General features: G+C 39.2%; 1 protein-coding gene and 1 long non-coding RNA gene across 5 annotated transcripts; one reads left to right on the top strand and one right to left on the bottom strand.

The window, feature by feature from the left end:
• Positions 1 to 15,767: 15,767 nt before the first annotated feature.
• Positions 15,768 to 67,797, bottom strand: DNAJC15 (DnaJ heat shock protein family (Hsp40) member C15). 4 transcript variants are annotated; one of them, XM_072617154.1, is made up of 6 exons: positions 67,566 to 67,797; positions 48,391 to 48,442; positions 43,186 to 43,259; positions 33,667 to 33,743; positions 28,400 to 28,470; positions 15,768 to 16,017 (listed from the first exon to the last, which is right to left on the bottom strand). In XM_072617154.1, exons 1-6 carry the CDS (start codon positions 67,665 to 67,667, stop codon positions 15,947 to 15,949), a joined length of 447 nt encoding a protein of 148 aa, XP_072473255.1. In that variant the 5' UTR covers positions 67,668 to 67,797; the 3' UTR covers positions 15,768 to 15,946. The 4 variants fall into 4 exon arrangements, with proteins under 4 accessions (XP_072473255.1, XP_072473256.1, XP_072473253.1 ...); XM_072617155.1 differs by having other exon boundaries at positions 67,144 to 67,618; XM_072617152.1 differs by lacking the exons at positions 15,768 to 16,017; positions 28,400 to 28,470; positions 33,667 to 33,743; ... (1 more) ...; positions 48,391 to 48,442; positions 67,566 to 67,797 and adding exons at positions 48,449 to 51,484; positions 65,941 to 66,023; positions 67,144 to 67,559.
• LOC140509549 (uncharacterized) lies at positions 67,121 to 68,164 on the top strand. Its single transcript, XR_011968812.1, has 2 exons — positions 67,121 to 67,207; positions 67,775 to 68,164. It is a non-coding gene; the product is annotated as an uncharacterized lncRNA (long non-coding RNA).
• The last annotated feature ends 3,925 nt before the right edge of the window (positions 68,165 to 72,089 follow it).

Below are 72,089 nucleotides of genomic sequence, written 5' to 3'. Positions count from 1 at the left end.
TTTTCCCTGTGAAATAGTCAGATGTGAACATTTTGTTCAAATGGGTCATGAAGGCGGTGGAAGGAAGTGATGCGAAAAGCTTAGATCAGACATTGAAGACGCCAAGGTCATCCACTGCATCCTGGGCCATCGCCAGTAGTCTTGACTTTTGTCTTGCCACTGGACTTCAATGACTCTGGAAGAGAAAGGAAGGCGAGCTACTTTGTGTAAATGTGCCTCACTTAAATCCAGTTCAAGAGCATGTCAAGACATCACCCCATTATGTCATTAGTGCTCTTTGAAAAGGAATAATGAACAATATTCTCTGTTTACATTTACATGAAAAAATCTGAACCACCAAAGGCAAGACCAGTAACTATAACCTGACCCCTACCTTGTGCAGTGATCCTGGTAGATTCAAGGCAATGATGTACTTGAATCTTTACTCTTGGTTGGGGGGTAGGAGGGAAGGGCAGTGCTGCTGCATGGATCCAGTTATCCCGTTTAGCTTTAGCACTCCCTCACCATCACTGGTGCCTCAACTCAGCCAGTAGATGTCTGCACCAAAGAGGTGCCTGCCTCCACATTGTTTTCCAGCAGGAGAGTCATCTAAATTTAGGCAAACTTTAGAGGTTGAGCACCTATGTTCATTGCCTTTCCAGGGGGTATTTTTTCCCTCCAGGACAAGGGACTAATTTAAAGCTTCTGGCTCAAATCCAATTTGAGTCATTATGTTCTGCCTCCTGAGCTCCTCCTGAAGCGGATCTGCATTTTCTCCCATTCAGTCCTAAAATGTTGTCCAATGCTCCTAGGCACTGTCTAATAGTTCAGAGAGCAAGAGGATGGATGAACAGTATTTAATGAACTTGCATTGCAATGGAGTGGGATTTTTAATAAAAAAGTGAGCTTTTTATAAATTCTTTTGCTCAGCAACAATAAAAAAGGAAGATCACTCAGCTGGGAACAATAGCCGCTCAGCTCATAAAAGTCATTAGAGAGAACATTTCTGCTGCCTGCCATGCAGGGCAATGTGCTGGTGGGCGGCCATCCAGATCACTTACATTCTGCCCATAAAAACTGGAATCCAGAAGAACTTCACCACTTTGTCAAGAAACATGCTATACCTGTGAAGTCCAACTGTAACATTTCCCAATCTGTATCACTCCAGCCCAAAGCAGACTTTGGTTCACGGTGTTGGGGTTGTCTTTGTGAGCACAAAAATGATGCCCTTTCTACAGCCTCTTGCAAGGGGTAGGCTGGCCACGGGAGCCTGTACGCACGTACGCACACTCACACTCACACATGCACACACACACACACAGACACACGCACACAGACACACAGACACAGATACACACATACACAAATACACACACACACACACATCCTGAGATTGGTAGTTCTTACTACTCTTGGATGAGGAGAAACTAACAAGAGATCAGGCCTAGGATAGGAGAATAGAGGTTTTCACATCAAAGTTACAGAAGTGGAGTTTGGGGATTCTAGAAGAGAAAAAGGAGAGAAGAAGGGGCAATCTTCCTGTGGCAGAATCACATGCCTGCCATATCTACACTTTCTTCTTCAAGATCATGAGAAATGGCTTTAAACTTGAGAGGGGAAGAGGAGAATGGGGAAGGGAGTGAGGAGAGGACAGGGGAGAGGAGAGGGGAGGCAAGGGAAGGGGTATGAGAGAGGGGAGAGGAAAGAGAGGAGGGGGGACAGGACATAGGAATGATTTGCAGATCAGAAATTTGCCTGGAGGAGAAGCTTAGAAACTTTTGAAAGACTGGATAATTTAAAATTACTTAGAATTTAATTTGAGATAAGGTTATATCTTATCTTATACCCCAGAAAGTCATAGGACACAAGAAAATGAAACTGTTAGAAAGACCACTAGGATTGAATTGAAAACTCATCTAGTTTCCTCATTCAGCTCCCAGAATTCAAGTTCTCATGGTGTCCTGAGAATATATAGATGAACATCATTTCTTAGATAAAATCAAGTCAATATCTCCTTGCTCTGTATGTAAGTCTGTGTGTCCCTTTGTCTCTCTGTGGGATATTTATTTGCATATATCTCATCTAGGCCAAGGAAAGGGTTGGTGTTGGTGTTGGTGGTGGTGGTGGTGGTGGGGTGTGTGTGTGTGTGTGTGTGTGTGTGTGTGTGTGTGTGTGTGTGTGTGTGTGTGTGTGTGTGTGCTTTTAAAGGTTTTTGCCTTCTACTTTTGTGCTGCAGGATTTATTCTGGAAGCAAAGATAAATGTAGATGGATATTTGCATTTAAGTAGAGTAGATAATGGCAACAAGAACTTGAAAGTAAGATTTGCTGTTAGAGTAAGATCCATTTGTATAAAATACCTATGCATAAATACCCAAGAGCTGATACTAATTAGCTATCTACAATCCAAGTCTCAGGTGTATCACAATTTGTAGACTGGCTACCGATCAGCTTCTATCTAAAAAGCTCATTGAGAAATCTTAAACCACTGGGTGTAGACGCCTGATAACTTTGCTTCAGTTCTACGCTTTCAAGCATAATCCTTACATGACTGGTCTATTCAGAATAAAAAATTTCAAGACATTCTAATGGCCAGCTCAAAGTCTGCGGGAAGTAGCTAGGGAATAAGAGGTAAGAATAGGTGCATAACATAATGGGAAGTGGCTCTTAAAAATGCAAGGCTGTTCAGATTGCTGGACAGGAAACTAAAATGCAAACACTCCCTGATTACAATAGTCTGTCGCTAAGAGGGTAATTATTAGAATCAAACAAATCCTGGGAAGATGAAGTAACTACAAATCCTACAAAAAATTACCAGGGGATTTTGACGTATTCCTAACAACACATGTGAAACTAGAAAAGTTATCAATTGAGATATGATCACAAGATGAAGAGTCCACATGTCTGCAAAAGCAACTTGCTGCTCTGTCTAGATGATGACATGAGATATAGGATAGAATGGATCTAATGAGGGCTAGGAAAACTACATTTTCCCATAGATTGCCAAAACCACTTATGAGGACTTTAAACTGAAAATATGGGAGATGGGATGGGGGAGATTGTGAGAAATGAGGAGAAAAAAAGGAGAAAGTGAAGAGACATACCTGTGTCAGATCAGACACTGGTTTATCACAGTTTCAAGTCACCCTTCCTTCCTGGTTGTATGCCTTTGGACATATTACAGCTTGTCTGTCTTCTGAATAGATGGTAGTCAGGACTAAACAATAACCTGACCAAGACAGAATACAGTGGAATTATCACATCCCTTGATCTGGAAGTTATTATATAAATACAGCCAAAGTTGACATTAATTCCTTTGCTGTCATATCACACTATGAGTTGTTTTATAGTGAGCTTGCAGTACCCTGAAACCCCTAGGTCTTTTTCATACAAATTGTTGCTCAGACATGACTTTCTCATTTTACATTTGTGAAATTGATTTTTTTAAATGAAGGTGTAGGATTCAATATTTTTTCGATTAAATTTCAACTTAGTAGATTTAGCCCATCATTGTAGTGGCTGAGATACTTTTGGATGTAGCTTTTGTCATCCCGCTTGTTAGCTACCTCTCCCAACTTCATGTTATATTCAAATATCATATACATGTCATCAGTGCATAATTCCAAATCATTGGAACCAAAAAGGTGAAATCAAAAAGGACCAAGGACAAATCCTTGGGACATTCATTCCACTAGAGGTCATGAATTCATGATCTTCTCTTTTATCATGATCCAGTCATTTCAATTCAATGATCCCTTTTGAATTTTGTGACATTTGTGCAAATGATGGGTTCTTCCAAAAGAATCAAGTTCTTGGAAATCGGGGCTGTTTAGTTTTTATTTTTGTCTCCACATGACCTGGCACATTCCCTTTCACATAATAATCACTTAATAAATGTTTATTGAATTGGGTATAACTACATTGTCCTTTTAATTTATTCTGTCCCTTAGGAATGAGATAAATCTTTTATTGCTACATTCAAATCATGAATTGCATTTTCACAAATTTCATTCATACCATGAAGTAGATCTAACTAGACAGAAAGTGTCAGGATAGCATTATACATAAAAAAGACATTAACCTATGAGAAAATTCCTAAACCTGTTGGGAAAATTATGATAGAAACCATATGAGTAAGAATTAAAGTAGGGAGAAACAGGCAATATCATGATAGAAGTATATTCAAAAGACCACCGCGCTAGCAAGAGGATATACAAAACAGATTCCTGAGGTAGGTTACAAATAAGGATGTAATTGTAAGGTGGGATTTCATATATTTGGACAGGTTTCTCATTCTCTCTTTGTCTCTCTCTGTCTCTGCATCTCTCTGTCTCTCTGTCTCTGCCTCTCTATCTCTCAATAGCAAAATAGTTGATAAGTTTGATTTGGTTGATTAAAGAAGCAAAAAGGAAGACTACTATGGACATAATTCTGACCAAGAGAGAGAGAATACTTGGTGAAGTGGAAACAATAAGCACCATGGTAGGTAGAGACAATGCCATAACCTAAGACAAAAAATAGAATCTCTTGGCCTGAGACTCTAAGAGGGAACATTATTGAAATGTGAGGGGCTCCTGAAAAAGGACTCATTATTTTCACAAAAACTACTGGGAAAACTGGAAAGTCATCTGGAAGAAATTAGGTTTAGACCAATACTTCATTCCATATGCCAGCATAAGTTGCAGATGGATACATGACTTAAAAATAAGGGAGCCAGAAGAAGAAGAGGAAGAAGAGAGAGAGGGAGAAGAGGAAGGAGGAGGAGGAGAAAGAGGAGAGGGAGAAAAAGAATGAGAAGAAGAAGGAGGAGGAAAAGAGAAATTAGGGGAAGAATTCATGACCAAAGAGATGATTACAGTGTATCCACATGGAGGGATCCAACAGTCAGTTGCTGATACGGAACTGGAGTTCAAGAAAACTTTATAACATTTGGCAATGTATGCCCTGGTAGATATATATATTGGGAGCATATGACCTATTAAGCCAGCTGGAAATGTTCAAACCTATCTTTCTCTTTTGAAGTTTTTTCTGTCCATTGACCATGCAGATAAAAATTTCACCTGTGTCCCTAAGGGCTTTAGTTTCTCGTGTAGGACTTCATGATTCCTAGCAACACATTCTAGGTTTCTTCTAGCTGTATAACTTATCTCTACATGAATCACCCAGACTGTGTAGTGGTCTTCATGTTGGACAAGTCTCCAGGGACTCTATGTTGTGTTTCATACACATTCCCTAGTAGAAAAATCGTATTTTTCTATTCCTATGTTGGTTCTTGAGGTCCCTTGATAAGGAGTCACCACCAATGACAATTCTCTCTCTCTTACCATTATTGGACAGCTCTCCCGATGGTACCTGGAGATTCATTTCATCATTCATTAGAGCATAAGATGCTGTGTCCAAAGGCAATCCAGATCCCACTGCTATGAGAAGAACTTTCTACCTGCTCAACAGGCCAAAGTGTTCAGACTTCCCTTCCTTTCTACGTTCCACTCTTCCACCATCCTTCTTCCTGACACAGGCTGGGATTATGGGCTCTAGAGATGTTTTCTTGTTTTTTCCTTAAAGCTCTTCTTTTATTCTATTAAGGGAGACTTCATTCTCTACATTAACCTAGAATAGCTAATTAATATGTATTAGGTGCTGACTATTTTCCAGACACTGGAAAGACACAAAGAAAGGCAAAGGACAGTCCCTGCTCTCAGGGAGCTTACAATCTAAGGGGGGAGAAAGTATGCAAACAAACTTTACAAACAATCTCTTTACTGGATAAAATGGAAATAATCAACAGAGAAAAGATACTAGAATTAAGGGGAATTAGGAAAGGTTTCCTTTCTTTCCAAGGGAGGGATTTTAGCCAGGATTTGAAGGAAGCCAAGAGGCAGAGATGAGAAGGGAGGCATGGGAAGCAGTCAGCAAAAATACCTGGATTAGGGAGAAAGAGTTTCTGGCATCAGAAACAAGGAGGACAGTGTCACTTCTGTACCTTTAACTTTTGCCACCAGGTTAGAGAATAACTTGCACTTTTGACATATGTGGTTTTTCAGTTGGCAATGACATCCTTAGCTTGCCTTGTGACAAAATCGCCAGTTTTTTATTGCAAGTCTTGTGATTCTTATAGCTAACTCTCTGGGCTGACTATGAGTTTGCTTCATTGAGGATTCAGTGGTTGGGGTCTCCTGGGAGAGGCTTATTTCTTTAGGACTGACTTCCTCCCTTTTCTTGGGATATGAAAAATCTATCTTGCTTAGCTGTCTTTGACTGACAATGTGTACTTTCCTAAGGAGCCCAAAGGAAAGAAAATACAAAGCTATTCTGGGCTGTCTACTGCATGAGGTTCTCAAGCAGGTATTCATTTCAAGGTACTGTCTAGCTAATTGCCTATCTCATTTCTCCTCTTGCTGAAGCTTAGATGCCTCTTAATGCTCCCCTTCCCACTCCTTCTGTGAAAATGGTGATCCACAGGAGGTGGTATAAAGAATAAACATAATTTGCAAAATGTTAGACTTCCAAAAATGTTTAGATAAACCCATGGATAGTAGATATGTAACTGGCTATCGTGAGAAGTTAGTGAACTCTTGTTTGTTGTTCAGTTATTTTTTAGTCATGTCCAACTCTTTGTGACTCCATTTAGGGTTTTCTTGGCAAAGATGCTAGAGTGGTTTGCCACTTCCTTCTCCAGCTCATTGTATAGATGAGGAAACTAAGGCAAACAGGATTAAATGACTTGCCCAAAGTCACACATCTAGCAAGTGTCTAATGTCAGCTTTGAACTCAGGAAGATCAGTCCTCTTGATTCCAAGTCCACCACTCCATTCACTGTGCTACCTGGCTGCCTCTCTAGTTTCCCGAATGAAAACCACATATTCTTTAGTGCCTTGTCAGAAACACAGTGCTGGAATGATTTGATCCTACGTGGCCCGGTTTGGAATTCCTTATATTCTGTTGTTTATTTAAGCAAAGTTGAGTACTCATGAAAAATTTCATATGTGCTTTGATAGAGATTTTCCATATGATTTTAAGTAAGTCATTTGGTCTCTTTGTACAGGGGCTGATTTATTGTTTTTGTTGATTTTTGTCTAGACTTTAAAAAGTGGTAGAGAAAATATTCATAATTCATAATGCAAATTACAGCTATCCCTTCCACACTGCAGTGGTTAGGGGCATGGTATTCCTATGATCTGGAAAATTTGTGTAAAATTTTTTGGCCTTACTTTTGTACCAGAGAAGAAATCTTAATTAACACAATATTAAAAGATAAAATATTCTGATGTTATACAATACTGTACATACATTTTATGCATTTCTGAGTTTCCAAACTTTTTCTGTGTCATCTATTGGCCTTCAGGTGTCATCAACAATAGGTTCTGCAAAACTCCCCCCAAATTCCCATTTAATTTCTTATGCCAATCAGTGATATATCAAAACTATGTTTGGGAAAGTTGCAAGGTAGAAAGCATAACTGTAATCTGGAAAATCGTTCTTGAATACATTAATTTTTTGAGAACTTATTATTAGAATATACAACTATAGTTTAGAATGTAAATGGTATGAATTTACCTATAAAATGAAAACTGATAGCAGATTAAAAATATGAATTCAACAATATGTTGCTTTTAGGAAATATCATAAATATGACAGATATACACAAGCAAAATAAATGTTGGGAGCAGAATTTATCATGTAAGAAATCAGGGATAGTAATTATGATCTCAGTCAAAGTTAAAGCTAAAATCAAATTTAATCAAAAGAGAAAAATAGGGAAACTATACTGTGTGTCAGTCATATTAATTGATAGTTTTAGACCATATGATATGAGGATTATCACAATTTCCTAGAAAAATTTAACTGAGACGATACACTTGCCATGATAAAAAAGACTAAAAAAACTCATAAACTACCTCAATCAGCAAACAATCATCTTTCCAAAGAGAGTTAATGCTCATTTTTGCAAAATATTATGGAGGAGCATGATAGGAGACAATGAGCCCTGTGCCTTACAAAATAGTGAATAGCACTTGACAAGGCTGACCCTGAGAGGAGTCGAGTATGAGATACAATTAAGCCAATTATCCTCAAAGCATTTGGAAATGGGAGGATAATGGACACAAAGTGCAATAAAGAGATCTGCATTTTTATAGTAATCCTATTCTTATCAGCAATGTTAGAGGAGCTATCACATTTGACCTCAGGACCATCAGAATTTTGGGATATGATAGAATGTTCCAAAGAGCAGCAACTGCTGCTACCCAAATGTATGCAGGGGAAATCCATGCTGAAAATGACACAATTTTAAAAATACTCAGATTAGAATCTCAAGATATTAAATATTCAAAATTAACCCATCAGTGAATCAATCAGCAAGCATTTCTTAGTAAACTACTTTGTGCAAGACACATCACTGAGGACTCAAATATGAAATTGTACCTTCCTTCAAGGAGTTAACACCCTTCTCACTTCTGCCCTATAGACTCCCTCTCTTGCTTCAAGATACCACCCAAGCACCATCTTCTATATGAAGCATTTCCCGATCACCGTAATGCTAATGCCTTTCCTCTGAAATTACCTTCTATTTAACTAAATATGTATTTATTCTCTTTATTTTTTTCTGTATATACATATACCTCAATACCTCTCTCTACACATGGACATGGGTACACACACACACTTCGTGTCTAAATTTCCACCTTTTAAAGGAAGCCTTTCCCAACTCCTCTTGATTTTAGTGCTTTTCCTCTTTAATTATTGCCTATTTTTCCTGTTTATCAAAGAAGGTGCTGTGCTCTGTAAGTGAAGAAGAATTGTAGTAGCTCAAAGGAAACATGAGATAATCGAATTTAGAGACATCTTCACTCCCAATTTTCATGCGGACTGTTTGTGTCTGACCTGTGGTAGAGCATCCCAAGCTCTATCAGCCATAGTCAAACACAATGTACCTTGACTCCAATAGGGTAATGTCATTTGGGTCGTCTTCAGGAAGGAAGGACAATAATCGCAGTGTTTATCATGTTTTGTCTATATTTGTTCGCATGTTGTCTCCCCTATTGTATTGTAAACTCCTTGAGGGACTGTCTTTTGCCTCTTTTTGTATCTCTAGAGCCTAGCCCAGTGTCTGGCACATAGTAGACCCATAAGAAATTCCTTATGAATGCTTGGTTCTGTAGGGCTCCTCAGAGAAGCCCACATTGCTAATCAAAGGTAATTTGGGGGAGAGGCTGGCACTGGCGAGAGGTAAGGGACAATAGATGGTGCTTGAGTTAAGCTTTGAAAGTAATCAGTTCTAAAAGACAGAGGCGAAAAGTGCATTCCAGGCATGGGGACAGCCTGGGCAAACATATAAGAGATAGAATGAGTAGCAGTAAGAAAACCTGTTTGGCTGGACTGAAGCGTATGTGAAGCAGGGGAATGTATAAAAAGGCTGGAAGAGTAGGTTGAGGCAGGTCATGAAGGATTTTAAGTTCCACATGGAGGAGTTTCTCTTTGATGCTAGTACCTAGAGGGGTTATAAAATACCTTCTAGAGCTATTAAGGAACTACTGGATTTTATGGAGCAGGAGAATATTATTGTCAGACCTGTGATTTAGGAAAATCACTTTGGCACCTCCATGGAGTTTAGATGGGAGAGGGTAGAGATCTAAACCTTGGCAGTCATTTAGGAGGATATTTCAATAGTCTAGGCGAGATATAATAAGGGTCTGAACTGGAGTGGTATTTGTGCAAATAGAGAAGGCAATAAACCTGAGACAGGCTATGGAGGTAGAAATGATAAAGCAACTTTTTGGATATGTAGGATGAGAGAGGGAGAGTAAAGAGTTGAGAATGACTCCATGATTATGGACGAGTTACTAGGAGGAAAGTGGTATCCTTGACAGAAACTAGGAACTTTTATACAAGAAGTGTGGGATTAGGGAAAAAGATGAAGTTGTATTTTGATATGCTGAGTTTGAGACTTCCTAAGGGGCAGCCAGGCCTGGAGTCAGGAAAATTCATCTTCCTGAGTTCAATTCTAGTCTCAGACACCTCCAAGCTGTGTGACCCTGGGTAGGTCACTTCACCCTATTTTCCTCAGTTTCCTCATCTGTAAAATGAGCTGGAGAAGGAAATGGCAAACCATTCCAGTATCTTTGCCAAGAAAACCCCAAATGGGGTGACAAAGAGTCAGTCACAACTGAAACAACCAAATGATAATAAAAGGAAATCCAGTTGGAAATGTATAATAGGCAGTGAGTGATGCCAAAAGAATGGAAAAGATTATATTTAGTTCCCGCCTCCCTCTCTTCCCCCCCTCCTTTGCCCCCCAAGACATTAGTATTCTGGCCCATGTGTATTCATTCTCAGTTCTATAAAATTTTTATAACAATAGTCTATTCAGTCACCAAGGGTATCTTCAGTAAAAATATTAGAAAGAAATAGGCATCCTCTGACAAGACAATTTTCTACAGCAGATCAGACTCAGAGGTGTTGAGAGTAGAAGATCCTGCTGTATTTACTGTTTTTCTGATTTACAAAATATATGCCTATATTAAATGTACATACAGATACACATATGTACATACATACAAACATACATATGTACACATACACATACATGATTTCTTAGAACAAAATATTGCCTGGAAGGCTTACCCAGGTGAGGTTTTATTTTCTCACATATTTGTTAAAACTATAAGAGACTATGACAGCTATGTCTATGAAAAACTTTATTCAGCAATCTGCTAAGAATGGATTGACAAGTAGAGGTGACACACAGAAGCAGAAATATTTAAGATGCTTGCCAGTGTCATGCACTATGTCTTATTCCTAAATAACAAGGAGGCTCTAGTTGAAATCAGAGGCAGCTAGGTGGCATAGGAGAGAGGAAGACCTGAGTTCAAATCCAGCATCAGACATTTAGTAGCTGTGTGAGCCTGGGCAAGGCACTTAACCTCTGTTTGTCTGTTTTCTTAACTCTAAAATGGGCATTGTAACACCTGTCTCCCACGGTTGTGGTGAATGAAATATTTGCAAAGTGCTTAAAATAATGTCTGGCACATAGTAGGCACTTAATAGTGCCTGGCACATAGTAGCCTTGTTCCTTTACCCTTCCCTATCTTCCCCCGTAGAAAGTCCAAACAAAAAAGTGTTCTCTATTAATGGCAAGGTTCTTCAAATGTTCTTATTTACAGATGGCATTGTACTAACTACACTGAGCCCCCAGAATACAGCAAACTGCCTCAGGGAAAGCCTGAGCCATGTAGAAGGTATTGGTCTATCCAGGGGAGGCTATGTGATGGAATGGACAGAATACTGGGTTTGAAATCAGAGGGGCCTGGGTTTGAATTCTGGCATCGCAACTCACTACCTTTGGGGACCACGGACAAATCACTTTACTTCACGAAAAAATGAGGGAGTAGGATTAGATGTTTTGTTTTGTTTTTTAAGGACTCTTCTATTTCTAAATCCATATTTCCATACTGGTATTTTGTATTTGTTTTAATGGATGAAAAAGTGCATCCTTCCTACAGAATTATACAGACCATCTGTCAAATTAGTTCATTAATGTGTTTGGTGGTGCAGTGCAATTGGAGTAAGGAAGATAAGTTCAAAAACACTTACTAGCTGTGTAACCCTAGACAAGTCACATAATCCGCCTGCCTCAGTTTCCTCATCTGTAAATGGGAGTTGTAACAGCACCTAGTTCTCTAGTTTCACTTATTTTGGACTTCTTTGACTTCACCATGGTCCCCTCCCACCAGGTTCTCCCCCATCCCACTTTTCAGACTCTGATATGCAAATCTTGAGTCGATGTACTTGTTTTCCACATTCTGCCTCTTTAAAGGGGTGCAAAGAATGTGTAGTTCTTCCAAAAAAGGAGAAATGAGTTCCACTGTTGAGAGAAAGGAGGGAGGAGAAAGAATGGCTTGAGATGATGAGAGGTTTGGAAGAGTCGTGGTGTGGAGTGCAATGGAGAATTAATAAGAGAATAATAAAATGATTTCATATAGCAATGAGGCTGCAGTTGAAATTAGAAGAATTTGAAGTGTAGCCAGTTGGCTCAGTTGCATTGTTTGCTCTAATGGTGCTCAGCCACACACAAGAAGGAATGGAGAGGGTTGCTGATGGTGTTTGGCCAAGTATGAGTGGTGAGAGGATAGGAGGGCAAGAGATTTAATGGTGGAGGACAGTGTGAAGTTGGACTGGTGAGCTCTAGGGTCTAGATATCAAGAGGAGGAAAGGAAGTCAGAGCAGGGGTGATGGATGGACTGATGTAGCACGGAGAAATTGAGCAACAGGTTGCAGTGATGATAAAGAAAATAGGACCACAATAGCAAAGGGTCTTAGAGGCCATCTAGATTAACCCTCTCTTTTTATAGATGAAGAAATTGAGAATTAAGAGGTCGACTTGCCCAAGGTCATACAGGTATTAAATGGTAGAGCTGGGCGTGGAGCACAGGTCTTTGGATTAAAAATATCCAGGACTTTCCACTGTACCACCCACCAGACATATGTAGTGGAGAAGGGGGCCAAAAGACCAGAGGAGGAAGTTACCCTAAAACAGTTTGTAGATAACTGTGGGCAAAGTATAGTTTTCACAATTCCCAATGAAGCTGCTTTGTCCTTCCTTTTCTCCTCCCAAATTCTGCCACCCCCCAAAAGTTTAATATTAGTCACTGGAAAAATGGAAAGATCTAAGTTGTGGTCAGAGAGGAATTTCAGAGTTCCAGGTCAAGGAGGCTAAAAAATTCTGGGTGATGGTGAAATCAAGGTAACCACTGTATGTGGCTAAGATGGATTTAAGGTGTTGATCATGAGTGCTAAGGAGGTTAGCGAATAGGGAGACAGGTATTTTAGGGAATATCAGCACTTATACTGACGTTCCCAAGAGCAAAGACGGCTTAGGGTGGAGAGGTAGACTGTGGACCAGGTAGGAGGCTAAACTCTGTAAGAAAAGAGAGAATAGTGGGGAAGTTATATGGGGATGAACAGTAAAGGAGAGATAGATGAATGTTGGCAGTAAAAAGCAACGCATGTAATTCAGAGTACGGACAGTCAAAAGTGCCTGACTACTGGCTTCCCTGGCTTCAAGATCCAACTAAAGTCTCATCCTTCCACAGGAAGCTTTTACCAACCCCTCTTAATTCCAGTGCCTTCTCTCTCTTAATGATTTCCTATTTATCCCATACATAGCATGTTTGTATATATGTCTGCTTGCATCTCCTCCCATATTAGATTTAGAGTTGCTAAGGGTAGGGGCTGTCTTTGGCCTCTTTTTGCATCCCCAGTGCTTAGCACAGTGTCTGGCACATAGTGGGTGGCTGAACTTCAATTTCATCTCAGACTCTTACTACCTTCATGACCCTGGGAAAGTCGTGTCTCAGTTTCTTAATTTGTAAATCAAGGGGAGGTGGATTTGAAAGTCTCTAAGATCCCTTGCAACTCTAAATCTGTGACCCTATGATATAGCTTACTCCTCCTCCTGAACAAGTGTGTTCGAGGACAATAAAGAAGGTGCACCCACTGACCACAGATGGTGTCTCTTGAAAATGCCAGGTTCCCATGGGTGCAGGAAGATGAAAGGAACTTGAGAGGAAGCAGTCTAAAATAAAAACTTGATAACAATCCAACAGAGTTACAAAGGGCACCATGGAAGGCACAGGCTAAGAATGCTGGAGGAATAAGGCTGATTAGGATGACAAAGTGGTAGCAATGGAAAGGAGTATTCATATAGGTAGCCTGTGACATCTAATCTCAGAGATTTGGAGAAGGGAGCCCATCACATGTAGGATGGCTGATTTTTTTTCACCTTCTCCACAAATCAGTGGCAATACTAACCCAATGCCCCAACTTGGTGGTAAAAGTTAGACAGGTGATATTTTCTCAACTTCCCTTGTGGCAGAAGTTGGGTACCAGTGGTTAGAAGCCTGATGTCTAGTGTCTTAATGGTAATGCAGGACTTAGATTGCTGACTTCCTCACCCTTCCCAGGAAGCAACTAAAGGTTGGCCCAAGCTCCGGCTGGATGGTAATAGAGGGCTGAGGTGATGGCTGGATTTCCTCACCCTTTCTATTGGTATTTGATTTCTTCCTGCTACATTAGTCCATCACCCCTGCTCTGACTTCCTTTTCTTCCTCTTGATATCTAGACCCTGGAGCTCACCATACCATAGGAATGGAACCAAGTGCTAGATGGGTATATGTTTGATGGTTTTAAAGAACTAAACATTGCTTTCCTATTTGTTTCTATGTTCATGAATAAATGGATGAAAAAGCATTTGTTATTATATGTCTAGCACAGTGTTAAGTGTAGGGTATAGAAATCAAAAGAGGATAGTTGCTGTTCTCAAGGAGCTCACATTGTAACTGGGAAAACAACACAGAGTAGATCAGCTGAGGGACAGAGGGTAAGGCCAAGGAATCCTTAGGGTACACTGAAGGAGTGGTTGCCCCGCCATGTGGAGAGGCTTAAGTGGAAAGGTCCACCACCACTGGGGAGGGGGTAAATAAGCCACAGGGTTGGAATAGGGCAGGTATTGTGGATTCCCTTCAGTGAGTGGAGATGGGGGTCAGTGATCAGTCGGAGGTAAAAAGTGAGGGGGCATTGGCAGAAAAACTCAAGAGTGGGTTCTGGGTGGCCTGGTTTGGAAGATGGTAACCCCACTTATCTACCTCTATCTGGGATGCTCCAAGTTCCCTGAATGGGCTCTTTTAAGACAGTAATACCTATAAAGACTCCAAACCATAACATCCCACCTCCTCTTCTTTCAATGTGAAAATCCTACCCATTCTCTAAAGTCCGATTCAAATGTCATCTTCATGAAAGCTTTCCCTGATCCCTCCAATATCTGATGACCTTTCCTCACTCAGACCTCTAATACACCTATGCATTACTCTGGATTGTGTTTTTTGTGTTATGTATCCCTATTATAATGCCAGGAAGGGAGCACAATAAGCTCACTGATCAGAGGAACTGTGGCCCATGTTGTTGTTGTTTTCAGTCGTATTCCACTCTTCATGACCTCATTTGGGGTTTTCTTGGCAAAGATACTGGAGCATTTTGCCATTTCCTTCTCTAGCTCATTTTACATTTAACTGAGGCAAATGGGTTAAGTCACTTGCCTAGGGTCACACAGTTAGTAAGTGTCTGAGGCCAGAGTTGAATTCATGAAGATGAGTCTTCCTGACTCCAGGCCCAGCAGCCTGTCCACTGCGCCATTTTGCTGTCCTATGGCCCATGTAAACTCTGTAACTCCCCCAGTGCTGAAGTACAGTGCTGGACATACAATTATGGAAAACTGCATTGAACTGAATTCCATCAGGTTCCAGACTAAGCTCCAGACTGGCAAGATGGCTTGGTCAACTGTGCTGTTCCCATGGAATGAACTACTCTCATCCCATATCACTATTGTGCCTAACTGATAGTGGCAGTCTTCCTTTTGTAGAACATAACATAGGTGCTGCAATAAAAATAAGAATTTAATAAGTGCATGAGAATTATAAATTGCTATGAGGAAAAAATGGAAAAAACACTTCCAGCCCTGGAGTGGGGGACAAAGGGGAAGAAGAAAACCAAATGCTTTTTAGTATAATCAACTCTGCCTACACACCCCATGAAATCCATATAAATTAAGTACATACAAGATCTGACTATTGCATAATGCAAAACTTCCATAGGGCAAATGATAATCAGTCTCATAACTTTGCTGCCATACAATTTATGTCAGAAACATCTAGGTGTCACTGTACACATGTGGGGGGACAATGAAAGAAATATCATGGCTATTTATTTCAAGGTGATTTTAAAAAACTGAAAGTTATTAAAAACAAGTATATTCATATTTTATTTTCAAATAGATAAACAATAGAACAATTAGTCTGTTTTGTGGTCAAATAATATATATATGCATAAATTAGAAACTGAAGGTATAGCTTCATTTGGCAGAACTTTATTACATTTTTTCAAAGTTCCACTTCCTATTACAGTAGTCATTGAGCATCACTGCTTGGTGCTGGATTCTAGCAAGTCTTTTGCTTCATTTATTTTGGTTGCTAAATAAGGAGATCCACCTGAGAGGACAAAGAAAAACAAATGAATTAAAATATATTTCATTATGACAGATTTTTTTAAAGACCCAAATTTAGAAAAACACTCCTAATTAAAATTCCCTCATATTTTCTTATGCATTCATCCTCTGACAAATTATTTCACAAGCTGACTAAATATCAAAACAGCATAAATTAAACTTTTATAGTAAAGCACCACTGACATTCAACAATCAAAGACTTAGCCACTGTGAAAAAAACCCACTAAAAAAAAGTTGTAATCTGGAATAATTTGAAAAACACACATAGATTTCACCAGGCAGACATTTATGAGAGCCTTTAAAAAATTCATGAGGACAGCTCGTCTTTCTCAACTAATTTTTAAAGAGCAGAATAACTATATAAGACTAAGAGTTATTCCCCAATGGTTAAGGGATCAAAGATTATAAATAAATAGTTTGCAAAAGAATTGCACACCACTGGATAAACAACCAAATGAAAGAGTGCTCAGGCAAAGAAAATATGTCTGAAGTTCTACCTCACACCCAGCAAACCGAGAAAGACAGGAAAAGATGCTAATAGTCATTGTTGGAACAACTTCTAGGAGACAGGTACACTAATACACCATTGGTGGACCTGTGCATTGGTCCAGTCACTAGGAAAGAGATCTGGGATTATGCTTTTAAAAGTGACTAAAATGTCTATACCCTTTTCCTACAGACAGCATGGTTAGCCATGTACTTACTCCAAGCAGGGAAAAAGGAGACAAAGAAGAGTCTCATAGGAGCACATTTTGTGAGATTAAAAAAACTGGAAACAAATTAGGTAACTGTGGATTGGCTAAACAAATTCTGGCACATAAATGCAGTAGAACGGTACTGTAATACTGCTGATGGAAATGTGAATTGATCTAGCCATTTTGGAAAGCAATTTGGAACTATGCCCCAAAAGTCACTAAACCGTACACAGTTGCTAACCCAGGGATACCCCTAATAGGCCCATACCCCAAAGATCTCAAAAAAAGAAAAGAACCCATATGCACAAAAGTATTTATAGCAGTTCCTTTTGGATTAGCAAAGAACTAGAAACTGAAGAAGTAACCACCAACGGGGGAACAGTTGAACAAATTAGGGTATCTTAATGATAGCTAAGAGTCACAGTGGATGACAGCACCTGGGACTTGGGGTCAGGAAGACTTGAGTTCAAATCTTACCTGAGACACTTACTAGAGATGTGACCCTATTTGTGGCTCAGTTTCCTCATTTGTAAAATTGAGACAACAAGAGAATCTGCCACACAGCCGTGAGGATCAAATGAGTTTTCAAAGGAAAGGGTTTTGCAAACCTTAAAGCAGTATATAAACGCTAGCCACGAGGGTGATGCTAAATGGAATGGAATCCTACTATGCCATGCAAATGATTAAACACAGTTTCAATGAAACCAAACTGTAGGAACTTGGGCAGAATTAAGGGAGCAAAATAAGGGGAACAATTTATATAATAACAATACCGCAAAAACAACTTTGAGAGCCTCAAGAACTCTGATCAACACAATGACAAGCCGTTAATTTGGAGGATGAATGATAAAGTATACTAACCACCTCCTGACAGAGGGGCGATGAACTCAGGTACGGAGGGAGAAATAATCTTTTGGATGTGCCCAATGTGTGGACTTGTTTTGCTTGACTATGAATATTTGCTATCAGCGTTTTCTTTTTCTTTTCTTTTTCAGTGGTGAGAGGTAGGGGCAGGAGGGATAGAAAATCAATTTCTATTCGTTAAAAAAAAAAACCAACCTAATTTAAAAAAGAACATTACTGTGCCATAACAAGCAATGAATATGAAGAACTCAGAGAAACATATGAAGCCTTTTATAAACGGATGCAGAGTGTAGTACACTGAGGAAAACAATAATTACTCCAAGAATGTAAATGAAAAGGACAATAAAACGAAACTGAACAATTACAGACAGAGTTCAGCCTGGGAGAAGAGCGGAGAAAATCCACCTCCCTTCTTTCACTTCAGAGGTAGGGAACTATGGTTAAGAAATCGTGCATATTTTGTCAAACTCAATTGGCTGGTTTTGCTGACCTGCTTTTATTTTCTTTCTTGTTCAATCTTTGTTACAAGACATGGCTTGCTGGGTGGGGATATTTGAAAATAACAAAAGACATTAATAATAAAAACATTTTTAAAAGAAAAAAACAAGATATCCATTTGTTCAGGAAGATGTCTATCTGGCTGACAAGAGGACACCAACATATGATCTTTCAAGGTCTTTTCATACCTTATGACACTTATGAAAACTGTAGCCATTCCCTTTAGGGAAACCACTAGAGAACAGTTGTGTCGTCCTTAGCTCCAAAAACACACTCCTAGGCTAAAGAAGTGTGTGCATTGCTGATGACAGTAATGAAAGCGTGCACACAAAGGCTCACTGTCCTACTGACGCTTGCAGACAGCTGCAGAATTCAGACCGAGGTCTGTGCCCTAAAATGAAATGAGGTCAGTCTTTCTTCAGTGTTCTTTTATACAATGATATCTCTCTTGAGCAATAATGAAACAAGGAAAAGAGAGGTGAACTTTTTGATGCAGAACTGTTATAAATGATAAACAGAGCCAACAAAAATAACCAGTCCCCAATGTCACACTAAAGCTCCTTAAAACATGGTACACGTTCTAACTTCAAATTGTGAACAGTCACTGCTTATTGCTCCACATTCATTTTTTCATTCCCTACCCCCTTCAGTGCTAACCACCTGCACACAGTCAGCAGCTCACCACACACTCAAATACACCTAAGTGTCATTTGTGAAAATATTTCTTTCTTCTTTCCTAATAGGAATACGTGCTCAGGATGACTCTTTCATAGACACTGATTCTTATGAATGGAAAATGAAGGAGACAGAAGGAAGAGAAAAATGACAGTTCTACAAGCTTGGGGTTCAGATGGGTGGAGAGGAAAATGTTAGAAGTAGTTTTATTTAGCCTTCTGCCCTTGAGGACTCCGCCAACATTTTCATATCAAGATCCGAATCACTGTAAACACTCATTACTGAATATATCATATAGTGTCAAACCATGTCCTTGAATACACAATGAGAGTTCCTAATAAAGTCAGCGAAAATCTTACAGATGCGATTGGGAACACAAACAAAGTGTACAGAAGGTTCTGGGGGGCAGGGGGAAGGAGACTTTGAATAGGAAATAATAATACTTTGCACTTAAGTAATTTAAAACCTTTATAGTGATGGGCCAGTGCCAAACATAACATGGGCATGTTATAAATAATACATGAGGTGAACTTTTAAAATATTCTATTAATTCATCCACACAAAATTCTGGATGGTTAAACGCAAGTTGAATATGTTCATTTATCTGATTGAAAAACTAAGGCACAGAGGGCCAGATCCCTTGCCAAATGTCAATGAGCTGATCTCCCACCAAGAAAATATTTCAATTCCATGCAATTCAATACAACAAACATTATTAATGTGCTTCCCAAGTTCGAGGCACTGTGCTAGGTGTCAGGGATTCCGAGCCAAATCAGTCAGTCCCTGCCTTTAGAGTTTTTACATTTGACTGAGAAAACATGAAGACAAACAGGTAAATACAAAATATAAAATTATTTCCAGGGTGCTAGCACTAATGAGGTGGGGGAAGTCAGGAGAGGCTTCCTAGAAGTGGTACTTGATTGAGCCTTGAAGGGAGGGAGGGAATTTCAAGAGAGAAGAGAGGGAAAAAAGAGAAGGAGAATATTCTCAGGCATGGGAGACAGTATGTGCAAAAGCACAGAGCGGGGACACTGAGGGCTATATATGGGGAATAAACAGCAAACAGGCCAGTTTTCCTGGAACATAAAGTATGGGAGAATAATGTAAAATCAGTCAAGAAAGATAGGTGTTAAATGCCTCTATCCTAGAAGCAACAGGGAACAAGATTCCTGAGCAAGGGAGCAAAATGGTCAGACCTAATTCTTTGGAATATCATTTTGGCAGCTGTGTGGAACAGGAATTGGAGAAGAGTGAAAATGGAAGCAGTGACACCGACTGCAGCAGTCCAAGCAAGAGATGAAATAGGGTGGCTGTGTGAATTAAAGGGGATAAGTGTAAATGATGCTGAATTTAAGATTGGTACATGAGGGACTGAGGGAATGAAGATACTCTAGTGATGACCAGAAAGATGGCAGGAGGTTGCATGGTGGCATGGAGAGGAGCCAGGTCTTGAGAGTCAGGAAGATTTGGATTCAAATTCCACCTTGGGAGTCATTAGCTGTGTGTCCCCTGGGGAAAAAAATCACATAACTTCTCCAGTTAGAGCTCAGTTTCCTCCTCTGTAAAATGAGTAAGTTGTACTGGATGATCTTTGAAGAACTTCCCAACTCTCCTTCCAGAATATAATGATGCCACTGGCAGAAAGAGCTAAGTACAGAGGAAAGTTAGAGGAGATTTAGGTGGAAAGATGAGATTTGTTTTGGACATACTGAGTGTAAGCCTCTGGAATATACACAAGGATCACTAAAAGGCAGCTGTTAACGGGGGCTGGATCTCTGGGGAGAGTTGTGCAGTTCTTGAGCTCTCTGGATAGAGAGAACAACTGAATTCATGGGGCTGACAATTCACTGAGATGATGAGGGTCCAGAACAGAGCTGTGGGGCACATCCACACACAAGGGATGAGGGACACAAGATCTTGCAGACAAGTAGAGAGGAAAGAGAAATGTCATCAAGTTCCAGGGAGGACAGAGAATCCAAGAGGAGGGAGTAGTCAACAATGTCAAATGCTACAGAGGTGGCCAGAAAGAAGGCTGAAAAAAGGTCCTGGTTTTAGGTTGGTATAACAGTTGGTGTCACTGAATGGCAGCTGACATCTGATTAACTGCAATGACTAATCTTGATCTGGGAAGACAGATGACCACATCTGTCTTTACTTCCCTCCTCCCCATAAAGAATTAAGAGCCAACAGATGCAGAAGGTTGCATGAGCTGTCAAACAGTCTCTCTCTTCTTTTCTCTCAACATTTTCCTTTATTAAAGGAAGGTTCAGGGATGTCTGGAGATGGGGATATTGGGAAATGACTGTAAGAAACAAATAGCATTAAGAAGACCTTTAAAAAATGATTATATCCTTGCTCCCAAGGGTAAGAAAATAAAGATAAGGCTAATCAAAGGCAAAGACAGGGACAGAATCTAAAAAAGTGCATTGAAAGAATAAGCATCTAACCCACAATCCACTGTGGGAGATGCCATAAAGAGATTGTGAGTACCTTTTGACTTAAACATAACAATATAAACATTCCCAGCATAATCAGTTTTAGATCAATACATCAGCAAATTATGAAAAACCATCTACATAGTAGCATATGCGACATACTGATGGATAAAGCAAAGTAGAAAAGACTATTAAAAATGTTTCTGGGTAGTTTTCCCTCTTGTATTCCTACTTTCTTGTATGTAGGGGTAGGTGGAGATGGGGACACAGCTTAGAAAATAGAGAAACAATTATATGCCAATAAATGTGACAATTTAAATGAAATGGATGAATATTTGCAAAAATATAAATTACCCAGATTAAAAGAAGAAATAAAATACTTAAATGGAATTCAAAACTTCAAATAAAATAAGAAGATAAGGAAAGAAAAGTGGAGCTAACAAAAGAGTTAGGAAGCAAGAGAAGTATAGGACAATTAGACTTAAAACACAGAAAAAAGGAGAAGACGAACAAAATGAACATCTTCTGGGGCTGTACACCTAAAGGGGTCGGGGAGGAGACTAAAGTTGTGAGATCAGGACTTCCCACCTCTCTGGTGATATCCTGGTGCTTCTTTCTCTCCTTCCCTCTCTCCCCTAAGAGACCTAGGAGGATGTGCTAGAATATTCTCTTAACCTGACAGGTAGATATTTCCAATCCATGAATAGAGGATTAACAGTCTTGTTCAAAGGGAATGGTTTTTATGTAGACTGTAAACTTAACTTCCACCCTCTATATTTAGGAGGCTTAAATTCTCTCCCCACTGCACTCTCTGTCTGCTGGATATTGCTACTTAATTGTACTGACAGCATCTCAAAATTCAACCTGTTTAAATCCATTACATTTTTCCCGAAGTCTTCTATATTTCTTTTCATAGGATTAGCATTCATTCTCCTTGTCCCCCAGGCTCTTCCCATTCCCTTGTCTTGGGTGTTCTTTGGATTCTCTCTCAAAGCTGTCTCTGTCGATTCCCACTGCCACTTTCTTAATAACAGAATTCAGACGCATGTGCTGTTTGCAAAGCACTTTCCTCACAGAACACTCTGTGGCATATATTGTAAGCGTGACCTCCAACTTACAGATCAGAAAAAGGAAGATCCAGACAAGGGTTCTTAAACTTTTTTGTGTTATGGACTCCTTTGGCAGGTGGTGAAAACGTCTCAGAATAATCTATTTAAAGGTATAAAATCAACTACAAAGGGAAATACAAGAAACCAATTATAAAGTTAACAGTTTACTCCTCCCACTACATACATCTGCTTCTGAGTACAGCTTTATTTCAAAAGTTTCCTACCTGGCTTTCCTGTCTCCAATCAACCTTTCTTCTCTCAATACTCACATCTGACTAACTTGACTAAAGAAATGTGCTTTCAATATGGCATTCCCAGGCCCCCAAACTTTCAATGGCTCCAAAGTCAAGTAGCAGGCTGGAAGACTGAGCAAACAATAAAAGAACTTGGATATAAAGGCCTCGATAAACCTAACCATAAAATTAATAAATTTTAACAATTAACAAAAGAACATAAAGAGAATTAATGGGAAAAAAATAAGAAAAGGAGCTTAGCAGTACCAGATCTCAGACTACACCAAAAGCTGTAATTATCAAAACATTTTGGTACTGGGGAAGAAACAGAAAGGCTGATCAGTGCAACAGATCAGATACACCACATACCAAACCGAACAAGCACAGCAGCCCAAGCAAGGTTTGATAAACCCCAAAGTACCAGTTGTTAGTGTAAGAACTCACTATTTGGCCAAAAGAACCCCAAACCCCCCAAAACTACTGGGAAACCTAAAAAGCAGTTTCCAGAATTAGGCACAGACCAATGTCCCATATCATACACCAAGACAGCACAAAATAGGTGTGTGCTTTAAACATAAACATGTTATATCACAAGCAGATCAGCGGTGTGTGGAAGACTCTATCTGTCAGATCTGCAGATATGGGAAAGTTCACTACCGAGCAAGATAAAGAGGGTCATAGGAGGTAAAACGGAGAATTCTGACTACATATTTTTTTAAACTCCCTAAGCAAAACCAATGCATCTAAAATTAGAAGAAAAGAAGGAAACTGAAAAAAAAAATCTTTGCATCAAGTTTCTCTGATAAACATCTCATTTCTAAAATATATATGGAACTGAATCAAATCTACAAGAAAGCTATTTCTCAATTGATAAAGGGTCCAATGATATGAAAAGGCAATTTTTAGCAGAGAAAATCAAAGCTATCAATAGCCATAAGAAAAAATGCTCTAAGTCACTAATAAATTAAGAAATGCTAACTAAAACAACTCTCAGGTACCATCGCATATCCATTAGAATGGGCTAAATTTTGTCTTTTTAAAAAGGAAAATGGCAAATTCTTGAAGAAATGTGGGAAAACTGATACACTGATGGACCATCAGTGGAGCCATGAATTAGTCCAAACATTCTGGAAAGCAATTTGGAACTACACCAAAAAAGCTATTAAATGGTCTATGTCTTATGACCCAGAAATACTGCTACTAGGTCTACACCCAAAAGAGATCACAGAAAGAGGAAAAGGATTCATATGTACAAAAATATTTGTAGCAGCTCTTTTTGTGGTATCAAAGAACTGGAACTTGAGAAGATGTCCATCAAATGAGTTGTGGTATATGAATGTGATGGAATACTATCATGCCAAAAGAAATGAGGAAGGGGATAGTTACAGGAAAACCTGGGAAGAGTATGTATGCTACAGAGTGAAGTGAGCAGGGCCAGAACACAGGTCTACACAGTAGGAGTAGTACTGGAAAGGTAACAACACAAGGACCCCCCACCATTCCAAAGGACTCATGATGAAACGTGCCATTCACCTCACTGATGGACTCAGTACAATCTGAAGATTTTTTTTTGGCAGGGAACATGGCTAATGCAGAAATTTAAAAGGTTTTTTCCTTGCTTTTTCAAGGAAAGCAAGGGAGAGAATTTGGAAATGAAAAAAAAAGGCTCAGTGCTTTAAAAAAACAAACAAAACCAACAATAAACAAAGTGTCATCCACAAACGGGTGCTTACTGTGCCCTGTTGCTAATTAATGGTGAGTTGCCACTCCATTGCCTCTTTCAATTTAATTTAATTCAATAAACATGTATTTTATCAAGTTGCCAAGCTTTCAATGAAGAAACACTTGTTTTTCCATAGAAGAAACCGGTGGGCATTAAGGGTGAAGATACTGACTTACAGTACCCTTATACCACCAACAAATTATAGGTAAAAGGCTTTCTCACTAATTAAATTTTGATGGAAAATGGCGGCATTCGGAGGTGCTAACCCGTGTGAGAAAGGGTAGTCGAGAGTTTTCAAATTAATGACACTTTCCAAATAACCAGAATTTATTGATCCCAAAGCACTCTTTCCTCTAGACAACACTTATAACTAAGGTTGCATCAATGAAAAGCATTTATGAAGCTACTACTGGGTGCTTCACTATGCTCAATTCCTGGAAAACAAATACGTAAGCAAAGACAGGCCCCGACTTTGGGAAACTGCACAACACCCACAGCAGCCCCAACGTTTCCCTCTGACGCAAAGGTACAGCTTTTAAATAACATTTTTCTAGTGACATATACTTATATGTTGCAGAACAAAACTGTCCTAAAGAATTAAGACTGCAAGACACCCAAACCCCAGTGGAGTGGCACGTGGTGGGCATGAGGAAGATCCAACGTGTTACTAACAAAGAACTTCCCATCTGACTTAAGGAGGGAGGCCAGTCATAGTGAAACGCAAAGCTAACCAATGGATGCTCCAGTGTTGTCTATACAGTAACAAAACAGGGTGCTGAGGGAAATGTTTGGGGAATCCTGACTGGGCTGCAGTCTGTGCTGAGGGAAGGACCATCCACACTGAAGTCATAGCTCTATCAGAGCTGAAGTTTTGATATGTTACCCCACGAATATGGAAGGGCAGATGCAAAATCTAATAAAAAAGTATGAGAAGTGTGACGATATGACAGAAAGAACACAGCACCTGGAAGTCAGGAGACCTTGGTTAGCATGAGCTTTGTCATATACTAGCTGTATGGCCTTCAACTTCCCAGGTCACAACTTCTTCCCATGTAAGAGAAGGGTAACAAGGCCAGGTGAAGTGTGCTGCCAGTGACTAATTCTGTGGTTCTATGATCCTCAAACCAAAAGAGAAGATAACATGGGGGCCTTGCCTTTCTATATGAGCTGATGTCTACAGGCCCAAATTACTTTCCAGTCTGCTACTTTAGAATCCATTTAGCCATTCAATCCTCAAGTCCATCTCTTGCCATCTTTTCCAGAAGATTAACATGAAAGATTTTATAAAATGCTTTGTTACAATCTAAGAAAATTGATAATGGAGTCCTCTGATCCAGCAGTTTAGTAAACTATCTAAAAAGGAAATCAGGTTGGTCTGTCTGGAATGACCTGTTTTCTGATGAAGTCAAGCTGGCTTTTGATGTTCAACACTTCTATTACTTCTTTTTGTCTGTGGTTATCAAACAACTTTAAAACCTACTTTTTGGCATTTCAATCTGTGAATCTAGGTCTCTCAACGTATACCCTATAAGCACATTCAATAGCATGGAATGGTGCTTTGTCAAGTTTAGCCTGTCATAAAAATTCAATTTTCCTTTCAGCATTTGACTTAAACACTTCCCTGGTATTAGGCCTCAAATATCAGTCATACAATACAGAAGAACAATTTGAGCTTGTCCTATTTACTTGTGCCAGGTACAGAAATGAGGTGGGCAAACTCAATATCTAGGCATCCTTAGTAGGCACCTGTCTTAGCCAAACTATAACTGTCACTTATGGGGCTCAGAAGTAACCATAAAAGTTACTGCACTAATCTTTTCTCACTTTTAGGCTCCTCTGCTACTTTTCCAAACCCACTTCCATTTCATGAGTGATCAAAAGGATAGACACATGGCAGAGATATCAGGCAGGTGATTACATGGCTTCTTGATGCAATATGGCCAACATCTAAAAACATTATACATGAATTTCAGAGTCAAGTTATAGGGTATGAATTTTTGTAACAATTTTTAACACTCTCTGTTTATCTGAACAAAGCAAGTACATCAAAGAATGGTAAAAGAAAAAACAAGAGTAATGAACTGCCAAGTGTGGCAGTGTACCACTATAATCCCTGTTCCTCTGAGGTCAAAGGAGTTCTGAGCTGTCATGGTATCCACACAGAGTCCAGCACCAGTCTAGGTTTTCCTCACTCCAAGGCCTGCTCTCAAACCACTATACCATGTTTGTTGCCTTCCAACATACTCCTATTTTTTTCTTAATACACATTTTTTATTAAAATTGGATGCCTTCCAAGATAATCAAGACTCAAGAGCTATCAAGTCTAAATTCTCGGCACCATTTAGCGTTTTATTTCCTTCCTTTCCTTAACCTGTAGTAGTTTTATTAAACGCACCTACAGATTCACTTTTTCTTATTTCCTCTGATTCTACTTTCCCATTAAATAAAAACCAAAGGTAATCTGGAATCAGAGGAACCAACATCAAAGCCTTGTTCTCTCACTACTTGCTGGGTAACCTGGGGCAGATTAACCTCTCTCAGATTCAGTTTCCTCATCGATCAAGTCAGGATATGATACTTGGCACAACCTACTTAAGAGAACTGTTGTGAGGTTCCAATGAAAACACATGTGCAAATGACTTATAAATGAAAAGTGACATAAGCATGAACTATCACTATTGCGAAATTTTAAAATGTAATTGGAATGAAAACTCAATCATTAGATAAGAGACATAGGTATAGTTCTTCACAAAATAAATAGAACAGTGCAAATCATTAAATAGTATAGTAAGATATAGTTAGTATACACATGGACTCTAAGTGGACCAATCCGTGAAAATTATTACTTTAACATAACACTCCATGTAGAAATATACTGCAACTTTAAAAAAAGAAAGAAAAAAATTAAGCCTTTATTTAAGAAGATTGGACTTAAGATATACTTTTTTTTCTCTTTGGGTATGAAAAAAAATTCTCTAAGTGCTGTATTTAAAAACTGTGCTTCCTTACCAATGGGCACAATCCACAACCTGTCCATCACATGGAGAGCCCGACTGCCTGAACTCCTGACCCCTATTACAAATCATTCAGTGAGGGTGCACCTATTTGACCTGGAAATGGTAGTTTTCTGGAGATGGGAGACTTAATGGAAGTACCTATATAAAGTTCTTTCAGAATAAGATACTGTGAAATACTGAATGAGAATTAAGACCGTAGTGCAGAAATTTCAGAGACTGACAGAGCTAGCTGAAAACATTAAAACAATTTTTTTTCCAAAATTTAAAATTTTATTATCCATATTAAAAAACAAGTATACAAAACCGATGGGATGGTGTTTGGAAAAAATTATTTTCATAGAAAATAATTAAGAAAGTAAAAAGGATGAAGAAAGAATATCTTATTTTGGTGAGAGTAGAGATTGGAGGAAACTCACGTTTTCCACCTACCCCATAAGAAAACAAAAATCTGTCAATAACGATTTAAAAAACCCAACTCTCCTCCCCCTCCCCCTTTGACTTCTGAAATATAGGGCAACTCTTTACCATCTGTTATTTTAAAGCAGAAACAGTAACGAACATATGGGCTTTTTCTCTCAACCAGCTGTAGTGTAGTTAAAGTTATAATAATAGCTTTTCTGTAAGATAAATTTACATTAAAACCTGGCCAGTTAAAAACGAATGGCTCAGCTTCAAAGTCTTACAGAATAGAATTAAGAAATTCAGAATAATCTATGATATATTACACTCCATGACTTAGAACAGATCCCTCAGAAACTCATCATGGTGTTCAGATCAGTTCATACAATCAAATAGTCTATAATTCACGCTTTCTCTTCCTCATCCAAAGTGCCAGAAGCTCTCAACAGGTTCAGGTTCTTATATATAAAAAATCAGTAACTAGATCCTCCAAAGCAGATAACATAAATCTACCATTTCTGTGGGTCACCAGACTCTAATATAGTCTTATTTATTTATGACAGAAATCATAATATATGTGGAGCATAAACTGCCTTCTTAACTGTATATCATTTAGTGAATTTTACAGGAAGTTATTCACAATGAACTTAAATGAACTGAAGGGAGTTCTTAGCATATTCTGATCTGTATGATATTGAAAATAGAAATTCCATGTACCTTTATCTGGGTGATTCAAAATCATGATTCTCCTGTGAGCTGTTCTAATCTTGGCCTTGCCAGCAGATGGGCTGTAAAAATAAATTAAAGCGCTTACAATAAATATTGTCAAATGCAGATTGTAAATTAACAGCTTATACAGGTTTTGGAAAATTAAAAACCAGTGAGAATTTCACCATCTTGTGGACAAACATGAAATTACAGTTTTTCACTTCAACTATCAGAATAAATCTTTGACCCAGTTTCCCTGCACTTTTATTCTGTCCTCAAGAAGCTTTTACAAAATAGATATTCAGGGTATAGGAGTCACAGTACTGAGCATTTGCTAATAGTGAACTAGTCCTCTTATTATAAACCAAATCATCTTTCCTCAGAGGATTCTCAGTGACATTTATGAGAAATGCTATTAGAATGCGATGGCTGTTTGTCTTTACATTCTAGGAGAAATATAAGCAAGACTTAAAAATCATCAGGAAAACTGCACTTCCCTGGCATCCTGGGAAACAAAGTGCTCCACATGGTTGCTACGTGAAGTCTATCTCCAAGTGCCAAAAACGTTCTGGATGGTCTTGTTAACATGTCTTCCCTACTTCCCTGCCTTCCTAAGTGGAACAGACTACACTTGACTTATGCTTTTCTTAATGACTCAAAGCATTCACTAAGAACATCAGTCATTACAATCTCAGAATCTACTTGTACCCTCATGGATTATGGAGGTCAATCTGCTCACTCGTACCCACACCAAATGACCCTAGATTGCTTCCTGAGTCTTGTCCTCACTATTCACAGGTCTGTGGTCCACTCCGTGCTCCTGGCTGTCTCGTTTGCTGCTATCAATGTACCTCTCTATTTTGCTACATCTAATCTACCATGGGCTGGAAAACCAGATAGTCAAGCTTTTTAGAACTGTGTTTAAAGTAAGAATAAACGGTTTTAAATGGGGCCTGATCTTTTTTGAGTAAAAATACACAAACTAATTATAAAGATTTTTAAAAATATATTTTGGCTATTTAAAGGGCTTTAAAAATTAATTTCCTCTGGTTAGCCACTATGTGCCAAGATGTGTCGAGATATCACAATAATGGAACTCCAGGCAAGTGAAGTGTTACTAAATTAGAAACTTAAACTGTTTTCTAGGGCAAGGATGAGGAACCTGAGGCCTTGAGGCCACATGTGGCCTTAAATCCTAGCCCTGTGTCTTACCTGTGTTACCCTGGGCAAAGACACAACCTCTTCTCTAAAATGTTAATAACGATATGTGAACTCATTCAGGGTTCTTATGATAGTCAAAAGAAATAATCTATGTAAATTGCTTTGAAAAATATATAATGATGTTATATCAATTAAAACAATTATTAAGGATCTAGGCTCAAGGGTTTTGTTGGAAATGCCAATTGAATTTTGTTTTTTCTCAATTATGTGTAAAAAAATTAACATTCATTTTTTAAAATTTTGAGTTCCAGATTCTCTCCTTTCCCCACCTTGAGAAAGCTAGCAATTTTATATAAATTATACATGTGTTCATGCAAGATATTACCATTTTAGCCATGCTGTAAAACACGGACCAAAAAGCAAAGCAAAACAAGAAAAATTAACAATGTTAAAAAAAGCATGTTTTGATCTGTATTCAGATTCTTATCAGTTCTTTCTCTAGAAGTGGACTGTTTTGGATCATTGTCTTGCCAAGAACATCTAAGTCAATCAAAGTTGATCACTGTATAGTGTTGCTGTTATTTTGTACAATGTTCTCCTGGTTCTGCTCAATTCACTTGCCATAAGTTCATGTAAGTCTTCCCAGGTTTTCCTGAAAGTGTCCTGCTTGTCATTTCTTATAGCACAATAGTATTCCATCATAATCACATACCACAATTTTATTAGTCATTCCCCAATGAATGGGCATCCCCTCAATTTCCAATTTTTTGCCAACACAAAAAGAGCTGCTATAAATATTTTTGTACAAATATATCCTTTTTCCTTTTCTTTAATCTCTTCAGGATACAGACCTAGTAGTGGTACTGCTGAATTAAAGGGTATGTACAATTTTATAGCCCTTTGGGAACAGTTCCAAATGACTCCAGAATGACTGGATCAGTTCACAACTCCACCACCAGGAGCACATTTCTTTCAACTAACATATATCTATCAAGGCTAAAAACAACATATTTTAAAAGTGCCGAAGTTGAGAGCAAGGTCATTTGAAGTCAGAGGACCTGGGTTTGACTGCTGGCTATGACACTTGCTAAACTGGGCCTTTTCTCCCTCCTTTGTACTATGATGACCTGAGATTCTTTCCACCTCTAGATCCATGTTCCTATGACCCTTCCAGCTCTAATCCCACAATTCTATGAAATTCAGAAGGAATGCTATGTCCTAGTCCTGGCTCTGATACTTCCTACATGATGTTCAATCAGTTAATAGATATTTATGAAGCACATACTATGAGCCACATACTATGCTAAGCACTTTGCTAAGTGCTGGAGTACACACAGAAAATGAGGCAGTCCTTATTTTGAAGGAACTCATACTCAAATTGGGGCACACAAGATATTATAAACCAATCAATAAACATTTATTAAGCATGCATTATATGCCAGGCATTGTGCAAAACTGATACAAAAAGAGGCAAAAGACAGTCCCTGCCATCAAGGAACTCACAATCTAATGTGGAGACAACATGCAAACAAACATACACAAAGCCAGCTCTATACAAGATAAATGAGAAATGATTAACAGAGCAGAAACATGAGAACTGAGAGGTTGGGACAGGCTTTCTGGAAAAGATGGGATTTTAGTTGAGACTTAAAGGAAGTCAAAAAAGTCAGGAAGTGGCGATGAATTGGGAGAGCATTCAGGTACAGAGAACGGCTAGAGAAAATGCCTCAAGTCAAGAAATGGAATGTCTTTTTCATGAAACAATCAGAAGGCCAGTGTACTTCAAGTAACATTGGTGGGGGGGTGGGGAAGGAGACTGGAAAGTTAGGAGGAGGCTAGGTTATAAAAGGCTTTGAAAATCAGAGGATTCTGTATTTGACCCTGGAGGTGACAGGGAATCACTGGAGTTGAGTAGAGAGGTGGCCTGACTGGACCCTGCATTTTAGGAAAATGATTTAAGTTGCTGAATGGAGGATAGGTTGGAATGGGGAGACTTGAGGAGGACAGATACACCATTAGGTTATTACAACAGTCCAGGTGTGAGGAGATAAGAGTGCACCAGAATGGTAGCAATGTCAGTCAGAGGAGAGAAGAGGGCATATTCAAGAGATGTGAAATCAACAGGCCTTGGCAACAACTTGGATATGGGGGTTAAGAGATAGTAAGGAGTCCAAGTTGACTTCTAGCTTATGAGTCTGAGAGACTGGAAGGATGCTGTAATAGCAAAGGTGAGGGTGTGGGGAGGGTTTGGGGGTAAGATAATGAGTTCAGGTTTGGATATACTGCGTTTAGGATGTCCACTGGACATCCAATTTGAGATGTCTGAAAGGCAGTTGGAGGTCAGCAGAGAGATTCAAGCAGAATGGGGAGATGTGACAACGCCAGCATAGAGATGGTAATTAAATCCACGGGGAGATCACCAAGGGAAGTAACAAGGGGGAGAAGAGAAGGGGGCCCAGGATACAACCCTGAGGGACATGGATGGGTGGTGGGCATGATTTGGATGAAAATGCAGCAAAGGAGACCAAGAAGGTAAGAGGACCAGGAGGGAGTGGTGTCCCAAAAGCCTGGAGGGAAGAAAGTGCCAAGGAAAGGATGGTCAACAGTGTGAAGAATTACAAAGAGGTCAGGCAGAACGAGAACCGAGAGAAGGTCATCGGACTGTTGTGCTTAAGCCCTGCCCCTCCATAAAAGTCACACTGCTACAGGAAAGGATGTCTAAGGCACAGGTCAAATTTACTTTGGCAAAAAACCCTAAAAAGTAGGAGCTAGATGAAAATTTTACTTTCAAGAGAAAACAGAAGAAAGGAAAAGAGAAAAGAGGAGAGTAAGGAGAAAGAATGATACCAAAAGAATGACACAAAAAGCAACCACCAACCGACAAAAACAAAACAACAAAAAATAGAACAAAGAATAACAATATTAACAAAGAATAACAATAGAACAAGATATACAAAAAGCCTTGCAAGCACAGATTATTATCAGATGGATAATATACAGGGTTTTTTTTTTTTCTAGAACAGCAGTCCTTAGCCTGGATCCATTAAATTGTTTTCAAAATATTTTGTTATATATTTTGACATAATTGTTTTCCTTGGTCATTCTATCTATGTGTTTTATCTTATGCATTTAAGAACATGATTCTGAAAAGAAGTGCACAGGCTTCACCAAAGTGCCAAAGGGATCCTTGACACAGAAAGGTTAAAGAACCCCTGGCCTAGAGAGAGCAAACAGTCAAGGCAGTTAAGGGATATGTTAAGAAGAACAGGACTTAATCCTGGAGAAAGCACAAGTCTAGGTAAAACTTTAACTCCAAAGATAACCAGGGACAACTTTTATTTTAAGACTTCATAAAGTTGTCAAAATTATCCACGGAACCCCTTTTTAAAAAACCACACCAAGTCTGTGAGCTCCCACTGCTGCCATCAGCAGCCTCATAACCAGGGGCCCTCACTGACTCTTTGTTCCTGTGGATTGGCCCTGGCCTCCCATGAACACCTTTCTGGCTTTGGTAATAGATCTGCCTGCTTCCAGTCTCACTCCTCTCCAATCAGTTCTCAACAAAGCAGAAAAAATAATCTTTCCTAGGCCTACATGTGAATTGTGTCATTCTCCTGGTCAAAAGTACTCTCTCAGAATGTAAAATCACTATGGAATTCCTTGTTTTCTGTTCTTTATAAATAACAAATGAGAACTAAGATGAAAAAAATGCAATGAAAATATGCTAGACATTGAGAGGCTAGGAATCTTTTTAGCAACAGATTCCACAATGCAAATTGTGGTATATCATATCTCAGATGCTAATAGTGAACCCAGGAAGCATTCAAAGTACCACAGTAAGTGAAATTTCGCTTATTTCTGAAGGTTTATTATTTCAATAGCTGCAGATTTTTGTCATTAAGGCATGAAGTCAGATCTCACGATTGTTTATATTTCTGCTCTATGTAGATGCCTGGATTTGATATTTCAAAATATAAGCATTCAAAACATCTCCTTTCCCTCCAATTTTGAAATACAAGGATAAGTTTGTCTCATCCTTACATCTGGCATTTTCTCCTGTTTCAAAGAGCAAACTTGGTCACAGAAGAAAAATAATACTTATGCAACACACCTACCTTATGCCTAAAATAAGCCCAGCTTCTCGCCTACTCATTTTCTGCTCAAATCCTCCTTTATAGTAGGATGAAAAGCTCTGTACAGGAAAGAGAGAGCAGGAAATAATTAGCTCCATGCATGAGGTGGCATGACCTCAATCCCATCACATAGCTATAGGAGAAAGAATGCATTTTTCTAGAATTTAACTTCAGATTGTGAAACAGACATAAAATAATGCTCATTTTAAATCAACTGTGTCAAGGTGAAAACTAGCACTTAAAGGACCAGAATTTAAGAATACCTCAAAGGACCAAGCTATTGACACTACTTTTTTTTTTTTAATTCACACATCAAAGAAAATAGAGGATGAAAACTTTTATTTCAAAGTAAAACAATACCTGCTTTTTATTATTTGCATTTAAAAATGATCTGCACAGATAAGAGAAAGAAAATACTTAGTACCAAAGACACTCCCTGGTTACCATATATTTAGAAATTGTTTTTGCATACTTTTTCATTGTGCATTTGCCAGAACAAGTTTGTGTTATGTTTTGGGCAAAGCAATGGTACTTTGTAAGGTCACAAGTGGTGCAATGTGGCTGGAGGAGCACTCATGCCTTCACAGTGGCTGTAACTTTTCATTTGCCACTTGGATGATCTGCAGTTTGACCCTCTTGAATGGCTTGCTGCTTTCACTAAGCAACACCTTGACATTTTCTTATAAAATAGAAGAGTATCTGTGTTTTGCTTTGGGTTGTTCTCTGATGGGCTATGAATATATGGATGGAGGATGCTCATGATAGTTACAGACTTGGATCTCTTAAGATGGCATGAATTCAAGGTCACTCTAGGCTGCTCTGTAGATTTCAAAACCAGGGTTTTGTGCAGTGGCCTATGTGTTTTCATTACTTCCGAAGTTCTCCATGGTTCTGACAAATAATCCCAACTATGCTGCACCTTTGCTTTACACAGCTCAAGAAAATGTACATTAAGGGATGTGAGACAATTGCCACAGTTACACCTTCTTAAAACAGCAGTTTCACATCCTTCAACATTACATCAGTAGTTACACTGGTTCATTGCTGCTGGTATTGTCTTTTTCCAAGTAAAGGAATGCACTGAACAAGTATTTGTTTTTGATGTCTACTGCCAACCAAAATTTCAGGCCAAATTTGTCTGATTTGTTTAACATTAACTGAATAAATTTACAGTGTGTCTTGCAAGGCAGCAATTGCTCATCAACTGCTATATAAATACGTCAGGAATAAATTCATTCTGACAATTTTCAATAACGATGGGAATGCTAGACAAAACTTGTCCTGAAACAGATTTGACTCCCTTTCATTTTTCAGGTCAAAGCAAATGTTTCTCATTATATTTAGGAATCAACTCTTTGGCTTAGTTTTATTGAAGAAAGGACACTCCCTCAGGAACTATTTCACAAACTTTTTTATAGGTAGATTTTTTTTCTACCAATAATGTCATGATAAATAAAAAACAAATTTTCTAACTCATCTAATACATCAGACTACTTATTTAGCATTGCCTGTTGCTCACTGGCCATAAGCATTTGTGCATTTCTGAATGTTTCTAAATATGTTTCTGAATGTTCACTAAATAAAATTAGAAAAGAAAGGGGACTTGTCTTGAAGACAAAGGCTACAGAATGTTCAGTACAACCACATGGAAGCGTAATGACATGAGGCTGTTGCAAGAGTCCTCACGCCGCATGAGAAGCAGCCCAACCACGTTTACCTTTCAGACATCTTGGCTCTTCATCTCTTTTGTCAAATATTTGGGTCTGACAAGTACTATGCTGTTTATTACCTTTCAGATCATCAGCTATCAAAGGAACTTCAAGGATGGACTTATCATCATTGAAATCAGATGAGAAACACTCTTCTTCATGCACTACAACTGTAGCATTCACATCATCAAATTCAACATATGTAAATGTGCCATGAGTTTGGATGGGCTATTACTTATTTGTTCTAAAATCTGTCGATAAGAAAGTCTCCTAGACTTTTTATCAGCAAGCTTACAAGCAATGCTATATTATTACGACAACCTAACTATAAACTCTGAAAATATAAAAATTGGAGGGGGAAAACCCAATGAATTGGTCAAACAGCGGAAACTACATATAAAGACAAAATTTTGTTTTACTCTACAAATATATTATTCACCAGGTTTTATAAATATTTGACAAATTCTACTGCTCCTCCAGGGAGACAAGACAGACATAAGCAAAGAAATAACCCAACAGAAATTAACGCTGGAGAATTCCTTCTTAATTGCAACAGAAGTATCAAATGTTTAAATATTTGAAGCATCTTGTCCTTACTGGTAGAACCCCATGTTTTATTTCTTCTGTTATCTGAAAAGTCTTTAGAATGCTAAGGAACAAAGATACAAATTCTGTCTTTGGTGTGGATAATCTTGAGCAAATCATTTAACTGACATGTGATCGCCTTTTTGCCAGGAAACTTAGGATCCCTGGGTCATCGGATCACCTGTCTAGAGTGGGACAAGATCTCAGAGGCCATTTCGTCCAATGCCCTCTCATTCTATAGATGAGGAAACTAAAACTCAAGGAGACTGAATGATATGCCCAAGAACACACAGACACTAAGTGCTGGAGGGAAGGTTTGAAGTCAGTCTCTAAATCCAGAGTCAGCACTCTTTCCATTGTATCAAGGTTGTCAAACACCAACTGACAGTGAAAAAGAAAGGACTGGCAAAATGTGGTAAAGACAGGCTGGGGTCAAGGTCAAAAGGAACAGAAAGAAGAGTGGGAATGGAGGGATAAGGTGTAACTGGTAAAAAAGATACATTTTTGTGGTGAATCAATAATGATAGCTGTTGAGAGATACCTCCTAATGGGGAACAGGATAGACAAGCATTGTAAGTAAAGTTTAGGGGACAGGGAGGTGGAGGTAAGCAGTTAGGGATTAGGACTGATGCTCTGATGGGGCAATAAACTGGGATGGAAAGGAATTCTTATAATAAAGATATCATGGGGTACATAGCTACACTAATCTTAAAAAACACTAGTGCCGGTATTTTTCCATTAAGAGATTCCGTAAGTCACAGTCTCCTCAAGGGGAGACTATCACAGCGGCCTCAAGACCACCAGGCCTACTCTTCTAAGTTTTTCTTTACAATGTCATAGTTATATAAACTCTCCTGATTCTGCTCACTTCACTCTGGATCCATTCAGGCAAGTCTTCTCAGGTTTCTCTGAGCTATTCCTTTTCCTACAGCAAAACAGTATTTTATTCCATTAATAAACCATAATTTGTTCCTCTATTCCTTAACTGAAGGACAGCTCCCTAGTTTCTAGCTTTGTCACTTTTTAAAAAGAGTTGTCATGCACATCTTGGCACCTATGGGTCTTTTCTATCTTTAATATCTTTGTTATATATGCTTGGTAATGGTATTGTTCTTAAAGTTTCTACACAGTTTAATGACTTTTTCAATAAAGTTCTATGTGACTTCCCAGAATGGCTAGATGGTGCCTGCACTGAACAGCCACTCTAACAGACATCATCTTTGCCATACTGAGGGGTGTGAGATGGAGCTTCAAAGTAATTTGATTTGCATTCCCTTAATTATAAGTGATTTGGAGCATTTTTTTAATGTGGCTTTTGGTATCTTGCATTTTTTTCTTGAGAACCATCTCCTCATATCCTTTGACCATTTATTTATTAAGAAATGGATTCTTTAATGTTCCTTATGTAGTTTGGAAATCAGACCTTTATTAGAGAATCTTTACACAAAGATTTCTCTGAGTTAGTTACTAGTTTCTTAGTCCCATTTCCTCTTCTAAATTTTCTTGCACTGATTTTGTTTTTACACAAGCTTTTCAATTTTAAATAATCAAAATAGTTCATGTTATTTTTTGTGAACTGTTCAATCCCTTGTTTGGTCATGAACTCTTCTATCCATAGCTGTGAAAGGTATCTCCTTCCTTGCTCCTCTAATTTGGACATGATACAACCTTTCAGATCTGAATACATCTGGAGCTTACTGCAGTGTCTGATCAAGTGAAATGACCTCTTTAAAGTGCTTCTCCCATCTTCAATCACTACACAAACGCAAGCTATTAGCAAAGTGCTGATCAGAACCCAACTTCTGCCAAACTGCTTTCTACTTTTCCTGGTGCAGCCTCTGGGTTTAGCAAACATTATGCTGCCTTCTTTTGTTTCCATATATCATTTACTTAATTTGTTCCACAACTGACATTCGCTTTTAACCAGTAACAGATGACTACTTTAATGATTACTGATTTGTAACATAGTTTGAGATTTCATATTGCCACTCCCATATCTTTTCATTATATTTCATGAATCATATATGTGCATGTATATATCATATATCTATACACACATGTAGATATGTATGCATGCATGCATACTTTACTGAGATAGTTGCTAGTCACACTGTCTAGCTGAAGAGAGAGATGACAGCATCCTGCAGTAATTGAGGTCACTTTATCTCAACTATAATATTATGGTTAGGAATCAGAAAGGGTTCAAATCATTACCATGGGTAAAAATGCATAAATGTCAGGGAGTTAATGATAAATTCCTGGTTGCCAATATCAAGTCAGACAGGATGAAGTCATGTCATGAAGTCGTATTCTGAGGAACAAGTTCTTCCCCTTTGCCCTCTCATGGTGCACTCCTTCCAAGTCTACATTGCTGCATCATTTTCCACATCCCCCCTCCAAGCTGCAGGTGTGTCTAACAGGTTTGTTCAGAGCCTTCTCAACTCTCCAGAAGGTCTAATTAGCTTTAAATGATTCCATGATCACCCTTATATAGATGGTTCCAGCCCTATTATCCCTCCTGGGTTCTACATGAACGTACAGCTACACAAACTCAACAGAGGTAAAACACACAGCACACACTTGGTAAGAATTTATTGAATGAATGAATATAACTAACACTTCTATGCATTTACCACATGCCAGGCACTGTGGGAGGTGCTTTATAATTATTGTCTCACTTGATTCTCATAATAACCGTGGGAGGTAAGTGCTATCAACTACCCCTGTTTTATAGATGAAGAAATTGAGGCAAACAGAAGTTAAGTGACTTGCCCAGGATCACAACCAGTAAGTGTCTGAGGCCAAATGTGAACTCAGGTCTTCTGGATTTCAGGCCCAGTGTGCTACTTTCCACTGTGCCAACTAGCTGCCCACGTATGGCGGCCCAAGTGATACCTTCAAGAACAGCTCAGATTACGTCGTTCTCCTACTGAATAATAAACTACTAAAGAGCATTTATTGTTTAGTATTGTCAGGGGGCTAACATGGTCAAACCTGTGCTTTGTGGATATCACTGTGTCAGGTGTGCAGGGAATGGATAGACTTGAGGCAGGGTGCTCCATCGACTTAATACCAACAATTTCTGTTTTTTATCCATGTTGCAACTATGTTTAATATCTGAGATTTATAGGAAAGCAAATTATATTCATGCTTGTTGTAAGATTAAAGGTCACAAAAAGGTGAGCCTAATGTGTAGACCAATTCTTTCTCACACTTTGAAAAATATTCCTTTTCCTAGATACTTTACCTCGAACAGTTGTGAAACTTTTCATTTTCAAAGAATGTCAATGTTTTGTCAAAGGTATGGCCTTCATTATTTGTGCTATAGTCACAGACCCCAGTAACAATGAAAGCTGGTAATGTGTCTGTGCAGTTATTACTGTTGGTGTTGTTTTCACCAAGAGGAGACTAAGAGGGGCAATGCCACCACCTTAGGCACACCACTTACCCAGGAATGGCCACCCACAGAAATATGACCAAAAGGGGCCCCAAACCATAAAATGTGTCTGTTTACCGAAAAAACAAGTTTGCTATAACATAATTAATGCAACTTATGCTAAAAAAATCACTTTGAGATTACAGAACATGTATTTTAGAGATGCCAACAAGAAAGGAGAGCTGAATAAGTCTGCTTACGTTCTTCAGCTATTACACTTCTGAAGCAGTTCCTCAGCAAAAAAAGAAACTATTCTAAAGATATGTGGGTAAGCACTAACCTGGTTTGTAAATATATTTATACTGTAGAGCACATGATTTTAAATAGTGTGAGAACTTATCTGTACCATTGAATAGTATTTTAATGTTACATTGCTTAAACTGTGACCGGAGCCCAAAAGAACACAAGATAAATTTATATTATAAAAAAAGCATAGATTAAATGCACTTTTAACCTTCAGTTATATTGGACCTATGACACATACAGAACAGAGTAACTGAACGTACTTAGGAAAATCAGAAAGTAATTTAGGACTATGTTTCCTGACAGTGCTCAAGTTTTATCAGCTGACAGGATCTTTCTATGACTCCACATTGGATTCTCAAGACAGAACAGTGCATCAGTGAGGGGCCAATGGCTCTGTTACTGTTTCTCTAGAACCCTTAGGCACTCTTTGAAAGTTTTGGTTACAAAAAAAGAACTAGGTTTTGGACAAGTGCCACAGTGGATGGAATGCTGGGCCTGGAGTCAGGAAGACCCTGAAGCATCAGATACTCAATCACTGGGTCACCTTGGGCAAGGCACTTAACCAACCAACTGTGAAATGAGGGTAATAACAGCAGTACTTAGCACAGTGCCTGGCACACAGGAGGCATCTGATAAAGTATCTTCCCTTCCCAAACTCTCCCCATTTTTGCTACTTAAAAGAACCTAAGTGATTCTTGTAACTAGTCTTTCTACCATATGTATACTGGTCAAAAAAAAAAAAAAGAACAACGCAAATCCAAAATACTCTCTTGTAGCCACTCTTCCAAATATAGCCAAATGAAAACAAATATAAAATTAGGAAAAATGATCTTCTCAATTACAAGATGGCAAAGGACTAGGTTTTTATAGCAAACAGAGTAAGATTTCAGAGTCCTAACACTGCAAATTAATTTTTGCTCACTTCTATTAAAACCTTAATTGGACAAAGGCATGGTTTAGAGGTGTCTATGGGTTCTCTAAAACCAAACCAATGGGGCAAAAAAGCATGCTGAGGTCCTGCCCCAAGCTGGGAAGGTGAGCACGAACCTGTCACGCTTCAATGACAGCACAAGACAAGCTCTGAGAAGCTCATCAGTTTAGCCACAGAGGAATGAATTTTTCAGAACAGTAAGTAATTCTTAAAGATGAGGTCTTAAATGGTAGAGTTCAGATCTTGCCAACATCTCTGCCAGGACTGAATCTATGATCCTATGATACCAAACTGTGTGTCTAGATGAAGACTGTTACCATGGCAACATCAAGAAACTCTAGAAACAGGAAATATAATAATCCTGACTGTGGCATTTTATTAACAAATTCTGAGAAAATTGTTTATAATACAAAGAAAGCTAAAAGGACACTTAATTATAGTTTTAATTTTGTATATGAAGGGATATAGTATATAAGTGGTGATTTCTATTGTTTCCAGAGGAAGAAGAATAAGAAAAAAATGGGATTAAGTTGTTGTATAGTAGGTAGGTTAGAACTGAAATCAGAAGGAAATGTGTTCAAATCTCCTACTGGACACTTAGTAGCTGTGTCCTTGGACCAGTTACTTAACCTATCTCTGCCTCAGTTTTCATTACCTGTAAAATAAGGGAATTGGACTTGTTAAATTCTAGGGTCCCTTCTAATTCTATTTATGATCCTACAAAGGAGCAACTAAGAAAATGGTTTTCATTTAGAAAGTGTTTTTCAGATAGCAAGTACTTTGACCATACATGGTATCCTTTATCTTCAAAATAACTCTGTAAAAGGCAAACAAACAGCACAGGAATTAGTCTTATTTTATAGATAAGAAGACTAAGGTTCAGAAAAGGTAGTGTCCTGGCCAAGAACACACACATCATAAGTGGCAGAGATGGAACTCAAATCCATGTCTACTGACTCCAAGTTGAATACAATATTTACTTAAGCAGACAGCAACATGATTACGGACTGATGGAAATCCTCCTCACTAAAGGTTAGGAATGCATTACCAAAATTACAGAATCACCTTGTAGAGAAATAGTTAAACATTAGGTAAATAAACAGGAGATACAAAAGAAGAAAAACTTTAGTTTTAAGCATGATAAAGATTCTAAGCACCTGATATCTTCCATTCTAAAAATGAACATTACAAGATTAGCAAGACAGCACAGGAGTTTTCCTCACATCACTCCAACCCAAAAACCTCAACAAGAGACTGAAGTAGTAAAGAACTGGAAAAAGTCAATGTCTTTAGATTGAGAAACGGCTAAACAAACTGTGGCACATGAATGGCACGAGTACTGTTGCTACGCCGTAAGAAACAAATAGGAAGAATTCAGGAAAACAAGTGAACTGATGCAGTGTGACGTAAGCAGAGCGTGAAAGCAACGTTCCCTCCTGGGCTCTCACAGAGCCACCACTGGAGCTCAGGCCCTCAACATCCCTTCCTCACCCTACTGAAATAGACTCCATTTTTCTCTCCACCTCAAGGCAGCTTCCAAACAAAGTGGTTTTCAGAAAACAGAATTCTGATCCTGTCAGTCCCCTACTCAGTAAACTCCAACAGCTTCCTGACACACACTTCCATTTGACACTGAAATCTCTTCAGCCCCTGGGCCCTTTCTGCTCTTCTTAGACTTTATCCCCCACAGTACAGCTATTCTGGTCACAAATGAGCTGCCAGCTCCCATCTCTGGGTCTTTGCACTGACTATCCCCATGCCTAGAAGGCCCTCTTCCCTCCCCAGTGATCAGCAGAATCCTTGGCTTCTTTCAAGGCTCAGCTTAAAGGCTAACTTACATGAAACCTTTCCTGGTCCCCTGTGCTTCTAGGACACACTCAACCCAAACTACCCTGAACTCATTTTATTTATATTCAGTATATAACTGTATGTGTATATGATCTCTGTGTAAGTTTCTTGAGGCCAGGGACTGTTGCACTCTTGTCTTCACACACTCAGCACTTAGTACAGTGCCTGATACAAATAAGCACTTAATTAATGCTTCTTCATTGACAGCAATAGATCTGGAAAACAAACTTTGGGATTATTAGAACTGGAAAAAGTTCTCAAAGAAACCTCCTAAGAGCAGATGGCATTTTTAGAGCTTTAAGGGTTGCATGACCTCTTACTCCCATTATCTCACTTGCCCTTTATAAGCATGCTGTGACATGAGCACCACAAATAGTGCAGGTGACACACCTGAGATATAAACAGGTAAAGTAATTTGTGCAGGGACACAGAGCCGCTAAGAGGGGAAGGCACAGTTGAACCCAGGTCTCTTTGCCCTCCAAACCCAGAGGGAAGACAGCACAATTCTCTCCTGGCCAGAATACTGGCTCTGGAAGCGAGGTTAGAGCTCATCTAACGCAATCACCTAACTTCAGTGATAAGGAAGGGAACGTGGGCAAGGTGATGCAGTTAGTGGGTGATGTAAGCAGTGAAGTAGCGAGCTTTTGCTAACAAGACAGAATTAAACAGATTTGCTTGTGTTAGTTCAAACTGTGGAAATACGGACCAATCCAAGTGCGCCCTAGCCAGGCCACTGCAGGACTTACAAGAGGCTGAATCTTCTTTGCAGCTTCTGTGATTACTTGTTCCAGAGGCTTCCAGATTTGAAACGCACAGCGACCTAAAAAAGTATAGAAGTAAATGCGTATTCCCAAAATTAAAACAAGCAGAAGCCATCAAGACAGTTACTTAGCATTTCTTTTATGGGATATTTTACTTTACACATTATCACCAAAAGTGGCAAAGATTAATCTTTCTATTTAAAATACAGATAATATCTTTGAATCATATAGTTAAAAAAAAATTGGTCTAAGAAACAAATGAGTGATTTTAATAGAATTATTTCTAGAATTAAAAAGCTAAGCTGAAAATCTTTTCCAAATGTAACTGTAACCTCTTACTCCCTTTCTTAAATAACTTTATCTTATTGTTTGGTGTTTTTTTAGACAACCTTCTCTGCCCTTCTCTGTCTCTTCAAGTTCCACATAAATGAGTCAAGCTTTCTTCTGTATTTAGAGCATCAATTAAGAATACATAACTTTATTATCTAGGCAGTGCACTTCTCATTTTTCAGTCAGAATGTCTGTCTTCTCTCTCTTGACAAAGCAAATTACTAACGGGAATACCAAAGTCTGTGGAAGAGCCCGCAGCATCTTCCAGCTTTTTGTGTCTATTTTTCCAAGCATCAAGTCTCACCAGGACATGCACAGGGAGAGCTGTTGTTACTCATTTGCAAATGAACCGCCTCAGGGTGCAAAACAGTGACAGAACTGGGGCATCCACGAGACCCAGCTCCACCCAGCAAGAAGAACAAAAAGCTTTCTGAACAAAGGAAAACATTAAATAAAGCCTCCAGACCCATTTCTATCCACATTCTTTATGTGCCCAAACCTTTAATCCTGTTCACTAGGGCATCTTTCACTCAGTTTTACTCTCCATAACATTTTAGCTTCTAAAGTGCCATAAGACTTTTCCCAACCTGGAACATGAAGCCATTAATGACAGTTCACCTGAACCTGAAAAAAGAAACTGGAGTCTTGGACATGGAATACTCTAAAAACCCATTAAAAATAGATCACCAAGAACTAGAAGATCCCTTTTTTCAATCTATATTTTTCCTTATAGACTTTTTATCCAAGAGATCCACAGCTCTGAAAAGTATGTGATCATTGAATATTATAGTTAACAATAAGCATTTGACCAATTTGCCTGTACAGAACACAGGACTGGGCTCTACATTTCTGAGAGAATACCCAAAGTACAAGAGGAAGATCAGGTGGAGGATCTCTACTTTTGCAGCAATGCATGCACTTGAAATTCTAAAAGCCTTTTCCCACAACACAGCTCTACACTAATTACTGTAATTCCTTAGATTATCTCCAGGGCTCTTTGAGAACTAATCCTAGATTCCAAAGTCAGCCCACCAAGAGCATATGGGGACATAAATTAGTAAAACTATGGTGGCCTAGCGAGAATTAGAAAAACACAAATCTCAATATATATCATTTAAGCTCTCCTGGTTATATATTCTAAATAAGCATAATGCCAGTGAGACTGAACAACTTTTATTTTCCAGTTTTCTAGCTGGATGTAAGTGGATTTGATATATCGACATCCAAGTACAGTTTCATCTAAAACAGAAGATCCAGTAGAAAAGGCCACATACATTGACTTAAACTCATACAAAAAAGATTGAAACAAAGTTTAACATGCAAAATGCTCTCAGATTAATGTTCAAGGAATGAGCAGTTGTGCAATTTACAAAAAGAAGTCAATAATTCAAGCAGGCAACAACTTCGTTTTAATTTTTTAAGTGTTCTATCTTAAGTAGCAGTTTCAGCAGTGAACAACTATTCCTCAGGTCTCAAAGAAATGAAGTTAATAAAGCTGCCTATGAAGTAATTGTCTGTCCTTCACTTTCGAAGAAGAAGGACTAAGTGAGGCAGAGAGTAGCACATCTCTCCCTGAGTCATCCAAGTCCTGGGGCAGGACCAAAGTCAAGCAACTGGCCACGGTCTAGGATGCAGTGAACCTCCCTGGCATCTTCTGCACCTGAGCACGCTCTGAGCACTCCAAACTGCCTGCTTCTGCTGTCTTCCTGGTTATTAGAACATTGGCCCATCCCCTGGAGAAGTCTTCACACACTTGGGGCAGACATCCCTCTAACTCACCAAACCTGTCAGTTACCCTCAACCTGTTTTAGCCCATTTGCTGAGATGGCTTACCCAGGTGTGGCTGCTGGCAAGCTGCAGCTTCTTAGAGACACCCCACACCAGAGGGTTTAGTCCTCCCTGAACACCCCAGACACTCCATATCAAGTAATATATATCTTATGGAAGGGCAATCCTCACTACAAGGTACTATCTATCAATCAATTTAATTCTATTTGTTATAATTACTTACTATATGGAAGACATTATGCTAAGCACTGGGGATATAAAGACAAAAATGTCTTTCCCTCAAGAGGTTTACAATCTATCAGGCTATGCAACATGCCAAAGTACAAGACTGCAGTAGAAAGTGTTGAATTTGGAGTTAAGGGGCCTGAGTTCAAATCCTCACTTAACCTCTCACAGGTGTCAGTTTCCTTGACTGCTCAATGTTAGGGTTGCTTTAGATGACCTTGAATTCCCTTTTATTTCTAAAGCTAGGATCCTATTACCCAGTGAATGTGCGTATGAGTGTGTGTGTATGTGTGGCAATCTCTATGTGTATAAAATTAAGGAAGCTGTAATTGGAATGATCAAGAAGGCCTCATGCAGGAGGAACATTTCAACTGAGTTCTGAAGGAAAATAAGGCTTATGGGGGGTTAGGAGAGGGTGTCTGCTAGACATGACAGAAGCCCTGTCAAAAGTGACAGAAACAGGACATAGGTCATATATGGAGAACAGCAAGAAGGCCAGTTTGGCAGGACTACAGGGCATATAAAGGAGAATAATTCATAATAAGCCTAGCATAGGTGGCTGAAGTCAGGTTGTGAATGACTTTAAATTCCAAAAGAGGAGTTTGCATTTTATCCTGTAGGTAATAGGAAGCTACTGGAGTTTATTCAGTGAAAGAGTGCCACGATAAAGGCACACTATAGGTTTATTATTATCTGTGTGCAGGATGGACTTTGGAGCAGAGAGTTGAGGTAGGGAGACTAATTAGAGGTGCATTGAAATAGTCTGGACAAGAAATGATGAAGTTGTGACCTAAGGAATCATGAGAGAAAGCAGGGAAAAGAAATGAGATGTGGTGGCAGAAAAAGCTACACAATTTGGCAATTGATTGGATATGTGAGGTAAGAAAAGCAAGGCCTCAAGGATGACTCATACCATGTAGGGAACACTAAAACAGAAGAAATAGCACATAGATAAGATTATTCAGACAGCAATGTGAATGATGAACTGGAGAGGCAAAGAGTACAGCGAGGAAAATTATTCCTACTACAGTTCAGGCAGGTAGTAATATGTCCTGTTTTAGGGTAGTAAGGCTGAGAAGAGTGAAGAAGACATTTTACCGGAAGGACTTAGACGTGACAGATGAGAGAAGAATTAAAGATCAACCAAAATTATAAAGAGGGTGTACCAATTATGGAGATAGAAAAAATAAAGTCAGACACTGAAGGGGAAAAACATGGCTTAGTTATGGACATGTTAAATTTGAGATGTCAATAGGATGTCAAGGTTAGAGATTTACTGTAAACAACTAGAGATATGGGTCTGAAATTAAGATGAGAGGTCAAGAACAGAGATATCGATTTTGGGAGTCATGTTTAGAGACTGAAGCCCTTGGAGAGGATGGGTTAGCCAAAAGGCACAAGGACATTCACATTACGAGGATTAAAAGTTACTGAAAGAGGCAAAAGAAGCAGTTAGAAAACTAGGAGAACCTAGGTAGGGATGGGGAACTTGCAGCCTCAAGGTCTGGCCCTCTAGGTCCTCAAGTGCGGCCCTTTGATTGAATCCAAACTGCACAGAACAAATCCCCTTCATAAAAGGATTTTCTGTAAAACTTGGACTCAGTTAAAAAAAGCTGTACCCAAGGACCCAGAAGGCCATATGTGGCCACTGCGGATTTCCCACCCCTGATATAAAGTGGAGGGAGGAGAAAGCATTTTGGGGGAGGGAGCACTCAACAGTCAAAAACTAAAGGGAAAGTCCCAGAGGATGAGGACTTCACTAGGACTCAAATTATGCACTGACCTGAGGTAAGGCACTTTATTAGGCAGTGAAGTTACAAAGCAAAAAATGCAACAGTCCTAGACTTCAGAGAGCTTAGTTTCTTCGGGATGTAAGGCATGGGAAAAGATCATTGTGTCTAGCACTTAGGAGGTCAGTGCAGATTCCCAACTCTTAAGAAACTGAAGAAGACACATAGCAATATATACCTTTTTAAATCTCAGCAGTGAAAAAGAAGGAAAATATGACATTTGCTGGATGGAACAGGACGGCCAAGTAGTTTTTTTGCTTTTTTAAAGCATTACAAAGACCTGGCTATGTTTGTAAGCATATGGAAAGAAGTCAACTGTGACTGAAGGATGCCAAGGAAGACTGAAAATGCATGAGATGTTAGGGAGAACTTCTAGAACAAGTTCTGGAAGTAGGAGAGAATTGAATCAAAGACTTAGATAGAGGCTTAGCCTTAGCACTTAGTAGAGATAGCTTTTCAATAAGCAGAGGGAATTAGGAGACAAAAGATGATAACACTGAGAAAGTTTGAGGAATTAAGAATTGAAGATTTCAGAGTTGATTGAGAGCATGAGGCAGAATTTGAAATATTGATATTTTTGGCCACTGCCTCCACAAGGTTTCTCCTCCATGTATGTGTTTCAGTTCCTTTATTGAGGGACTAGAATCTCAGGGCCAGTTTGGGGACTGGGGTGGAGGAGTGTTGCTATTAGGTTTTTGGAGTCTCTATACCACCATTATACTCTGGGATTGCTGAAGCAAACATTCATTTACATAAAACATGTCATTATATAAAATAACTAACCTTTGATGAGGCTATTAAGCCTGGAAAACAGCATACAGTTTCATTACTTTCCTTCAGAACAAGGCTTATTGGGACCTTCTGCCATCCCAACAGCAGGCATGAGTTTTCAATGACAGATGTGTAATGAATTGAAACAAGAACTGAATTAAGAGATCTCTGGATATGAAGAGTTCTAAGAACTTCTGTGAATCACTAAAGAATAATAAAGGGGAAGAATGATGGGAAAATATTCCTTCGGCATCTTTTGACAATACTTTTAGTTAATTTTGCTTACCTGCAAATGCGAAGGCCGCCACCCCTAGTCCCACCGCTATCATTGTCCTGGCCTGTGACAGAAGAACAAGGCTGTTATGTAGCATTCCAAAGGCAGACTCGTTTAACAGTCAGCGTAATCATCTTATGGGCATCTTATGATGACAGAATTTGCTTTAAGATCTTAAAAGAGGTAAAAATCACTCCTTTTTAATCACAAAATAGGAAAAGTAATTTTCTTTTTTTTTTTTTGATTGGTAGGCACAGCTTTATTTTTATTTATTTATTTTTTTTATTTAACTTTTAACATTCATTTTCACAAAATTTTGGGTTACAAATTTTCTCCCCTTTTATCCCCTCCCGCCCCCAAACACCAAGCATTCTAATTGCCCCTGTGACCAATCTGCTCTCTCTTCTATCATCCCTCTCTGCCCTTGTCTCCGTCTTCTCTTTTGTCCTGTAGGGCCAGAGAGCTTTCTATACCCCTTAACCTGTATTTCTTATTTCCTAGTGGTAAAAACATTACAGTTGATCCTAACACTTTGAGTTCCAACTTCTTTACCTCCCTCCCTCTCCACCCCTTCCCTCTGGAAGGCAAGCAATTCAATATAGGCCAAATCTGTGTAGTTTTGCAAATGACTTCCATAATAGTTGTGTTGTATAGGACTAACTATATTTCCCTCCATCCTATCCTGTCCCCCATTGCTTCTATTCTCTTTTGATCCTATCCCTCCCCATGAGTGTCGACCTCGAATTGCATTCTCCTCCCCATGCCCTCCTTTCTATCATCCCCCCCACCCTGCTTGTCCCCTTATCCCCCACTTTCCTGTATTGTGAGGTAGGTTTTCCTACCAAAATGAGTGTGCATTTTATTCTTTCCTTTAGTGGAATGTGATGAGAGTAGACTTCATGTTTTTCTCTCACCTCCCCTCTTTATCCCTCCACAAATGAGTCTTTTGCTTGCCTCTTTTATGAGAGATAATTTGCCCCATTCAATTTCTCCCTTTCTCCTCCCAACATATTTCTCTCTCCCTGCTTGATTTCATTTTTTTTTTTTAAGATATGATCCCATCCTCTTCAATTCACTCTGTGCACTCTGCCTCTATGTATGTGTGCATGTGTACGTGTGTGTGTGTGTACTCCCACCCAGTACCCAGATACTGAAATGTTTCAAGAGTTACAAATATTGTCTTTCCATGTAGGAATGTAAACAGTTCAACTTTAGTAAGTCCCTTATGACTTCTCTTTGCTGTTCACCTTTTCATGGTTCTCTTCATTCTTGTGTTTGAAAGTTAAGTTTTCTTTTCAGCTCTGGTCTTTTCATCAAGAATGCTTGAAAATCCTCTATTTCATTGAAAGACCATTTTTTCCCCTGAAGTATTATACTCAGTTTTGCTGGGTAGGTGATTCTTGGTTTTAGTCCTAGTTCCTTTGACTTCTGGAATATCCTATTCCATGCCCTTCGATCCCTTAATGTAGAGGCTGCTAGATCTTGTGTTATCCTGATTGTATTTCCACAATACTTGAATTGTTTCTTTCTAGCTGCTTGCAATATTTTCTCCTTGACCTGGGAATTCTGGAATTTGGCCACAATGTTCCTAGGAGTTTCTCTTTTTGGATCTCTTTCATGCGGTGCTCTGTGGATTCCTTGAATATTTATTTTGCCCTCTGGTTCTAGAATCTCAGGGCAGTTTTCCTTGATAATTTCATGGAAGATGATGTCTAGGCTCTTCTTTTGATCATGGCTTTCAGGTAGTCCCAAAATTTTTAAATTGTCTCTCCTGAATCTATTTTCCAGGTCAGTTGTTTTTCCAATGAGATATTTCACATTATCTTCCATTTTTCCATTCTTTTGGTTTTGTATTATGATATCATGCTTTCTCACAAAGTCCTTAGCCTCCATCTGTGCCATTCTAGTTTTGAAAGAACTATTTTCTTCAGTGAGCTTTTGAATCTCCTTTTCCATTTGGCTAATTCTGCTTTTGAAAGCATTCTTCTCCTCATTGGCTTTTTGAACCTCTTTTGCCAATTGAGTTAGGCTAGTTTTCAAGGTGTTAATTTCTTCAACATTTTTTTGGGTCTCCTTTAGCAGGGAGCTGATCTGCTGTTCATGCTTTTCTTTCATCTCTCTCATTTCTCTTCCCAGTTTTTCCTCCACCTCTCTAACTTGATTTTCAAAATTCTTTTTGAGCTTTTCCATGGCCTGAGCCCATTGGGTGGGCTGGGACACAGAAGCCTTGATTTCTGTGTCTTTGCCTGATGGTAAGCATTGTTCTTCCTCATCAGAAAGGAAGGGAGGAAATGCCTGTTCTCCAAGAAAGTAGCCTTCAATAGTCTTATTTCTTTTTCCTTTTCTGGGCATTTTCTCAGCCAGTGACTTGACCTCTGGATATTCTCCTCACACCCACCTTGCCTCCTGATCCTCCCAGCCAGCGTTTGGGGACTGAGGTTCAAATGCTGCTTCCAGCCTTAGGGCTTTTGGCGGGGGCAGGGCTGCTATTCAGTGTGAGATTAAGTTCAGGTGGTCAGGTCGGGGCAGGGCCGCATCTCAGGCTCAGTTCCCTCAGGGGGTTTATGCACAGACCTTCCACAATGGATCCAGGATCCTGCCCCCTTGGGGAGCCCCTGTCTGCAGCCACCTCTCAGCTTCTACCTCCCGGGGGGGCCCGAATCATGGGGGCACCCCACTCCCCTCTCGACCCGCCAAAGAGACTCTCTCACCGACCCCTGTCAGCTGTGGGCGGAGGGACTTGTGCGGCCGCTGGAGATCCTGTCCCTGAAGCCTGCTTGGGTCTGTTTCTCTTGGTGCCGTGGCCGCAGCAGGTCTGGGCTCCGCGTCTGCAGCACGACGGACCTTTTGCGAGAGGTTTGCAGGTCCCTCTGTGGGTGGAGGGACCCGCGTGGCCGCTGGAGATCCCATCCCTGAAGCCCGCTGGGATCTTTTCCTCTTGGTGCCGCGGCCGCAGCAGGGCTGCCCTCAGCTCCCAGTCCCAGCACCCAGTCCACAGCGCGAAGGACCCCCCCACGAGAGGTTTGCAGGTCCCTCCGGAACAGAAATCTCCCTCGCTCCAATATTCCGTGGCCTCTGGGTGCAGAATTCGCCGTGAGTTACTCCCCTGTAGCCGTTCAGGAAAAGTAATTTTCAATCAATTGATATAATTCAAAATTTTCCTTTAATGTCATATCAGAATTCATTCAGGTTTTTGTTTGCTTGTTTTTGTTAGGCAATCAGGGTTAAGGGACTTGCCCAGGATTATACAGCCAGTAAGTTGTGTGAGGTCAGATTTGAACTTGGGGGTCTCCCTGACTGGTGCTCCATCCACTGGGCCACCTAGCTGCCCCCCACCAGAATTCATTCTAACCAAGTCTCCCATGGCATATATTTCTGGCAAAGAACATCAGGGTAACTGTATACTTTTTTCCCATTATTTTGCAGTTGGTATATTTAATGCCACTTAGTATTTTTTAAAGTTTAATAAATGTTTAAACATGTTTATTAAGGAGAATTAGGGCTGAAAATTGGTACAAAACCAAACTAAAATTATTAAAATGTTAAATAATTTGTCTTTATAATTCTATGACAAGGTAAAAAAGAGTAACTGATGTGGCATCTAGCACAGGAATTTAGTGTGATCACAAGATCATTTTGAGGATAATCAACTTAAAATGTGGGAAACGTGTCTGTCCCTTTAGTTTTCATTCAGTGAGAAACAGTTGAATTCCCAACACCCCTATTTTTGTCAAGGCTATTCCTAGTTTCCCAGTCATCCAGGTTCTTCAATAAATGCTTGCTAAACTGAAAAAAAAAAAGAAAACCAAACAAACCAAATAACTAAATGATTATTCTTTTCTCTACTCCTAAAGAAGCAAAGGAAAACTAGAAGCTTCCTAACAGTGTCCAACCTCCAACCCCTGGATGCCAGAACAGAAATTCTTCACATTTCTTTTTAGCAACTTTTACTGAGCACTGAGGGATGTTCAGTACTCAAAATAGGTGCTGATTTTGATCTATATAAGATATATGGAGACAACAGAGCAAATGAAAGACCAAGAAAAAAATGTATATATATATATATATATATATATATATATATATATATATATATATATATATATATATATATATATATATATATATATATATATATATATATGGTAATAGTATGTTTTTTCTCTTTTGCCAAATGCTTTCATTTCTCCCTTTTGCTGTGACCCAGAAATCAGGTCTCCTGCTATTATGATCTAATCCACTGACACCAATAACAGTAGAACTGTTTTGCCTTACTTTATGTAACAGATTTGTTTCTTGAAAATCTGTATGTGCACTGATATTCTGTATTTTATTTCAATTTAGAGAGAGCTTAGCAAGCTATCCAATGAAGTAAAATGAAGTAGTTACTACAGAGGTATTTAAGGATGAAAATGGAAGGACAACAAATAAAAGAAAAAGAGAAAAGATATGGAAAATCATTACAGAAAACAATTTTTTTTCATCAAGGGCAGAAGAACTAATATACTTGGACTCATATCAAAATACCAAATATTTTTATTACAAGAAGGGTAGAAATAGCGCCAATGTAAACAAAAGATGGAAAAGCAGCTTAAATGGACTGTCTTCTTTCTATCTATCCAAATCTAGTGTGATACACAGCTAGATGGATGTATAGATGATGGACAGAAAGATAGATGGCTGAGTGGATAGACAGGATCCCTGCTGGAAGGGATGCAATTCTGAGGGCATTACAGGATCAGTGTACAAGGTGTTGAAAGGAATAAAGTAAGGCAAGAATCTTGGAACCTATTAATATTGAAAATGGGAATTAAGAGAACATCAATATGTTCATTTTTACAAAATTATGACTGTCACTTATCTATACATGAATTGAGATTATCTTCAACGAGTTTTAACATAGAACAAGTCAGTTTTTGCAAAGGGAAGAATCTTCCTGCAATGTACATAATCATCCACTCATTTATTTGTTTTATAAGTTCTAATTTTTATAAACTGAGTTTTCCTAAATTACTGTGATGAAATGTAACATCTGTAATGAAAATGACCTTTTGTTCTTGTTTCTCTATTCCACAGCCTAATTCTTTAATTCTGTCATTTCCTAAATCTGATAAATCAAGATTGTTCCCATTTTTTCCCCACTCTTTCAACTTTGTTCCACACGTAGGGCTGACTTGAGGATAGCATCAGTTCATAATGGGTGTGTGTATAACTATTCTAACTATGACACACAAAGGAACTAGCAAACTCCTTTGCATTTGGTTATAAACTATTTAAATCAATGAATCCAACTTGTATTTCTTGTTCAATAGAAGAGCCTGGTTCAGTCCAGTCCCAGACAGAGATGTGCTGCCAACTGTTTGACATGTGAATGGGAGCTCCTTGCACATAGGGTATGTTTGGTTCTTTGTACATGTATCCCCACCATGAGGCTTGATACCCAGTAGATGATGCTTGTTGAATGATTACTTGGCAGAGCTAAGTTGTAAACTATCCTCTAGTTTTCTCCTTTCAAATCATAATAAGAATAAGCAGGCCAGCCTTGGAAAACTTAACTACATCTTGGCATTTCTGAGTTATGTACATCTCAAAACTGTTATTTTTATACTTCTACTATATCATTTCAAAGAATAAAAACATGAGACAACTAGCTAGGTTTCCTGGCCTAGCCAGGGTTGTCCCTTGAGTTGCTGCTGACTACTTGCCCCAGGAAAGCCAGTGATCTGGTCCAGTCCTGGCCCTGCTGGTCTCTGCTGCAGCCGTCTGATTTAAGATGCTGAACTCCAAGGGCTCAGAGTAAACACTCATCTTGCTCTCTTTCTGCTTCTGGACACAGGAAGCAAAGCTAACTCACCATGTTTCAGGGTCTCCCACCAAGCAACAATGAGATGGACCACAGCTCTGCTGATAATGTGACTGAATCACAATCAGACGCTCTAAAAAAGAAACAATGTGCGACTGCCGCCATTTGGGCCTACTTCTGAAAAAACAAGCTTCCAGGCAAAAGAGAGCCCCGGCATGTACCAGTGATCATCATGATCTACAGCTGACAAAACGCATTAGATTTAACCTGGATATTTCAGTGTGGGTGTGAAGCGCTGGATTCTTTACATGCTGAATCAGAATCTCAGACATCCTGAAATAACAGGCTGTTCTAAATTGCTGCAACAAATAAGACAGAAGTTCTTGGACAAGAGGCAACTTCTCAAACTCAAAATGCTAGCGGGTCTTCTTGGTGAGATATATGCCGATTGAAAATACGATGGTCAGTAATCTACTCAGGAAGGACCAAGTAGAAGAGAAGAATACATATTGCCCAGACTGTAACAGCAGTTTGGATAGTGTGTATCTTGGAGAGGTAGTAGATATGGACAATGAGTTGGGTCAGAATTTGAACAGAACATCCAGGACTGCATTAATCACATGATATTTTCAGCTATCCACAGCTGTTCACACAAAAACATCCATTTTATTCAATGCTAATAATATTCTCCTTAAGTTCAAGAAGAGTGTGATCTGAGTGGATATAAAATGGAGATGTAAAAATATAACTTATAGTACTCAGTGAGAGGAAAAAACTGTCTTGGTGAGAGACATAACACTTTTTGTAAAGAATCTATCTGCTGCACTGACAGCTTTCCAACATTATGTGAGGAATATACTTAATAAAGGATCAGGTGAGCTGAAGGTGAATGTGTTTGCTATTGCCTACATGAGAAACCGAAATATTGGGACATCCTGTTGCACATATTCTTGACAAGTTGTAATTAAAAAAAAAATTAGCCATCGCTTTTCTACATACACACACACACACACACACACACACACACACACACACGAGGGACCTCCTCTTATCTGTACTCTTGTGCCTTTGGATGGACCTCCTCCTAAGGCAAGTGGGGCGACATGAGGCCTTCTCAGTCCTCTAGTGCAGTCTTTTGACTGAATCCAAGTTTTGGATTGGAACAAATTGGGCTGCACTTGAGGACCTAGAGGGCCACATGTGGCCTCAAGGCCGCAGGTTCCCCACTCCTGCACTAAGATCTCTTTTCTTGTGTAAGAGAATCAACTTGCTCATTTTTAGAACTATCTTCATTTATGAATTCTGAGACCAATGAATGATCATGGTTCAGTTAACTAAGTTCTATCCATTTGCCAAAATAATTCTTACTTTACCTTAGATACCCAAGCTGATTCCCCTTGTACTCCTCCCTACCATGGAGGGAAAAAAATTCATATTTATACACAAAAAAATGACCTTTACATAATAATGATATAGAACATTTTCACCAATGGTAAAGGATCATACTTTTGACAAAATATATGAAAAAAGAATATAGGTTGCCTAACCCTGAAAAATTCCTCATCTTCTGTCACTAAAAAAGCAATGGTATAAAGGGATTCCTTTTCAAATATCCTGAGAAGTCTAAAAGAAAAATACAAAGGAGACCTAACAGAGGGGGAGAACTTTATATTTTAAAACTATATTTTAAACTTGGAAAAGAAAATAAAGGAAGAATGTTAAGATTTCTGAGCAAGTTAGCTTATACAGAATTGCTGGACCATACCTATTTTGAGCATTTAATTAAGACAAAACAATTTGGTTGTAAAACTCTCCTGTGGCTCATTTGACACAAATGGCATAAGCATTTACAGTCCCACCAAGATATTCTCTATTTAACTACTGCTAAAGAACAAAACTACCACATATGCTGTATAACCATCTTTCACATTTACTTGATCTTAAATTTCATATCCATAGGCTAAGAGAATATATTTCTCTTATACATATACATCTTTATTTATCTATTGACATCCATAAAAATGGACTTCATTCTTTATTTTAAATACCTTTAATATCACTTTCCAAAACTAAACTACTAGAAAGAGAACAGGAAAAAAGTTATTAAAGAATATAAAACAATTCTAAGGCAGAATGACAACTGTTTACATGGTCACTAGAATCAAGAAGCATAATTAGTTTGCAAGTGCAATCACTTTTTATGAACTAGGTAAAAGTTACAGTTACTACATAAAGTTATCTCAGAACTTCTGTGAGTTTTTTACACTGCTTTTAAGTCAGCCTTGAAAGTGAATATATACCCAAAAATGAGACCGCGGACCTAAATTTAACCTATTTCCAATCTACTACTACTACTATTATTACTACTACTGCCTACTACTATCTAGCATTCATAAGGCATTTATGGTTTACAGGGTGCTTTATAAATACTATCTCATTTTATTCTCACAAAAACCCTGGGAAAGTGCTATTATTATCCCCATTTTACAGACGAGTTAACTGAGGCCAAGGTTAAGTGACTTGCTTAGAATCTCAGCATCTGAGGACAAATTTTAACTCTGATCTTTCTGACTCCAGATCAAGCACTCTATCTTACTTCACTATCTAGCTACCAACTGAGTAAGTCCAGTTAGTCTAAAGCATTAGGAGAAGTAGTAGGAAGTATTCAATGCCTAACAGAGTACTGGTATTGGTAACTATGAAAGCCATGAAGGTTTTTTTGCAGCCACAAGGCTTTGGTTCCCCCAGACCTTCCACCTTAACTGCCCATAAGGCTGCCTTAGACAAGTTGTTGAAAAGTTTACATTTAATATTTGGTATGTAGAGTTTAGGGGGGAAACCCCAGCCCATGCAGGGTATGAATAAATTCTGGGACGCCATGCAATTTGTTTCAGATGCAATTAGCACAAACTACATTTCTATGATCCTATGAAAATATGGTCCACAAGCATGTTTATAATTGTGTGCCAAGTACAGCTGATCTCTCTACAATTATGAGAACACCAAATATGTAACAAAGATAGTCAAAATCAGATATAAAATATCTATGCTAAATAATACTTTTTAACCTTGGCTAGTATGACTGCTCTATTATAAAATGTTACTGGGAAAAGATAAGAAATGGACATTTTATCTGTATGTTAATGTGTATAGTGCTAATGATATTGATATAAATTATCAATAGTCTCTAAATGAATCCACCAAGTTTGGTGATTTATAATTACATATACTTGTAAAAAATGAAAAAAAAAATCTCATCTATCTGTACTATGACAATAATTGGAATCCAATTTCATAAGTACCTGGTGTTGCAGAAACAAACAAAAAGTTCCTACCACTCATAGGAGAGAGATTAGGAGAAAATTAATCCCTCCCCCCCTTTTTTGGCTAGGGAGGGAAGGCTGTGGCTGTGGAATAATTTACATACCTGTCAGACCTTGCTGGGGATGGATTGTTGCTTAGTTTTGTTGCAATTTCCCCCCTTATCTTTTTTATTTTGTTTCAAGGAATGGTTGACTGGGTAGGAGAGGTGAGAGGTATAAGGGAAAGTAATATTTTCAAAATACAAAATGGAAATTTGTTATAAATGACTGATTTCAAAGTGTCAGAAGAATTACTAACATTAACATTTTCTACAGGGACACACTTTAGGTTGTTCTCTAATTTTCATTGCCAAAAAATACCTTTTGCAGACAAAGAACAGAGGCAGACATTTTGCTATTAGGTTTGAAAACATAATTAGCAATTTTGCCTTCTGAATTTACTATCAGGGGAAGGGGTGTCAGAATGAAGATAGTCTGCCTATGTGTAAATGAAGGATGTTAATAAAAGAACTTCTTACCTTTTCCTTAAAAGGGTCACCAAACTCACCAAGTCAATTATCTGGTGTCTACCTAGGAGCTATTCACTGTAGAATTACTATTAGGTGATAACAAAGACCCTGCTCCCAAAGAACTTACAATCCCATTCAGGATACTGAACATATATTCCCATGGCCTTTGGGACACTGATTTGAACATTCTTCCACTCACAGCTGTTCAATCTTGTGAGACCCTGGTCCACGTCTTCCCATAAGACAGCCAGAGCAGGTTTACCTGGCTGGTTACAGGATTTCCAGACTTTCTCCTGACATGGAAAGGGTAACAATGCAGCGCTCTGTCCTCCAGTCATCCCTAACTGTGAACAGCCAAACATCTCTTCTAATCTTAAGGTTCCTTGATGACATCTTTTATTCCTGTTCTTTTCTGAAGTCCCTCACTGGTTAGATACTGCAGCCTGTTCACACCATCATGCATCTTTCTATTGCTCTCTGAGTTCCACTTGATTTATATTTTTGGAGAATTTTGTATTCCACATCTCACTACCATACATGGTTAGAAAACAAGTATTAAAAAGTTATATTTCTTTCCATGGAAAGCCTGATATCTTTAAAATATTTTTACAATTTCCCAAAGCCAGTTAACTTGGTCCCCTCCCCTCCCATTCAACTGCCATATGTACTGTCCCCAATATAAATACTGATGGAAGAAGACTGTCCATGGAAGTATATATCCTAATGTTGTCAACACATACACTCTTGATCTTCTGTGTGAACAGTCAGACCAAACTCTTTTGAATGGCAACTTATATAATATTTATAATCACATTATAAAAAGTGAAATTAACAGAGAGAAAATAATGAATTCCTGATGTTGAGGTCATTCCTAAATCATCTGTCTGTGAATAACAAGATTACTGACTTGTTAAAAAGCAAGAGCAAAAAATAATGAAATATGGTATATAATTGAAGCAACTCAAGCCTGAACTATTCAAACATTTTTAGTGAAACATGGGAAATGGACAACAGAAATTACAATGTCAATTAAAATAATTTTATATAGAAATTTAACTTGTACAAATCAGTTGGTACAAAAAGACCAAGTGAGCTCAGAAGGTACCATAGTTAGCAAAGATTTTATATTCTTGCCAAGTAGAAAGAGATGGCAAAGGTAACACCGATTTGGAATATGAATTCATTCACAAACTCTTAGGAAAAAGTATGCTGGAGAGTAGTATTATGTAAAAGACAAGAGAGAGGGGGAGAGAGAGGGAGAGAGAGAGAGAGAGAGAGAGAGAGAGAGAGAGAGAGAGAGAGAGAGAGAGAGAGAGAGAGAGAGAGAGAGAGGTAAACTAAATTAAAGAAAGCTTGACAAGCTATCCAACTAAGCAAAGTCATCCACAGAGAAGGTACTTAATAAATGTTTATTTCCTTCCTTCCTTCCTCCTTTTCTTCTTTCCTTCTCCCTCTCTCTAACAGAATATACATTCAGAGAAAATACTTCATTGCAAAACCACATAAACTTAGTGAGTTCAAGCTAATGCAATTCAAACAATCCTTATGTGTAAAGGAGTGGTCCAAATGAGGTAAGGAACCTGAGGCTCACAGAGAGGAAGTAGCTGAGGCAAAACATAAAGGTAGGTAGGTGTTCTAGCTCCAAATTCACTGCTCCTTCCACAAAATGGAGCTGCCTGTTTTAAAGGTCTGCTACCTCACAGAGTGGAGATAGTGTAGATGCCCTACAGCACAACTTGGGAATCTTTGTTACTGAATTTACAACAGCTATTTGTCATCACTGATTTTCTCCATCAATGTATATGAACAGTATAAATATCATAGGTCCTCAAACTTAGAAAAGGTTGGGAACCACTGGAGTTGTGCAACATACTGTCCTCTTGGCCACCTGAAACCCTTAATCACATCCAGATAACCCCAGTGGCTATATCCTTTGGCGACTGCTTTGTTGTTATGTATGCTGGAGGAGATGAGTAACATTCTGGAGCCAGATGTTGAGTTATTCTCCCCAGAGAAGGAATACATCTGAGGGGAAAAGGGTACACTCAGTCTATGTTTTCTCATTTTAAAAAGAAGAAACATTAAAAGAAAAAAAGGACCACAGTATTTGTTTACCACCACCTTAGAGGCTGAATAACAGAAAGTGAAAAAATTCCAAGGCCAAAATATGTCAGAGAGAAATATTTAACAGTTGGTCTTATCAATGGAGACAGCTCACAGATTTGATATTGTACTTGATTTACCCTATAAAATACAGACCTGTGCTTCCCCAGTCCAATCACGTTTCCTAACACAGCCCTCATGCCTCTCACTCACTACCATGAAATGACAGTGCCTGGAGTTAATATATTCTGTCAACCTAAAATGCCCAATCTGAGTGAAAATGACTGAAACTATGGCTGCTCAATGCTGCCTATTTTAGACTAAATGTCCTGTAGTAATTTTTATAGCTAAATAATTTTATTTAATTGCTGATATCCATGACCCAAATAACTCCTGGCCAAAAACAAACTTTAAAATTTAATAAATTAAAGGGAAAGCAAATATATTACACAACCAATTACAAATTTGTGAGGCTTATGCATGCTATTAACTATGTTCTTAATCTCAAAAATGTTCCCTAATAAAAATTGTAAAATAAAAGCAACATGTAACAAAATCCTTAATTCATAACACCTGAGAAACAAGTTTACATCAAACTAATGAAAGAGAATAAGCCAGATGTCTCACTTTTTTTTTTTATTACCTTGCAGTGATTCCAAATCTCATGGGTTAATCATTGGCAAACCATGTTCTGCTGAAGTCAGTATTTTCATGCTGTCTTATTATTTGGTTCAATTTCTACAAACAAAGCTTTTTGCATTCAAATAACACAAAGATGAGGGGAGAAAAAAGAAGCGGAAGGATAAAGTGTTGCTGAATCAGCAAATGCCGGTGTGGGAGGATGTTATAAATGTAGATTTAAAAAACTTCATATTCAGGAGAATGTGTCAGGTATGACAAACTGTCATTCACTGAGCAGAGGACTGACAGATATCTGTTCCCAAATCTTCATACCTGTCACAAATTTCACAAACTTTAAAGATCTACATTAACTCTAGCTGGGGAACAACTCTCTTACAATGTTGCTCCACCTTCAAAAGCAAATAAACCAGATCCCCACTAAAACACAAGTTTCCATGAAAATTCTGCATTAACTTAACAGGAAAGCTAATCACTACGAATATTCCTTTGATCTGGGCCTTTTACTACTGCTCTGGGTCCAAGAGGAGTTTCATTTCCTAGGCATCGCCATTGGCTTCACAACTGTGCCCCAGCATGTTTTTCATCCTGCAACTTCCTTCAGCACCTGCGACATCCTTGCCTTGGAACATCCAGGCCTGCTCATCATGCCTTTCCTTGTATTTCTCTCACTGAGCACAATGCCTGGCAAATAGTAGGCCCTTAATAAATGCTTACTGTGTAAACGTGTAAAAACCAAGAGTGCTGTGTAAGGAATGCTCCCTTTTTCCTGTGGCCAGTTCCTCCCAGAGACTTCATTTTGTGGAATCACCTATGGTGCCCTGAAGTCTGGACTTCAAGAACATTGCCCTACTTTATCCTTCCTCCCCAAGCTTGACGTCTTTCTCTGTTACAGTGTATACTCTTTGAGAGCAGGGACTGTCTCTTTTTTTTCTTTTATTTATACATCCTTTTCTTAGCAGAGTACCTGGCATATGGTAATCACTTAATGTTTCATTCCTTCTTCTAGGTAAGACTTAAGTTGCTCTTCGGGACAGTGTTTCCTTAACCGGGAGTTCCCTATATCAATGAAATCACAGTCTTGCCTCTATTCCTAGCCCCTTTAAGTCCACCTCACCTTCTTTTAGGCAAGAGAACTAAAAAGGATAACATTCAGGGGAGACACAACAGAAAAGGTCGGTTGGTCAGGGAACAAGAACAAGGGATACTAGAGAACACTCAGACAACATAAAAAGATACAGGCACATCCTCTGTGGAAGGTGTGGGGGCAACATGGCTAAGAATCACAGGGGATTAGAAGTGATGGATGGATAATGATCTACAATGCTGGAAGGAATAGCCAAATGTATGACATCATAGATAAAGGAATGCAGTAATAGGCATATACTAACTTCCATGGTGAGATTAGTGAGTGAATAAAAGGGAATCTCTCAGGCTTACCCAAAATCAGTAGCATGTTATGCATAATTTCAAAAAATCTTAAATCCTCATTATGTACAGTGATTGCCTAAGAATAATCTTTTAAGTACTACTCTATATTTATTCAGTGTGCCACTGATGTCAACATGGTTTCTACTTCCTAATTAAAGCAAGAAGCTTTCACTGATGACATTAAACTAAAATATGAATAAATGGGAAAATAAGGGTTGGCAAAAAATAATACATATAATTGCAAAATCTCTAGCCTGTTATAAATTGATGAACACATTCAAAATGTTATGGTAAAAGCAAGAGTACTAGATAATATAAGGTTTGGTCAAAGAAAGTATCTCGTAATTTTTATCTCAATTAAGAATGTTAAAGCCATAGGAAATCTCAGAGGAGATTTGGTATAACCAAGTCCTGACCCATAATCTCTTACAAATATACCAGACAAATGTCAATCAGGCTCGGTTCTGCTCATAAACTTCCAATAAAGGAAAAACCAAACTCATTCCACTTTTTCCAACGAATCCATAAAGACAAATGAGTGCTACATATGAGCTAACGCAACCTGGCAGAAGGGTTCTCTGAAGTTACTGGGGCAGCACGCTGCTCCAGCCTCAAAGGCCAACAAAACATGTTAAGCACCATCAAAATGTGACGCATTTACCAAACTGTGTTCCTCTGAATCCTTGCAGTAATAGTAACAGTTGTCTTCACAACATCCTACTTCAAAGCTACTATTCAAAATACATGGGGCATTTGTTTTGTTTTGTTCTTAATGGGAAATACACCGCAAGTTTTAATGAACAAAGAAATTAACTTTCAGGACAATCCAATGTTAAGTTTGGGGCTGCCTGTACTTAGTTGAGGAATTTGTTTACCATCAAAAAGTGAGACCAAGGAAAGAAAGTATAACCAAATATATCTAAAAACACAAAAAATAGTTCTTTAATTTGGGCTCCACTGATGTTAATATGTAAAGATTCAAGCAAAAGTTTGAAAAAAATGACTGCCATAAAGCTAGATAACTTTTGTGGATTTTAATGACCTAATGGGACATTCTTCACCAGAGAGGACAAGTTATAAATGAAAACTGTTTACAAGGGAAATTCTTTTCCTCTCAGATAAGAATTTTATCACTAATTTCTCAATTATTTAGTAGCAGCCAATTCAACAAGCATTTATTACACATTTATACTATGTTCAAAGTTGGACATGGGGATCACCATTCAATTCCCATAATCCCAGTGTAATTAAAATATGTATTATAACATTATAGGAGATGGATTTACACAAGTTAGGTTCTGAAGTCAGTGCATAAGGCAAATAAATTGAAAACTGTTATAGAAAAAAATTACTTTTGAAAATCCCTCAAACTTTTCATAAATAAGGTTCCATAGCTAGAAAGGGGTTGGGTCTCTTTAAAGGAAGGCATTCAGAACAAATGAAAGTAACTTTTATTTTTTATAACATTGAGGAAGGCTATTAAATAGGAGAAAAGAGAGTGGATAGGATTTTTACTCAAACAGAAGGAAAAGGTAAAGACCCAGCTAGCAGAAAACCTAGTGATTAGAGGAAAGCATAGGTTTGAAAGGGTTTCACACATAGATGCAACCATATTAGAGGATGAGCTCATCATCACAAAACTTTTTCTTTCTTTCTGCTTCACCATGAGATAAGAAAGAACAATAGCAAATCAAAGGGATATTAGAGACCTTCTAACTAACCAACAAGGTCACCTAAAGCTGCCCTTCAACAGCCTAAGCAGAATGAAGATGTCTGTGAGCGTGAGGAGATTCTAGAATTCCATTCAGTGTATACACTCATACAAAGAAGAGGATGAGCTTAGAGGAAAGTAGACTCACTGCTCCCATTTCATACTCACTCCAGGGTATATGTTCCCTAAGTAGAACGACCACATTTAAACAGTTATTTCCCCCCTTTTTAGGGGGGTCAAAGGAGAGGGGCAGAATTTATATTTCAATTTGTTTAAGCTAAATATGTTCTACTGCATTGAAAGAAATGCATTTTTAAAATGTAGTTTACAGACATCAATTAATAAGTGCCTGTTAACTAATTAATTAAGCAACTATGTGCTGACAGGTATTAATCTATTTCTCTGATGAAGTTAGAAGCATTTCAATGTTTACTAAGTTTTGTACCATACTCTGGGCAGTGGATAAAATGCTGGGCCTGGAGTCAGGAAGACCTGAGTTCAAATCTGGCCTCAGATACTAGTGGTGTGACCCTGACCAAGCCACCAAACCCTTTTGCCTCAATTTCCTCATCTATATAACGAGCTGGAGAAATAAATGGCAAACCAGAATCTTTGCCAAGAAAACCCCAAAAGGGGTCATGAAGAGTCAGAAACAACTGAAGTGAATGAACAACACATTATACTATAGTAGATTTCATTTGTCAATGTTACAAATAACTAAATTAAATACTCTTCTTATATCCCCCTTAGATAGAGAGAAAGGGATTGAGTTGTACCATCCTGAGTATAGAAGAAAAAATGACATTCCTATAATAACATTTTTTTCCTGCAGGCCCAGGTCCCAACCTCTTACAGTTTCCACAATCATTGTACTTTATTGTTGTTGAGTCAAGTTTCAATCATGACTGTCTCTTCATGACCCCATTTGAGGTTTTCTTGGCAAAGAGACTACAGTGGTTTGCCATTTCCTTCTCCAGCTCATTTTACAGATGAGGAAACTGAAGCAAACACGGTAAAGTAACCTGCCCAGGTACACACAGCCAGTGAGTATCTGTGCGCAGATTTGAGCTCACAAAGATGAGTCTTCCTGACTCCAGATCTGACCCTCTATTCACACTGACACTTCACTGTCTTGGTGACCCACAAAGCACCTGAGTGCCACTGAACCAGATTATAATGTAATTGTAAAATGTGTTAACAGACGAAATAAAAATACAATAAAACATAGATGCTAATTAAGTGAAGTTTAGCAGATAGGTAGATTATGGGGGATACTTGGTAGTCTGTCACCTCTGCGTGTGCCAGCCTCAGACCATAAAAGCCAAGAAATTCCTATAAGTCTCATGTCCGCAGGGCAGCCAGCATGGGCTTCTGCAACATCCTGTATGGCAGCACTGGTGGCCATATGATCATCAGGGTATACTTCTACAGACAAGTCACTTAACATCTATGAGCCTTAGTTTCCTCATCAGCAAAATTAGATGGGGGTGAAAGTGGCCTCAAACCTTCTTCCCAGCTCAATCTATGATCCTGATGTTATGGAAATGGAAGGAAGTGATGGTTGCCTTATCATCAGCTTCCACTGAATGTAATGATCTTCTGCCCTGTCCTCCCTACAGTGGGATTAAATTTTATGTTAGTTTCCCCTCTGTTAACTTTGATTTGAACTCTGTTTTCACTGGAAGGAAAGGGGAATGTACTATTATGAGTGGAACCTGAAAACTGTATTTGAATATTGCATACAAGAAAATCTAATGACTTTAGCTTACCACCTCTCTTAGGTTACATTCATTCTTTTGTCCCCTTGTTGGATATGCCCCCACACTATGGAACCTTCTGGACTAAATGACTGCTAAAGTCTCTTTCAGCTCTAAAGTCAACTAAGTCACAATCTTTCCATTTTCCCCAGGTTCCTTACTTTCTACTGATTCCACCTCTTCTTTACCAACTGTCTTTTCCTCTTCTATTTCCCACATTTGTAATAACAATTCAAGTTGATCTACCACCTTATTTGCTGTTCTAAAAGACATTTATACACCTTACCTCATTTGATTGTCAAAATGCAAGGCTACAGTGATGACCGACTACTTCTCCCAACTGTATGTAATTAATGATCACATCCAGATCTATAGTGGTTAAAGTTTACACAAAGTTAGTTTACAAAGGATTTTCCTTACAACCACCCTGGAAGTGAATACTGCAACATTATCTTTCTCATGTTTAAAATAAGAAAAATGAGGTTCAGAGAGGTTAGGTTAACTTAATCTAACTTAGATTCACATGACCAAGGAAGGATAAAGGCATCATGCTGGGTTGTGAGGAAACAAAAATGGGCAGAACTGTAGGGGAATCTCTCTGATGGCATGGTCTTCTTCAGCAATGAAGGATGAACACAACAATGGGAGGGGAGGAGAAGTAAATACAATTAAGAGGTTGAGGAGTAAGGTTAGCACTCACAACGGGTGGGGTCAGGGAAGACCTTCCCTGTGAGGCAGCCCTAGAATTTTCCAGACAAGGGGGAGGAATGATCATGCAAAGGCACAAAAAGGAGACCAGGAAGGTCATGTAGGCAGAACAGAAGCTGGTCAGTCTGGCAGCCACAGAGTGTCTGAGGATCTTCAAAGGGGGCATGGAAAAGTGTGTATTTGGAAGCCACTAATGCTTTACAAACAGGAGAGCAATAGACCTGGGTTTTGAAAATATCAACCTGGCAGCTGGCTGAAGGTGGGATGGAAGGGGGGCAGGAGACTAATTAGGAGGCTATTGCAATAGTCCAAGTGAGAGGGGATGAAGATTGGAATTAGGGTGGTTGGAATTGAGTGCAGAAAAGTGTAAAGTGCAAGGCAAGATTTGGCTCCAGGTTTCCTTTACTCTCAAGTTCAGAATAAATTCCACAATGCCAAGCCTATTAGCATGTGATGAACTTCAAATAAAAAATGATGGTGCAGGTAAATGCCAATCCCAGCATCTCAGTTACAAGATACTGTATTTCATAGAAACAAAGAACAAAGTTGTTTACCGGGGTAAATAAAGGGGGCAGAAGAGGGTCTTGATAAAAGGAGGGACTTCAGATGTCTAGTCCAGCGCCTCCTGGAGCAGATGAGGAAACAATGTTTCACAGCCTATGTAATTGACCTAATCTCCCGCACGCAGAGCGGGCCCGTCTCTCTCCAGTCTGGTGCCTCCGTTTACCCGCCTGACTTCGCAACAGAACGCTTATAATGACCTCTTCGGGCCTCTTCCCACCTCCGTTCTATGCCTTCTCCCACTCATCCTCGGCACAACTGCCACAATACTCTTTCTAACGTCGGTAGGACTCCTCAGAAACCTTCAGGGACTCCCGGAGGCCTCTGGAAATATAAACGCCTGGCCCTGACACTGACCCAAAGATGGAGGGGATCGGAGGGGGGGGGGGGGTCATAGATAGGGGGGAACCAAAGATAGGAAGGGCCAGAGCGGGGGTGGGGGAACTAAAGGGAGAAGGGTGACTGGGAGTCAGAGAGGATCAAAGACGAGGGGGGAACCAAAGATAGAGGGGACCAGCGGGGGGGCAGAGGCCCCTAAGGAGAAGGGTATGGGGGAGGCACCGACGGAGCGGTCGGGGCCGAGGCGGTGCTGGGCCTGGTCCGGGTCAGGGGCGCAGCGGCCTCGCCCTGGCTGGGACTCACCAGTCCCCGGTCGAAGTCGGCCTCGGGCCGTTTGGCGGCGGGGGGCGCGTACTCGGCATAGCGCACGCTCTCGCCGGCTGGCCCGGCGCCCCTGGCGGCCATGGTAGTGAGGGGCGGGGCCGAGGCCACGCGGGCCGCTACGAGAAGGCCGCTACGGGGCGGCCGCGGGGTCAGTCTTCTCCGAAGCGCGTTTCCGATTGTGTTTTCAGCTTCACCTTTGAGTCCGACGGACGGACGGACGGACGGACGGACGACAGGCAGAACAGAGGAGGGGACGCGATTCTGGGAGTCCCTGACATGCGTTGGATGAGAGCCAACCTTGGCTGGCCCTGCATCCGCGAGCTGCGTTAATTTCCAAGAATTCTCAAGGGCTCCGGGTCACCACGGGGTCAAGTTCAAATCCAGGGTGGGGGCGGGGAGCGCTCCGACCCGGACACCCAAGCTGTCTGCGGGCCAGCGTCCCTTCAGCCTTTATTTTCTCCCGTGTGCAATGGGGGAAGGGGTGAAATGGTTGGCCTGATGAAGCCCCTTTCAGTCGGGGATTTGCGGGTCAATGTTTAACAACAGGCTGTCCCTGGAGAATAAAAATTAATGATGACACATTTGTAAGTTTAATCTTCACTGCTAACATTTTCTCCATCAGTTTGTTGTCTACTATACAACCAAGAGACCAAGCCCCGCTTTGTAGCGTTTGCCATTTTCTTGCGGAAAATTTAACAATCGACTCTTGCCAGCTGATGAGAGCTAGCCCCAGCACACCCCTATTTTCTACTCCGGCTCTGTGGTCCCTCTAGGGGAAGCCTCGAGTGTGGTTTTCTCCCCTGGAGTGGCTGGGTTTGTCCGATCTCCCCCATAGCATGTGAGCCCGTGAGGGCTTCCTTAGATTATTTTTGTCTTTGCGCTTCCCCCCAGTGCACCGAGAGGGCTGCGGATCTGAGAAGACTGAGGCTGGGAATGGTGTGAAGTCAGAGGAGCCGCGCTGGGCTCTTAGAGAACAGCGCAGATAGAGCTGGTTGCCTTAGCTCTTTGAAGGCTACAGAAGACTCATTGAAATGAAGAGACTGAGCTGCAGAGTGGTGCTTTTTGTTTCGTTTGGGGGGTCAGGGGAGTACAAAGATACTGAGCCCATTTCCAAACTATTTAATACAGAAGGGAAAGGATTGATGGTAAAAAAAAACCAAACCCAAAAGCTGAATTATAGCAATAAAATAGAAAAACCAGCAGAGAAACCATCAAAAACTAATTTTAAAACTGTCAAAGGAGGGGTGTCAAATGAGCAAATAGCTTAGGAAAAGATGGAAATTCCATCAAAAAATTCTGGTAATGTGAGAACATTATAATAAGCTCATACCCCATAAAAGACAATGGAATAACTCGTAAGAACTTCCACATTGGTTCAGAGGATCAATTAAAAGAATTAAGTGAACATTCATCAAAGAAAAAGAGAAATTAGTGGTTTCATGGAAGAAATCAAGGTGGATAGCTCAGGACTTGGAGACAGGAAAATATGAGCTGAAATCCTGCTATACTAATTGTGTGACTCAGTCACACGTACTTAAGTCAATATAGTCCCTGTGTCTCATCTTCATCCTCTGTATAGAGGATGACCTCTGAGGGCCCCTCTAGCTCTAAATCTTGTAAGTTTAATAAGAGCAAAGAAATTAGAATGACAGAGACACTCAAACAATAGATCTGATGAAAAGTAGAACAAAATTGTAACAACAAAAACAAATTAAATGGAATTGAAGATGGAAATTAAATGGAATTTAAGAATTAAATAGAAGAAACCAACAGACAACAAAACTGGAAGAACTGAAATGAGAATTATACAAAATAAGAATACTAGATGTGAAGATAGGATATGAAGAGATAATCTCATCTAAGAATTATTCATCCTACTGAAAAACAAGAAGGGAGAAAATTTTGGGGAAGTAATATGAGGCTACTGAGAAATAATGGAAGCTGATATTAAACTACATACAGATTGAGAGAATTAAGTAGAACATCAACAGAAAGAATTGTCAAGTTTAATTTCCCCCCAAAATCTTAGGATCAAACATCAAGAACTACAATAAAGAACAACAAATATAACAGACATTTAAGGAATAAAAAAGATTTCCCAAGAAAGCTGATCAGAATAATGCAGGAACCTTCCTCATTTATAAGACATCAAAGGAAAATTTGAGATTGATATTCCAAAATGCAGAGAAGATCAGTTTGCTCCCCAGAATAACACATATGGCAAAGTTTAGCCTAATCAGCAGTGAAAAAACTTGGATAGTCATCAAGATAGAAGAATTCTAATTCTTCCTCTTAAAGTAGAGGTGGTAGGATATTCAGCATGAAAACATGAAAAATGTAAAAAGATAAGCACATTCAGATAGCAGTGACTAATGGAAAAAAGAAGTGACTTTTCATATGTTTAGGGCTAGGCATAGCCATGAGTAGGGGAGTTCAGTTTGTTTATTTTTAATCTTCTTAAAAATGATTTTCACATTGTTTTGAGACAATGAGAAAATGGAAAGTATCTGTAGACAAATGATTAGAAAAAGGAAAAGACATGGTGGTTTAAAAAAAGGAGAAGCATAGTAAAATCAGCACCTTTGTTTTCGGGAATTCTACTAACAAAACTGGAGGAAAGAAGAGGGAAGAGATGTTTCTAAGAAAAGGTTGGTTAGGACCTGAGAGCAATGTGGATGTGAGTTTTTTCAATCCCTCCTCTTTGTCTAGGTATTGAGAGCTAGTCCATTGGGAAGTAGTTCCTAGAGGGAGAAGGGAAAGTCAAATCTTTCCAGTGGAGGAGAGATGTTTATTCAGTTTGATACTGAAACATATCTTACTTCTCTTACAGGGGAATGGGGAACTATGGAATACAGTAATTATGGACCCTAAGAACTATTCTGTAGCTGTTATACTTTTTAAAAATAGATAATCTGCCTTTCAGTCAGAGCAGGCAGAATTGAAAAATATCAAATAGTATGTTGGCATCTGACTCAAGAAGGTTGCAGATTGTAAGGTCAAAAAACAAAACAAAACAAAAGCAGAGATAGTGGGGCTCCAAATGGTTGGGATCCAGCTAATGATTCAGTGTTATCAAAATTGAAGATCAGCCCCAGGTATGCCAGTCTCATGGAGAAGTCAATGGTTCTGGACACAATTAGATGGAACAGGGATATACGTAGTTTGAGTATATTACTGGAATGAGACAATATGCAAAAGAAATATAAAGTGACTTTTAAAAAATTATTTTGGCAAGACATTAATACTCATTTACTTTGTGGAGAACTTTTTTGCTTCCATGCTTAGTATATTACCGATGTGGCTGACTTCTGACCAATAATAATGAGATCCTTGCCTAAATGTAAATCTGCCCAGTGACAGGGGGGTCTATCTGTTGACAAGAAAGCCTTGTTATTTTCTACGTATGTGACTAACCCCTCTGGTTTGTGCCCATCTCTTTGAACGTTGCAAGTTAAGTTCCCTGCTTTGTGACCACATCCCTGAACTGTTTTGTAAAGTACCTAACACACCTGTGTCTCCTTTCCTGCCTCCCCTCACATACCTGCTTACCCTTTCTTGAATCCTTCCCTATGGTTAACTGCCCATGTTGGAGCATACCCTCCATCCCTAGCTGAGTGCCCAGAACTTGAGTATAACAGTAAGCCCCTCTCTTATCTCAGGTTGCTTGTGCTCCTAACTTTTGAGACAATAACTCTCCTGTCTAGGGAGAACCTCTGCCCCTTGAATTCTTTCTTGACAACCAAACTCTGAACATCATCTACCTCTTTATTACCTAATGTTTTCTGAGCAGTTCCACTCTTGGCTGGGGCTTCCCTGAATCTATACAGGGCCACTTTGTGGCTAAGCTGGGCTACTTTGCTGCTGGGTTGGACCGCTATGCCTCTGAGATATGCTGCTTCTATGCCAGGCCGGTTACTCCTATGCTGGGCAGCTCCGCTCCTTTGCTAGGCTGACCCTCTATATGATCAGGCAGTCCTGTGCTCTTACACAAAGGGCAGAGTCCTTTGGCCTGGGACTTGCAGAGACTTCTCTACTTCTAGTCCCTTAGCTTGACCTCTGCAGGGTTTTTACCTTCCAGGAAGCAACCCTCCCTCACTCAAAACAAAGTCAAGTGCAAGTCATGTCATTATTTCTCTGATGGCATGGTCTTCTTTGGCAACAAAGGAAGAATACATTGACTATACTGAGAGGTATAGCCTTCTCCTTCTCCAGACTCAGGTCTTTTCTTTGTTCACCCTTCCCGATTCAGGGTTGAATTCCCTCAGTGAGAGATCTCACTCTAATGTGTAGTGATCAATCAGTCCCTTCAATAAGTCTTTACCTGTATAGGCTAAGCCACAACGAAGCTGTGGTCATTTATCCAACAATCATAAAACCGTTTTGGGGCTCAGGGTTACCTAGTTTTTAACTGAAATGTTCTCCTGCTAGTTTGGAGCAAATGAGCCATTGGGAATGGGTAGGTGGTCTTTGCCCTGAAAAAGTGCCTTGTTTCTATGGGATGCC

The sequence above is a fragment of the Notamacropus eugenii genome, chromosome 6 (assembly GCF_028372415.1).
Source record: "Notamacropus eugenii isolate mMacEug1 chromosome 6, mMacEug1.pri_v2, whole genome shotgun sequence".
NCBI classification, from domain to species: Eukaryota; Metazoa; Chordata; class Mammalia; order Diprotodontia; family Macropodidae; genus Notamacropus; species Notamacropus eugenii.
This window is presented reverse-complemented; position numbering and strand designations above follow the sequence as displayed.

Bases quoted from the DNA above. Each gene is read 5' to 3' on its own strand.
- DNAJC15 (XM_072617152.1), bottom strand. From the start codon at position 50,730: ATGCCCAGAAAAGGAAAAAGAAATAAGACTATTGAAGGCTACTTTCTT.